The 72,089-nt window shown below is 39.8% G+C and overlaps 1 protein-coding gene across 5 annotated transcripts; it reads right to left on the bottom strand.

Moving 5' to 3' along the window:
• Positions 5,343-50,497, bottom strand: BCHE (butyrylcholinesterase). Of its 5 annotated transcripts, XM_021396296.1 has the most exons (5): positions 36,750-37,035; positions 32,129-33,650; positions 13,224-13,390; positions 11,765-11,843; positions 7,791-7,926 (listed from the first exon to the last, which is right to left on the bottom strand). In XM_021396296.1, exons 2-4 carry the CDS (start codon positions 33,643-33,645, stop codon positions 11,806-11,808), a joined length of 1,722 nt encoding a protein of 573 aa, XP_021251971.1. In that variant the 5' UTR covers positions 33,646-33,650; positions 36,750-37,035; the 3' UTR covers positions 7,791-7,926; positions 11,765-11,805. The 5 variants fall into 5 exon arrangements, with proteins under 5 accessions (XP_021251970.1, XP_021251968.1, XP_021251969.1 ...); XM_021396295.1 differs by lacking the exons at positions 11,765-11,843; positions 36,750-37,035 and adding an exon at positions 50,479-50,497 and having other exon boundaries at positions 5,343-7,926; XM_021396293.1 differs by lacking the exon at positions 11,765-11,843 and having other exon boundaries at positions 5,343-7,926; positions 36,750-37,034.

Here is a 72,089-nt window from a genome sequence, read left to right on the forward strand (position 1 = left end):
AAACTAGATGTGTGTGATTTTCAAGGATTCGGCAGAAGGGTTGTTGTTATATCAACAAAAGTTGCAGAGTTTGCTCTGGAGTTGGTGACAACCTGGACAATATCCTCCCTGAATCCTCTCCATTGCTCTGAATAACAGAGGGAATAAAACTCACTCAAAGGACTTCAAATGTCTGCCAACAGCAATCCCTCTATTTCTATGCTACAGCACACCTGGCTCACCAGTAACAAGGGCAAGATTAAACAAGTGAAAAGCTAATGCAGATCCAGGGGCTTCCAAGTGTTCCGAGGAGTACTGTCTTCCCAAAGGATCATTATGCTCGAGAGGGGAGTTCAGCTGTGTTTCCATCAGTCCAGTGGGCTATGGACCTCAGGTCCTGCTACAGCTGGCACCGTGGGACATGATTAGCCAGAAGTTAACCAGGCAGAAACAGCAAGTAAGACCCTCCTTGTACTTGATACTGACTGACTTCAGCACAAAGCATTTTCAGAATCTCACCCGCTGCTGTCTTGCCACTGTTTCAGGTACCTAAAGTCCAGATAATCCAGTGTTTTTGTGCCCAGGGTTAGGGAACAAAAATACATTGAAGCTCCCTTTATTGCTTTCTTTGCTGTGAAGCGTTGTCAAAACAACATTGGTCAGACCCAATCAAAGAGCTGCTTGGAGAGGAAGTAGAGCTTTGTAGGCTGAGTTTTTGCCAAGATCACTCTGCAGCTGTGGGCCCACAAGGAACTGTGACAGCCTGGGAGCTCCTGAAGCAGCTGTTTGCCAGTGCCCCTCTCTAGAAAGGAGTTCTTGGATATACTGATCTTAATATTTTTAATAATCGCACACCGTGAGTGCAGACTAAGATAGGAACTGCTAAAAAATATCAGATTTATAGTACAATTGACTGCTCTGGGGGCAGCAGAGGATGCTCAGGTGAGCTAAAGAACACATGCACAAAATGTTAAGTGAATTCATTATTGGAGTTTTTAGTTAGTATACAACAAAACTTCCTCTGCAAAGATGAGCACAAGTACAGTTTGTCTACAGCTTCACTCTCCCATTTAACTCATCATTAAGAGAACTCTGAAGAAGTAGTTTTTGAGGTGTGGATTTTTTTTTTCCTCTTAAATAGCAAGCATCTCCCAGATTATTAAGTGATAAAGAAGATTGAAAGTGTCAGTCAAAGGCACTTCTGCTGAAGGCAATGACAAAACTTTAATTGACTGGAAGTCACTCAATAGTCCTCAACTAAGAGCGTTGAGGTCATTCCTGAAGAGAAATGCAACACAGAAGTACCACTGAACTGAGGTAGCGAGCTGTATACAAGCACGTAGTTGCAGTTTTGATTTCTAAGAATCATTCTTGAAACTAAAATGACATCTGCAGTGAGAGCTGCAAGAACAAACTCTTTTAGAGAGCAAACACAAGGAAAGCCAGAAGTATCCAAATCACCGTTGTGTTGAAAATAAACATGAAATGGGATGAATACCCAGATTAAATATATATATATGTATGCTGAAAAATAACACAGCACTATTTTTCTGTAATTCTAACTCTTAATTAAAAAAAAAAAGTTAATTATGCTTCACTTTTCCTGGTGTAAAACAAATATTTTTAAACATGTTATTTAACAGCTGATGGAACTTCAGTTAGCAGTACCCATACAATTTGCAGCTCTGCAATTTGTGAGTGAGAAAAGTTTAATATTTCGGAAGTATCACTTCAGATGCACAATTCTGGCTGGTTTTTGCAATCCTAAATAAAGTCCATACGAATTACATTCTAAACGGTCCTTGATAAATGGTCAGCTGCTGTTTTCTCTGGGTTAATACCCTAATTGCCTCACCTGTGAGATAATAAAATAATAGCAATCCAGAAACTCCATTGGAACTTTTCTATTTTGCAAGAAATGGTGCTGCCTAGCCTGTAACAGAGAGAGGATGATGAGGTACTCTGAAGTGATTAGACACGCTGCAAGAGCGAATTTAATTTGGAAGATTGAGAGGTGTGGAGATAACTACTTTCTGCCTACACGCTTTTACCACTACTCAGTATAACTGAAGACTTATAAATACTTTATAAATTAAAGAAATTAACCACAGCATTCCCAAACTGCAAGAACCACCTACACCATTTGTACATTGTTCTATTAATAGTGGCTAAAACATTAGCTCCTACAGCCATAGCATATATTAAAATGAAGCAGAATTGAGAAGATCAGAAGCTGATATTGTTCTCCAGGTAGGTGTATAACTTTGGAGGGACTACATACCTTTCAAACAACAGTAATTTCCAGATCCCTAGCCAGAATCATAGTATTTTTTAAAAGGAAGTAATGAACATAATGACTCAGGTCAATAAATCCCAGAAGACAAACCCCCAAAGCCAGCATAAGCATCCTCATACTGCTGTGATGCTATCAAGACGGAAACTTCACATCAGAGCCTATTATGCAAAAGTCAGTGTACTCTAATTAAGACTCCTTTTCCCCCCTTCCTGCCCCAACATAACCAAAATCATTATACAACTTACCCACCTTCCCATCCCAGCACTCCTACTTGCAGCGTGCCTGGAAACCTTATTTAATCTCACCTGCAATCCAATTAAAAGCCTCTCAAATTCACACCTGGGCTAATTGTAAATTCACATCACTGCTTTGTAGTCATTAAGTCTATGAGTTAAAGTTTTTATGAGTACAACTAATGTAGTTTATCAACAAAATGCCGGAACGTTTACATGCTAAAACAAGATAATCAGTATTCAAGCTTAAAGATTTCAGCAGGGATCAGGAAGGAATTATCTTGTCTTATGAAGCATTTAAAAATGGCTAATTATGTTTGTTCATAAAATTTTGTCCTAAAACAACTGAAATCAGGGTAAAAGCTTTTAAACTTTTGACGGTGAATACCTAATTTGGCTGAGGTGTTAATTTATAGCAGAAAGTCCTGCGATCGCTTTGTTCTTCAGTAAAGACTAAAAAAGATACATTTTGAAAATACAAATCCCATAATACATAAGCCTTCAATTCCAAGCCCAATTCTCTTGCAAAGGTTGGAAGTATACTGCTAAGAGGCAATTTCTGGTGGATGTATATTAGTATGCCATGCGTATACAAATGAATATTACCTGAAATCTGTAACGTATGGTGTCATAGGAATGGTCTTCTCAGTTCACCAAACAGAGTCAAGGTTGTTAAATATTAACTACGTTCACACACCATTTCCAAACACCTCTTGTAGATCCCCAAAATACAGTCTTGAAATAACCTAAAATTTTACATTTTTCTAGAGATCAAAAAAATAGCAAAGGAAGGTTCTTCACCCTCATACAGCAGTAGGCAGCTAGCAATAGAAAATCCACTCCGAACCTCAGATAGTTGAGGATAAATAAAAACAAAGCTATGAGGAATACTTGTAATTCTGCCAGGAACATTTTCTAATGGACTCTTGCTCCCAGTCCACCCAGAGTAAATCAACTGGCATGTGGTGTGTACTACAGACGCATCGGCCATAGTAAACTTATACAGCTGCACATATCTGTTACACAGGTGCTTGGTTTTAGACTTGTTGGCTGCCCAAGAGCAGTCAGAATTTTTGGCAAATGCCCATGGTTCCACTGACTGGAAAAGATAGTGAGAAAGTAGTCAGCTGGCAGTAGCACTTTCCAGAGCAGCCCCCGGGCCCGAGCCAAAGCTGCAGTCTCATTCCTCACCCCATACTCTGAATCACTGTCAAATTCCTATACCCATTTTGCACTTCAGGGGGAGGCTTTTTTTGCCTGGGGTTATCAGAACAGAGATGGGATACGTAGTACCGCTGTGAAGTACACTGCAAACCCCTTCATTATCGATCATTCTGGGGCAAAAACACTTGTGTTTTTTCCACTGTGTGGGGAAGGAAGGGCAGGAGCCCTGTGTGGACAGGCTGGCACTTTGCAGTGGCTGCTCTTTGCTAGCCGGACACGCCGCAGGTGTAGCTGAAGCATGGTGATGTTTATTACGTCCCTCTAAATAGCTGCCGCTGATGTTGCAGAACTGGTGCTGAGCCAGTAGAAACACATGAACCATAATCGCGTCTGAGAAGAAGACAGCATTATGATGCTGACAGAGACAAATATATTTATCTCCAAGGTTAGTGTTCCTTTCAGACTAATCTATGTGGTATCTGACAATGAGCCGTATTTCTTGCTGACGATCCCTTGTGATAAGAACATTAGAGAGGCCAGAGGTCATCTTAAGCTTGCGTATCATGAAATATGTAGGCATTTTTCTGACAGTTCCATCAGTTTTCCATAATCTAAGATAATTTTCTCTCCAGCCCCTACTTAAAATAAAAGATGGGCTTAAATTCCTCATGTCGCAAAGATATTTCTAACAGAGCTGATTGAGATTTCCCTCCGTTCCTTGCTATTAGCAGACACGTCTGAGTTGTCTATTCACACAAAGCTAAATTATGTGCTTGTATCTATGTATTTACAGAGCAGTAAACTCTACTCTATAAACAGCTTGATCAAAGAGGGCCCAAAATCCAGGCTTCCCGTGTAAATGAAAATTTGGCCTTATCAGTACGATAAACCTAGAGCAACGACCAGGTCTTAGGACAGCGAGACCTGAATGTCCATCCAAAAATCCAATTTACAAGTGTAAAATCTGTGTTAGGAAGCCTGGAAACCTTGTGCTAGAGAAAGCCACGTGTGTCTGAGGGCCACTGTTTTAAGCCAGAAAGCTTTAATCTTGCCTGGTTGTGCTCTGCAGAGCCCTGACCAGGGACCCTGAGCACCCCAGCTCCTTTAGGTTTTGGTATTCCAGGGAGAGCTCTGATGGAATTTCACTCAGATAACACTTAACTTTACTGAAAGCTTATATAACCCAAATTCCTTCAGACAAAACATTTAAAATGCAAAAGATAGTGGTTTTAATTAAATAGATTTTTGCTGGGAAATTTTTCACTTCAGACCTCTTATGACTATCTGCAAAATAGGTGTGAAATGTCTGTAATTTCATCAGCATGCTGTTCGCTTATAAATCTAATGACAACTGATTTAATGCCAACATTTTTGTTGGCACTGCTGTTCATTTTCTTGTAATCTTTCAGCAACTCTGGGACTAAATTCAGAATCGTTGCTTCAGATATCAGGAACAGGAAGAAAGGATCAACACATTTTTTTTTCTGGTTTCACATGGAAACCTTGATTTCTTGTCTCTTTTAAGCCAAGCAAAAACATTAATTAACATTGCATCTTCAGTGAGGTCAGGTTGAGATGTCTAAAGTAATTTTTTAAAGCAGTGGCACAATATCCTCAATTTCCTCAAAATAAAAGTTTGTTTGGGCTTTAGTTTTAAGCCATCCACAATGTCTTTCTGAAGTCTTTATTACCTTAGCCACTTTCATACCAGTACTTAAGGCTTTTCTGTATTTGCTTAAGTGTGGGGTATGAGCATAGGGCTAAATGATACACTGATTTCATATGAACAACAAACAGAGATATTAATTATTTCCCAGCTTATGAAAAATACAAAGCTAGCAATTCGATCACACAAAGAAAATCAGTAAAACAACTCTTCAAAGTGATTTATTTTAATCTGTTTTTTCTTTCTTCCCTCCCTTTATTTAAGAACATGTCACAGACATGGTAGAAATACTCCAGAAAGAGCGTTAGTCTTCAAGGAGACCTCATCCAGACTAGCTAACAGCACATACAGAGGACACGTTCACAGCAAAATATTTTATAGACTGCCCTTCCCAAAGGTTATTTAAGCATTTTAATTAGCTCTTCTTTTTTTTTCCCCACACCGATTAGACTGATTAGGCAGATAGTGAAACACAACCAAAAAGAGGATATCAAGAAAGACAAATGTTGCTTCTAAATATGCTTGGGTGTTACTTCAGGTGTCAAGGCTCTTTGTGACAGATGAGCATCCAGCATATCTATCAAGCACACCGTGTAAGCAGAATGGGGAGATCCAGAGCCAGCTCCACAATGACAGGAAGTTTACCCTTAGTAGTGTTTCAGTGGTATGAAGAATGCCCAGTAAATAGCCAACATGCCACAGAATGATGTAGCTCTCCATGCTACTATGAGTAGCAGTAACTATGCTAATGTATGTAGTGAGCCAATTACTTGTGGCACAAACATAACATGTGGTGTGAAGAGGGTTTTTAATCCTAAGTACAAGAAGGTTTTAATCAGCCTGCCCAAAAATGACCGGTTCTTGAACTGTTTAAGATGAAGACTTTGGAAATACTGTGTTAAAGATGGTTTTCCATAAAATAGTCCAGAAATAACTGTGAAAAGGTAAGCCATCCTCAGTAGCAGAGGATGGATTTTCTGCATTTTTTTTTTTTCATGGGATACGAATCCCATGTGGTCAGACTGACAGCCACAAAGAGACCACCTTCCGTTCCTTATCTAGATCTCTTCAGTATATTAAATTTGAGAGGGAATTTTGCAAGAGCTCATAATCACTAGAACAGAAAATAGATGCACTGAAAGGCTATTACTTTTACAGAAAGCTTCAGAATAATTTATTTATGAGATGGGCTGTTGCTTTTACATACTCTTTATGTTTATCAAATTTTTGACATTTATTCCTCCCAGATGGGCCAGTAAAAGGCAGCTATTTAAGGTGTTATTGAGGCATACAACTTCCAACCTCATCCAGAAGCAGAAAAGTAGGAGGAAGAGCAATCCAAGGGGTATTTTTAGGACCATCTAATAGATTCATCTTGAGTGGGTAGAAAGTAGTTGAGGAGATGCCTACGTGCGTGACAAATGGAGCTCATTTGACCATGCCAAAGATCTGGGTCTTTCCCACCACTTCCTAATGACCTTTGCCGTGAGGTCCTTCTCAGCCTTCCTTAGCAGGGCTTTCGTGGCTGACATCTGATGAGCTTGGCAATACAGAGATCAGTGTTCTACAGGTTTAAAAATGTGTCCTTCATGTTCCAGTACATGTGGGCCTCTCCTTCAACTGCGAGATGACTCAGTGTACAAGATTTTCATAGATGGAGCTCACCTTAATTGCAGAGACAAGTACAGGACAAAGACATTGGGCACCCAAACAGGGAAAGCTATGGGTTTATTACTTCATGAATGTGGAGCCTTCTTACTCCTTGAAAAAATGAGGCTAGCAGAAAAACAAGCCTCAGGTTTTCTGGTTTGTTTCACCTTTGGAGTTGCACAGATGATTTAGGCTAGGTAGACAGTAGATAGTCTGAATACTCTCCTACTATGGCTTTGTCCTACAGATTTTGACATATAAAAGCAATGATTTGGGCTTTAATGTCTGCCTTAAAATTTTTGGTCTAACAAGCAAATATCGTTTGGCGTGTCCAGCAAAGCTGTAATCTCTTTATATTTATGTCAATTAAATTATGTCTGAAGCAAGGCTTAAGTGCTGTGGCATTGCAGTTAAAGATCAAAAACAATTGTGTTTTGCATAGCAATACTGTAAAACACTGCCATTTCTGCTAAAAAAATCCATTTTTTCCTATAACAGATTACATTGTATCTTTGAAGTGAGAATTTAAGCAGCTAGTGTTTATAATATGTACACCATTAATCTTCAGACTTTAATCTCTATAGTCCTATTTAACACAGTGAAGCAGTGAAGCTTCAAAGAGTACGGATATTTTATATTGTTTATTGAGATATGAGGTAAAATATAAATGAAAGATCTGGAGAATCAAAATTATATCCATAATATTTTTTTTAATCTGCTTATCATATTCAATGCTAGCCATGTCCAGTAGCTACCACTATACTTGCCTTGATGATCAGTAATAGGAACATATTGGATAGGGTAAACATATTAATTAGAGCCTGCACATCTCTCCTTCTTGCTGGTGTAATCATTAAATTGATTTTTCCAGTCTGACATGTAATTGTTCCAGCGATGGAATCCTGCTTTCCACTCTCGTTCTGCTTCATCAATATTTCCTGTAAAACATGAAATGGGTTATGTTAATCTAAATTTGAATCTCTTTGTATGCTAATAGAAAAATAATTCTGATTATCAATGTCATTTGCTCTAAATACATTTTAGGATGTTCGTTCGTATCTTTTTCTCAAACTTGGAATGACTGGAAATTCAGTGACAGATCAGGAAGGAAGGACTGCAAAGATATCATTCAGGCACACTTCAGGGGAATAAAGATGTTTATGTATGGGACTGTTGCTTTGCATAATATTCTTTCCATCAAAGACGTCATTTTAAAGCTATCTTTTTGTGAAATCCTTGAAATATTAGTTCAATATATTCTGCAGTGAAGCCTACATACCCCAAAGAATATGATATGCAATCTGAGATAGGTAACTTGTAAAAGTTACAGTGAAATTGCAGCTTTGTTGAAGGCCACAGCAGTCTTGCCTTTAGTTTCAATGGATTACAATGGATGACCAGGATTTCACCCTGCTTTGAAATAAATCTGCATGTTTAATGTGTAAGTGACACCAGTTTGGAGAAGGATACTGTAAAATGTGCATAATGTCAACATGAAATCAATTTCTTTCTTCTCTTTCACTCTTGCCTATAAAGCAATTGCTGACTAATCCTGTATCCCAAGGTAATATTTATTGCCAAATTTGTTATAGGCATCAGAGCAGAGGGTGAGGATGAGAAGAGAAATAAAAATACATCATTTTACAAGGTTCTCAGAGCATCTTATGGAGAGGGATCGCTTCCTCCAGTCCCAAAAGACAATTAACCCTAGAGAGGGATGCAATGACCTTGCAGGAACACCACATACAACTACAAAATGAAAGATAAAGCACAGAGGGTTCATTGCACACCGTGGGTCAGCTGCAGAATTTTTCTTAAAGTTTAGAAACCATTGATGATCTATGAATGCCTTTATTCATTTTGCACCTAATTATCTCAGTGTCCCATATTGACGCAGTTTGTCTCCAAAAAATGCGGTAATTGTGTTCACTAGATAACAGCTCCATGAGTTCTTTATGCTCTTTTGACTTTATGTTCTTCTGCTGCAATAGAGCTCAGGCCCTTTCCCTCCATAAAAACACTCTTTTCCCCCATTTTTTATGATCTGCCAGCACTGCAAGTTTAACTGGTTATGTGAAAATGAAATACTTTTGTGTTTTACACATCAGTAGAGAAAATATTCTGGAAAGAGAGTTAACAGATTCAGAGATTTAGTTTGGAGAAGCATCCAGTAATTTGGTTGCTTATCTGCAGTTCAGCTCAACATTTCCAAACCTTTTTGGTCTGGAAATCCAGATGGCAATTTAATGAGACTTTGAAATGAGATTTACATTACTTTGTTCCAGTGAGACCAGAAATAAAACCAAGATACTTTTTCTTGGGGAGGTTCTGTACTTCTTGTAGTCAAAAGTGAAATTGTGAACAAATATAGGAAGAAATATTAAGAAGTTAACCAAATTGCTCTCAGTTCAAATAAGTAAATAAGCTTGGTTACATCAGACTTCAAATAAAAGTTCAGATATTTTTTTTTTCCTGCTGGCCATAGCTGTGATTAACCCCAGGAACATTTGTAAATGCTGATAACAATTACAGCATGTTTTGATTACTAAGCTGTGCTGATATGATTCACAGAACTAGAGGGAGAAGACATATACATCGTTTGACTTTCCTGACCCTAGGAACTCATCTCTTCACATATCTTAATTTAAAGAATTATCCAGGATTTCAGAGCCGGATTTTCCACATATGTCAGATGGATTGGTCATTTGACATGAGCCATTACTGGCATTATTAGGAGAAAAAAAAACCTCGTTTCTTGTCTTATTCTAGTTCTCAGTTTTGTTTATCCAGGCAAAGATCCTATTTATGAATTCAAAAAACTGGTCTTTAATTATTCAGGTTTAGATGTGTTTGAAGTCTTAATGTGCAGAAAGCGTTTGTGCCCAAAGACATTGGAAAGTGAAACAGCTTTATAATACACACATCTTCAATTAAAAGTCACTGGTTGAGAGTATAAATTATGAGACATTTCAGCTAGAGAAAGCAGACAATGAGAAATTCAGACTTGCCACCATTATGAATCTCAAAGACAAGGGGAGAAAGAGAAAACACTCAAGTAAGAACTTGGATTCCTATTTGTTTGCTTTTTCAGTGATAAGATTCAACTTGAAGTCACAAGTCAATGCATCCCATTATCACCAACATCATCAATCTCTTTGAAACAACCACCTATGACTTAGATGAGCTGACAGCTAGAAAGCAGAAAAAAAAAGATTAAAAAAAAAGGATAAAAAAAAAAGATTAGAGAATTCAACTTGACTGATAATTACAGCTCGGATTACTGGGTGCTGCAATTCTCTGGTAGTCAGCTGATAATACAGTGATGTTGTTTTGCTATATGCCATCTTTTAGATAGCCTCAGAGTCTACAGTGATACCAATTAGCCCAGTGCAGAGCACAGGGAAGTTTATAAGGAGATTTCAGGAGGTGGTGAATCATACCTTAATGCTCAGAAAGGTCCCAGTTTAAAAGAGAAAAAAAAAGGGGGGGGGTTGTTTTGATTCTTCAGCAGTGTCAACACGGACAGCTGGCATTTCTTTTCTTTCCACATAGGCACACAGCCTTCAATTCAATGGCATTATAGCAAAGTTAAATTTATCTCCATATCATCATTTGTTGCTCTGCCACGTGTGCCAATAAAGTGCTAATCTTGAATTTATTTTTGTAGTATTAACATTAAGATTGAGACAAAGGCCATGTAGCTGTTATGACACAGTATAATTAATAAGGGATGACAAGTTGGAATTATTTTTTTCTATCCTCCTCAACAGCTCATAAATGCTGGTACCTGCAAACTTCTTGGTTCATTAGAATCATCAACACTACAACTTTATGCTGTTGTCTCTCTCATGGTGATAGTTTCCGTACAAGATTTCAGAAAGGAGAATATCTACTTCACTATCTCTGTATTCAATGCCCTTTAGTCACATGCTTTGAATATGAATGCTTTCAAAAAACAAACAAACAAACAAAAAAACCCGACCCAGTATATTTGGTTTTGGATATATTTTTCAGGAATTTGGGTTATTATCATTATTATCATCATCTTCCAAATGGAAATAGCCTTATCTGGGGGGTGAATTATTGTAAGGACTGTTCTCCCTCTTATCCTCCAGGATGCAAAAAGCTGGAGCTGGAAAGCATTAAGATTATAAAGGTCCATAGATGGCTGCCATAGACACATTGAGAATTTTCTTTGTCAGCTGCAAGCGAGGTTAGTTTTGGCTAATCCACTTTTCTGCATGCATCAGGAGTGCAGTATATAGCTCTGTGGAAATAGACAAGTAATTCTGATGGAGACTTTTCTAAGTCATCACATTTTTAATAGTCCAAATACTCTAAGTATTGTTTTATGGAGTCCGGATGCTGCTGAGAGGTTCATAGCAAACACAATGATTTCAGTTATTACTAGTCAAGAAGTTGAACTTTCCTCTGTCCCTATATTTAAATATCTTTTCAAAGTTCATGTATTTACTTTTTAATACAATATATTTATATTGGCCACTTGGAGGTTTGATTTCCTTATAGATGATATACGATGCAATAATATCAGGTAAAACAGAAATGTATGTACTATATATATTGGACACTAAAATAGTAATGAAACACAAATGGAAATCTTGGCTACCTGCAGCTTTCTATAATCTAGAGGAAACAGAGATGCAAATAGTTGGAGCTCAGGATGTGTTAAAGATTGCGATAAGGAGGCAGAGTCTTACAGAGATGCTTTTATAATTAACGTATGATTGCTCTAAAAGCTTCTTAAGAGTCACTTACTGTTTATTGTCCCTCCAGTGTGTTTCTTTTAGAAGCCGTCATCAGAAATTGTTCTGGTGGTTGTCCCGGTGCTCATGCCCTCGAATGAAACATTAAATGCTGAATGCTCCTGCTTTGTCTTTGGGTGACTGTGAAGGGAGAGTAATCTGGGTGCGGTTAGCCCTTTGCAATAGGGCTACCTATGTATGTGTGTAGCAGTTGTGTCAAGTTGGAATTGAGAGCCCACGCAACGCAAGTCTAAGTCTGGTGCACCTGACTACCAACCTTGACACAAAACCATACGCTGGAACTCATGTCTTCAGTTATACTCTTACATATCGAAATTGAAGGGGGAGACTGCAAGAAATCTTCCAGAAATCATACAAAACACTCTTGAGAAGGAAAGGCCAGAATTTTCTGTGTGGGTGTTATGATAGTGAGTTTTATTTTTTCCTTCTTAGTTTTCTCAACCCTAAATCATACCATTTATTTATACATATTTTTGGACTTAACAGATTTTTTTTTTGCCTGAGCAAAATATCTAACCACAAAGATGGTGGGAACTAGAACTGCCTGAGGGAGTCTGCCCAGTCTGCCATGGAAACCTGCTTGCTCAGGTGCTGGAACACACCTGGACCCAGCAATAACATATGGAGAAGACGTCAAAGACGTAGCACAACTTGTGCAATGAGTGGATTACCTTGTGATTCGTCAACAAGCACATCCATGTCAAACCATGACCATTTGGCACAATTAGAAATTCCCTTGCAATGTCTGCAAAATAATTCAGCTTGATTGTCTTCCTGTCCTAACTAATGCAACCCTACTTCGTCTATCTGAACTCAGCTGGAACTACAACTTGGAGTAACAATGACATAAAATTTCCTTATGCCTTGTTTTCTCTCATATCATATTAAAATATGCTTGTTTATTTCAGTAGAAGGGATGACAGAAGAGGCAGACCCTCAGATGATGAAGAAATACTTGTATGCATGGAATGTACTGTCCTGTGAATTCTATTGGGCATAAAAGGAAATAGGAAATGCAAAATACTATTTCTGCGGAGAGAATTGTTACAATACAGAGTATTATGGCATGATTGCAAGCAGAAACTTAAATGTTTCTTTGTCAGAACAGTGCAAGACTGTGTAGGGAACATAAATATAAAAACACAGTGTTTCTGTTACAGTATTTCAAGGACTGATAGATGTAGATAAATGACAAAAAGGCTGTTCTTAACAACCTTCTTATCTCATTTCTAGATTAGGATCCAGGCACAATGATTCTTTACTTTTCCTTTCCATAGAGTATGATGCCCCTCACTGCAGCATGGGTAATTTTATCCAACACCTGAACATCTCATGGAAATAGAGTTATAAATGGAAACATAAAGACTTAAATTGAATTATCACATTAATACCAAGCAAACAAGCTTTGCATAAAACAATTTAGATAAAAGTACCTAAAAAAACATTTTTACCTGTCACTTCCAGAACTTTGGGGAAGAAAATATTCCAGAATCGACACTGCTGAGCACGTAATTTTGTATGTACCTCCGAAGCATCAGTATTTAATGTTAAATATTTTTGTTCACGACTGGTGAAGACTGGCCATCTTGTTCCATTAATCAGGGTCCCATTTGGATTTCTAAATGAGAAAGAGAAACATTTCATTTTGAATGAGAATTCACCTCATCACATCACATTTTTTGTTTGCCTGTTTTTACTTAGCAATTATTTCAAATTAACGAGGCTAGTTTGGAATTACTGGAGTACACATTTTTAACCAACAGAAAAAAAGAAAAGCAAAACCTGATTTAAATTCATTTTTTAAAAGTGAAATTATACATAGGTCGCTCTGAAAGTAATGCCTCCTATTTGTTTCTATGGAAACTGCAACAAATACAAAGAGCACAATAACACTATTTGATAGAGCAAATTCTCAGCTACAAAATGCTGTTTTCCAACACAGTCACCACCCTTAGCAATGCATTTTTGCCAGTGATGAACAGGAGCCTGTAGCATGTGCACGTAAAGATGTGCACCAACAGAGGTGACCAGTACTGCTGTCGCCACTGCTGAAATGTACCACACACATCCTCACTGTGCTCACATCCACAACTTGGTCTCCAGAAACATTCAGCAGGCACCAGTGAATGTCAGTGGGTGCCATTTTTTCCCACACCTTTGCTTCATAAGCACTTCTACATCTGATGCCATTTTGTCAGATTGCCCCTCTGCTGCCACCTGTCATAAGGCAACAAAATGTAATGGGTCATCCAGGCCAGGTTGGATGGGGCTTTGAGCAAGCTGATCTAGAGGGAGGCGTCCCTGCCTATAGCTGGGGGGTTAGATGGTCTCAAAGGTCCCTTCCATCCCAAACCATATGATTCTATGATTGGCAGAAAGGTTCAGCCACTACTGCCATGTAACCAACAACCACCTCTGCCTGTCTGGGCCAATATAACAAAATAGAAGGCATTACTTTCGGAGCAGCCCTTGTATATACACTTTATGGTAAAAACATTTGATTAACTGCTATGCACAAGCTACACGTGTTGAATCTGGAGATTCTCACAGAAGCTGTAAATTCTTACCAGTGCCTTAAAAGAACAAATAAACTAGTTTGGGAGGTTCCATGGTCCATGTTTTAGTTTCAACATTGCAGATCATTTCAGATAGATAAACTGACTGGATTAAATGGCTCTGAAAAAATGCAAGTAAAGGTACAAAATTGTCTAAATTTTGCACTGAAGCTATAGTGGGAGAGAAAATAATTATTTCTCATTAAGAAGGAAAAGTTTGTCCTTGGAGTATGCTGAGCTCCAATAAAGGAGTGCCAGATATGAACAATTTCAAATCTTCTGGAAACTGGGAAGAGCTACAGAGCATTTGGATCTTTATGACACAGACTCTGCACATTAAAGGATCACAGCTGCTAGTATTAAAATAGTTGCGATAAATATTTATAATACAATAGAATTCATAGGGCTCTAGTGACAAACAGATTAACATTCAAAGGGACAGACAGATCCAGCTCTCCCCTCCAAAAAGGACAACATGTAGTATCTGTTGGATGGATCTCTACGACTAGAGAAAAAAAGATTGGAGTATGTTTAAAAAGAACAAAATGTGAAACATTGCGTTAGGGGACAAATGAGACAGAATATGATTTCTTAGAAAAAAAGTGGATGATCTGTGACTGTTGAAAATACAAATCTGTATTAGCTCTGAAGAGGTTAGAAGACAAATGAAACATCTGATTTCAGTGCAAGCAGGAGGACTCGTTTTCTTTGCTAGCAGACGACATCAAAGAACGGTTTTTAGGGCAGAACAATGGTAGCTGATGATCCTTGGTGGGATAAATTAAGGAACACTCGAAGCCGAGTTAATTTGCTTCTCTCTACTTTACTTTTCAATAAGACTTCCCAGAAGGCAGCGGGAAGAGTGGAGTCCAGCGTGCGTGGATCTCACTTGAGTGCTGCTTGCCAGAAGTGGGAACGAGGTAGGGGGCATAGGTGGGATCAGTCTGAGCACAAGATTCAGCTGCTGAAATAGTACTGACATCTCTTAGTTCATGCAGAATGAGTCAAACGTTTGCCCCCTGTTTCAGCATTCTGCTTTACTCCAGAGTTCTTAGCACCGAGTGTCGGCCACTTACAGAAACATGATGTTAGAGTGAGAGATTCAGTGTGCCATTTCCTGATTGGCTCACTTCTCTACTGATTTTTCTTGACTAATTTTGCTCTGATTAACTTATGGCACCCTTTTTAACTGCACAATTATTTGCGACGCGCGAGAACGACAACTTAAGCAGAGCTGACTTGCACTTCATTTCAAGATCAGAACACTAATGGTGCTGTCAGTATTCATTTAACAGCTTTTATGCTATGAAATAAATCATGACACTCCACGTTATAATTTGCAGGTGTAGGGGGGATTACACAATGGCTACAGATGTATTTTACTAAAAATTATTGAAAGAACTGTCAGAAGAGCACAGCACTTTGAAATACGTGAGCATGCTGATTGTGACATTCTCCCTAATTTCCAGAATGCTTACTGTTCAAAGACATGTCCAGTAATTTCCGTCTTAGCTTCACGACTGAAAATTTCTCAAGTTAAAAAGCAGTTCCAAGTTCTAGCAAAACAGAGAGATCACAGGAATGTAATGTTTAACTGGTGAGAACGAGTTATGATTATGACCTCGCTGTCCTATTGCAATTACATTTCATTCCTTCTTGCTAATAACTTCATGATAAGAATTGCACTGCACAGAAAAAAAAAAAAAACTATAAAATTGCATGGTGTCTGACCCAACTCCAAGTTTAATAATATTCATATAAAAAAATCAAAAGTTTTCTGAGAATAACCATACCAAACAAAACGGAATCCAATACACTGCACAGCCCTACCTCTGTCCGTCTGTGTTTGGATGAGTGATCTCTGCTGGTAGATTAGAACTTGCGGCTACTGAAACAACGCTCAGAACTTGTATGGAAACCTCTGTCCTGTCAACTTCATCAGCTTCTCAGACCTCTTGTCATTTTGATGCTCTTTCATCTTCTGGTACCATTCAATCATCTCTTCTTCAGCACATTTCACTTTTAGCTACCTCAGTGCTGTCACTGGGGCCTGAAAGCATGTCCAGTAGGGCTTGGACTCTTCTATCATGCATCAACATCATTAAACACTAAAAGATCTCTGTCCTTATCTTTAAGCTCTAGTCAGGAAAGATCTTCCTTTTGTTCACAGAAAATGCAAGGTTCTTCGCTGAATATTTTTAGTGTATTTTCTAGACGCTTATTTTCTGTGCACTTTTTAACGTGCGCAGGAGTCTTAGGGCAATTAAGAAGCGCAATTATTTGAATTGCTCCCAGAGAAGAAATGCAAGAGAAGAAGAAAAGAACCCAAATCTGTGTTTAAACTTTGACGTAAACAGAATTTATTTCTATATTTCTTCTATTTTTTTTCTTTTCATATGCCGTGAGGTTATGGGCTGATCTCTCTTATAGTGGCAGCAGCTCACTTACAGTGTCTCATTTATTTTATAAAGATAAGTGTTTAAGGCAACCAAACATTTTCTCAGTAACCTCAACAACAGTTTTCAGGAGTACATCTCTACTAAAGCTGCTCTCATGTACCACCCTTACATATATATGCTCCCACTAAAGTTCATCAGCTGTACCGTAATCCTCTATTCTGGGGAATTTGTTTTTTTTTTTTTTAATCTACTGTTCTAAAGATCATACTCTCCCTCTTTGGGTATTGCATAGCCATAACTGTGAGTAGAATTTTATCTTCAGGACTCATTCACAGGAAACATTTCAGATTAGGCAGCAGGAGGGAAGGGGGTTTCAGAGGAGATCATTCACTGGAGGTGCCAGGTTGGATGGGCCCTGGGCAGCCAGACCAAGGCAGGGGTTGGGCCTGGGTGTGCTTTAAGGTCCCTTCCAACCAAAGCCATTCTGTGATTCTACACTCATTTCCGTGTATTTAATGCTCTTCTTCCAAAACTTCAGAAAAAAAAAAGAAGGCTAATTTGTTTCAGATGGAAAATGCAACAACCTGAACACTGTTCTGTTAATCATAATCTGTTAATTCTGTTAATCATAATCAAAATGCCAATGTTACCATTCTCATTAATATGATCAATATAGCCTGGAAAACAATACTAGCTCACTGCATATTTATTAATATTTATAGCGTTAATTTGATGGTTTATCAAACAGATTCACAAAAATTTAATTAATCATCGATTTTTTTTTTAGTTTTGTACTTCACTTTATTTTTGTGAGTGAACTTTTAACAGTTTTCACTCTGCTGTGTTGTCTCCATTTAACAGAGAGCTTCTTTTGTACTGCTACATTATCCTTTGTCATCCACAAAGAAAAATCTTCTGTGATAGTTCTCTTGGAAAATGGCTTAGGCATAATTTACCTTTGTAAAGAGCGTTGTAAACACTGTACCACACGCTGGTTTAGATCGTCCCATGCCTTCATTCTATTCCTATTTAGCTGCTCTGTTTATAACAGGATCTAGTTAGCACCTTGTGCGTATCCCTAGAGAAAACAGCAACAACGTTCATCTATTATTTCAGCCATCTAACACAGATTAATTATACAAACCCAAACTCACTAAGAGATTCAGAGGCTGAACAAACTCTGCCTCCAGTGCCTGGCAGCCTCTTGCTCCAGCCAGACCTGCCTGGAAGGACACAAACACACGCTGCTTCTGCCTGGCTGCAGCTGCTCATAGAGATACTGCTCCCTGAGAAGAAGCACATACTAATTTCCCCTGAGCAGCATGTTATTGCTCTTAATTGTCTCTGCAGTAGCTGCTGGCTTTCCTCTGACCCTCTCTGAGAGCAGCTCAGCAAGCTCTCTACCTGCAGCTCACCCTGTGGAGGATATCCCATTCCTCTCTGATCTGCAGAGCAGTGGGAAGTTGGCCCCTGCGTGCACAGCTTACCTCTCTGCTGCTCTCATCAGAGCAGCACCAGTCAACAACACAATGCACAGTGAGGCAATTTCTTTCTAGCTGCCTTCTTCAGGTTATCAGCACACTGGCATTCTGCTGGCATGTGTCTCGTTAGCTGAACGAGGTGCCTGCTGAGATTAATGAAAGGTTATGATAATGCTGCTGCACCCTCTGCTTCCCCCGTGCAGCAAGAATTGAAATTAAATGGGGACCTGTTCCTGCTAGGTGCAACTTTATTGACTTCACCAGGGCTGTGTCTGCTGATGCTCACTCTCAATTTTGCCCCCTTTTCTTTTCAACAGTTGGTTTAAAGGGAGGAGAGAATGAATGTGAATCATTTTTATTAGCTTTCATGGCTCCTTGCAGCTATCAGGCAGTGCTGGCAATCAGCTGTTTTTCATGGGATGCCATTTTACTCCGTGTTACCATGGGCACAAGATAACAGGGAGGGGGAATTGCCTCCCAGCTACCTGGGAATGCAACAGCAACAGTAACACTGTCTCTTGCACATTTTCTGCAGCTGCATACCAAAGTCTTTAAGAATGATGGAAATAGTCATTTCAGCATCAAATAAGAACCACACTGTCATTGCAGGAGCTGCTGAGGCCTGCACAGATGTACCTGAGGTACATCCCAGCAGCATGAGTTTCCCCCCCTACAGGTTCTCATGCAGCAGCTCAGTGCAGATGTGAAACCTAACAATAATGAATGCAATTAATAACGTCCTTTGAGTTTGCACTTGTAGAAATGCTTAAGAAAAAGATTTTTTCTGTAGCCTTATAAACTTTGGTTGTGCTTTCTTCTAATGCATTTTCAGGCAGGTAAAAGAGACAAAGAGCACAGGGCAGAGAAATCTGAGGGACAAAATGAATATAAGAGGACGAGAGAACATCACCTGGGCTATAGTGTCAACTGTTGATCTCCATGAGTAAGGGGTGGGAACCAGAGTCATGCTGGCAGAAACAGAGATGCAGAACTCACAAGTGATGCCACAGACTAAATTGTAATGATGTCATGAGTAAACGTAGCCACTTACTTTAATAAAGCTGTATGTAGACTAATGAAAAATTTAGGGTGATAAGGGCTAATGAATACCAGAGTCATGTGACAGGTCCCCACCAAAGCTCTGGCCTCCAACTCATTGCTCCTCGGAGGGATAGGATATGGCAGTGCTTTACTCTTTCTGCAGTACGAAGCCTGACTCCCCCCTGCCCATGCCTCAATCAGTACGCAGTCTCACTGAGGGTATCATACATTTTGAGGAAAGGCCATGAGATCTGTAGCCTAAAAACAGATCTCAGTTTTCTAACTGGTTTATTAATGGCTATGTTGTGTAGGACATCTCCATTAATCATGACGGCACTAAATAAAACACCCAAACAAATATCTTCAAGTACTTCACGTAGCATTTGAGCCAAATGGATGAATCTATTTTTTTTCAGCCTGGAAGAGAGCAAGTTGCTGTTTTCCCTTTTCCATCTGGACATGGAGCAGTGATTTGCTGGTGAGCAGCAGAGGAGCACCCCGCATAGCAGGCTGCCTGTGCAGCCAAGGAGCCAGAAGCTTAGTCAGGCAAACATCTCCAGACATCTCACATGATTTCCAAAGGCCACGATGCACAGTAACTACACCTGTATTCATCTTCCTGTCACAAAGCAACCCCTACCAGGTTAACAGCAGCGGTGGGTGGTGGTGCGGTCCCCACAGGGACAATGTAAGCCTGTGTAAGGCTTTGCTCCCAAGATACGACTGAGAGTTTAGCAGATACTTTCCAGACAAATCCTATTAAAAAGAAGATCAGATACTTGTTGAGTCTTCTTGAACCCCCAAACAATTTGGATTTGTGCCGGTGTCCTCCTACCGTGCTGTTAGTTTCAGATGACTCACTGTCAACTAGACACTAGAGAAGACCACGGTGTGCAATACTCATAGATTCATAGAACGGAATTAGCAAGGTTGGAAAAGACCTACAAGATCATCCAAAAAAAATATCCTCAAAATCCTTTACCTGAGGAGCAGACCTCACACTCTTGTAACAAAGACACTCAACCTGTTCTGAAGAATATCCTTAGAGAAGTCAGTAAGGGAAAAGTTCAACAAGCATCTGTAACACCTATAAGAAAAATTGATAACTTTCAGAGCATTTTCCCAAGTCAGCTGATCATTTACTATATGCTGAAAGGATCTGAAGGACTCTCTGGACAAAATCTCTCTGTTATGCCAAAATATTTCACACTAAAATATACTCTTTGAGGCTTTCTGTTGTTAGAAACCGCAAAAGCAAAGACAAGATGACATTTTCCTGTGCATTACCTAAGGTTTATGGATTGGCTCATTTAGAATAACAAGACAAGGGGAAGTGCCACTCCTAACTAAGTGAGCTGGAAGGCTGACATTCACAAATACATAGATTAGCTTTGATGTCACTTGGTACTCTTGGTACATAATGCCACATAACAAGTTACCTTGCTGGTTTTTATTTAATTGAGACAGCTCTCCAGGGTATTCCTTGATGAGAGCTAATCACTAACCATCCTATCAATACTGACGAATCCTCTGTGCAAATGTCCTCACTTGCTTAATATTTTATTTTTAAATATCCTCTTAAGATCTTTATCCTCTTAGACTAGTGGAAAAGACAACAACTATCCAATCTATCAACTGAAAAGCCTGAGTGGTGCCATTTATAATAACCAAGCTCTAAAAACTTCCATACTGAAAGGTGACAACTCAGACAAGGACACTGTCAGCCTGCAGCTTACTGGGTGATTTGAAAGCATTCACAATTATCTGTTTTATACACTAAGCTTCTCTGAAGCCTCGTGGCACTGACATTCTCAAGACATCAGGCCTGTGCTCCTCTGGTGCTGAGAAGAGAAGTGGAGTTTAGAAAATAAATACTGACCATGTTTAAAAGCATTGATTTTTTTAATCAGAATGTGATTCTTGCAAGAAAATTGTAACCAGCTTCTGAAAACCTGTAGTAATTAAAACTTTCTTGTCTGCTTGTTCCTTAATGGGATGCAAAAATCATTGGTTCTGATCCTGTGATCGTTGAGCCTTGCTCAGATTTCCATGGTGCTGAATGAAAGGACTCACATGATTAAGTACTACAAGTATGAGAGAGATTACAGAGTTGAATCCTCCAAATTACTTTTCTTAAGCCGTTGTTGATGGAAAGTTCATTATTTTTTGTTGTTCTCACTCACAGATTACAAACATGAGTTCATTATCTAATGACCGTAAAGCGCCTCTGAGTCCCTGCTAAAGGAAACTGCTTTGCAAGTAATATTGAAGATAAACATTATTCCTTCTGCTGATCCTTGAAGAAACGTGTAGGATCCAGCTGGCATACTTTTTAACTGACAGAAACCAGAGAAGGACCTTGCAGCTAGGCTTTCTTACGTCTTCACAGGCTAAATAAAGCTCAGGATATTCCTTCCAGATTCCAGCTTGGTGACAGCCGTGGTGTGTTTAAATGTCTTAGACTATAATTTAACACGGTATGTGTTCTTACAAATGATATCAGTTTCAGGAAATGAAGTTACAAGCTGTTGCTTTTTTTTTTTTTTTTTGTCTTATTGTTTTCTGCCTAAAACTGATTCATGATGAGTTCACCAATTTGAAATGATTCTTGCTTGTGCATGTCTTGGTACTTATTTGTGAATTCCTGCTATATATAAAGGATTAACAAGGAAGGTCTAAAGGTATTGGCCATAAATAATACAGTATTTGAGAAATTTAGATCCAGGATGTTCTGTCTTAGCAATTTGGGCATGTTTGCAATGCATTTAAGAGCTCAGTGCCTCAGATCCCTGGCTCCAGGGTCAGATTCTGCTCTGGTATCAGGAGTAATAATGAGCCAGGTCAGCCAAACCAGAGTTAATTAGCCCTTCAGACCCAGCAGCGTATTTCCAACCTGCTGGGTCTATGCTGGAATCCTTGCACTTAGGTTTCCTGCATTGTGAAAATGTTCCAGCAAAGCTTAGTGTTATTTCCACAGGTATTTTACTCTTTCTGTTTAACATACCTTGCATCTGACTTGTTATTTTGGTTGGTGTTTGAAGAGCAGTCCAACACTTTCTGAAGTGAATCAGTAAGTTAGAGGCTAATCCAAATCAAAACAAATAGGGCAGACTATTTGACTTCAGAAAGCTTTGGATCAGGTCCCAGCTGGAGAAATACCTGCAGCCCTTTACAAAAGAGGCTTCTCTCCTTCTGGACAGAAGTCACTCGGATGATTTCACACCTTCTCTGGGACTTGAGGTTCTAGTGCGAACATTCACAGTTCTTATTTATGTCATTTTTGAATAGACAAAAGAGAGTCCAACTATGGCTTAAGGCTTCTTCATTCCAAAGGAATTCTTTAAACATTTTTTTGTCAAATGCTCCTGCAAAGTGTTTTGTAAGACCCTTATGACCTTACGTATGATACCAATTTTAGCTTTCAACGACCACTTTTCAAAGATGTCATTTTTTGATACTCAGCAGAAAATCGAACGGAATGATAGTTTTCAGTCTTACACGTAGAAGCTGAAGAAGAGGGCTATTTGGAAATGAAATAAGGTGCTGAATCCTATCGGGACTTTGAAGGAGGAAGTCATTTCCACAGAAGGTAAGTAAAAGAATAAGCAGAAAGGAACTGACATGGCCTTTACCCTTCCAGTCATCCACTGAAACTCGCTTATCTCCTTTACAACCTCACTTTTTCTCATGGCCTGGGAAAATCTGAAATTACATAGTATTTTAACCAGAATTGCTCCCTGGAAACATCTAAAGAGAGTGTGTAAAAAGAGAGAAAAGTGCTTTATTTCCATGGAACTATTAATACTGTGTTTTAAATTCCCAGAGGCTTTAGTAAAAGTTACCAACCCTGTTGGTTGTAAGAGTAAATACTATAGTCATATGTATATGATTGCTGTTTACATCTCTCACTTTCTCTGCCATTAATAAAGTTCATTCACAGATGCTCGGAAATTGTTAGATAAAGGTATGCAGTTCTTTCCTTATCTCTGAAGACCAAATTTTCAAAACTGGCTGAGGAATGGATGCTATACTATGATGTAATATTTGAGATTTGTTTTCAATTGTAATTGCCCTAATCGTGATTTCAAGATGAATACTCTGAACCAAATAAAATCATCTAGATGCATTGTGTCATGATGGACTTGATCACAGGAGCATTTTGATTGATGTTTTCCTTTACTACCACTGTTTTATTTCTATTGGTAGGAAGACCAAAAGTTACAAACTTCAACTGCTATGATTGTAATTATTTCCTTATCTATGTTATAAATTCTCTGTTCATTTGATATCTACAAGTTGAGATCATATAACTTTTCACATTAAACACTTTAAAATTACATCTCTGCATTACAACATACTCGGAATCTCATTTAAATTCCATCCTGGAACCAAGATAGAGATTTCCAAATAGAAAGTTTTGAACTGAGAATCATGAAAATCATGATCTCAAGAAGAATTAGTATGTGAAGAGCGGAGGATATCTGAGCCTGTTTGAAGTCCTGCTTTTTCACAATTAAGAGGCCTTTTGTGAAAATTAGAGCATACACACTACTTCATATCTAGGAAAAAAACAACTGTTTAAACCTTTGAGTATTTCCAATTCAATTCAGTTTCCAATTCACTTGGAGGCTACTGCTTGAGAACACCATGATGAATAAATACCATTCATGAGAGACAGGTACTCAAACCTTCATTAGTTAAAATAAAAATCACAGTATTTGAACAGCAGCTCCAATAGAAAATAAGATCTCCCTGGTGTAAGTTTGAGGCAACACTCCTTACAGTCTGTACTGTGTGAAATTAGGAAGCTGTCTTATTTTCCTCAAGGAAAGGTAGAGAACATAGATCGAGGCCAGGGATGTCTGGGAAAGAAGATCATAGCAGCAGCTTTTAATTTTACATCTGCAGTAGAGTATAATTTTTTAACATCGCTAACTGTAAGCATGAAATGTCTGATTTCTACTTACGCAGCTCCTAGACTTGTGGGGACAGAATCTCACAAATCCAGTGACTAAATTGCTAACTACATTTACTCACAACTGACTTCTCTTGCAGCTGATTGAAAAAAAATTAAACATCGTATTGAGCTACCTTTGAAAATACAGTGTTAGGTAACCTCTGCTGCTCCTCATTTCCTCTTTTCTCCCCTTTGCCACTTCCCCGAAACAAGCCAATCTCCAGTCTTGGGTACTAAATTAAAATTTGTACCAAACTCTTTCCATTCCTTGTGTGAAAGTCCTCAGTAGAACTTCAGATTAATGTTCCAGAAACAAGTGGAAAAATGGGGTTTGCAGACCTTTTAAACTTCAATTTCTGTCTTTCGATGATGAAGCAAGGACTAAGCTGCAGAAATGCCACATGGAGGACGAGTATCCCTAAAAAGAGGATTAACTGTGTGTGAACACTAATTAGAACTTCGAAGTGACTTTTGCAACCATGTCTTTACATGTCTGTAGTTACGATTTAGGGAAAGCAATCCCTAATCCTAGATAATATATTGTAGATAGTATATTGTTCTTACATGTGAACCCTCTTTCCACATAATTCATAACAGGTTCATGCATGCATTTCACAGTTCACGGATCCTTTCACCTAAAAATATCTCTTAGCAAGTATCTGAGGCATTTTCTTCTTCATCTTTCCACCTGTTTTTTGTTCTTTCTCTCTTCTTTATGTTTTCTTGTTCACCTAGCCTCTTGCATCCGTTAGCATCTCCCTCTCTTGTTTTCCCACCTTCTATACATTACATCAAGTGCTGAATGATTTCCATCCAGGCTTTTTATTCCCATCTGCAAATTTAGGGTAGATTATACCATGATTTTATCCCAAGCCTTGGAACAGTTGTATCTCTTCACCTCTCTCTCTTTCCCAAAACATATCTAGATAGGCTTCCTGCAGGGCTTTGGGCACAACAGGAAGCACATCTGGTATGTTTTTTTTTTACCTACCTCTTTGGCACAAGAGTAGGAAAGAACCATATCCAACACATTTCCCTCTCCTCTTGCTCATGGTCAGCCAAAGGCGGCATAGCTCTACAAAGACCCACCTCAAAGAGATTGACTGTATTATTTCTTCTCTTCTGCCAGTGTATGTGTGTTTTCTCGTCTCTGCCTACGTCTCCAGACAGTGGGAGTTCACCTTCTTCAGTTCCAGCACTGTGGATTATCGCTGGTGGTTTTGATCCTGCAGACTTTGACAGTATTTCAAAGGCATTCGCTGTCTTTTCAAGCTGTGATTGTCACTGTGGCAACTGAGCACATGCCAGAACTGATTTATTGTCCCCACAATTTAACTTGGAGTTAGAGAGCTACGTTCGAAATCATTTTAGGATCAAAGAACAGAGTCTCAGATGGACAAAAGTACTGAGGTGCTTAATTCCAAAAGAAGTCATCTTAGAAAACCCAGACTAATACAGCTCTCTATCTTTCCGTACAAAGCAAAAAAGGTTTCAGCAGGTCTTTTTTTTTTTTTCTTTTTAATTGAAATTCACTGATTTAATCATGAAGCTTTTTAGTTCTTCCGTCATCAGGAAGAGATTCTTTACCCAATGCTCCTTTCCTGACAATTGCATTAGAGCTCACTCTTTTCTGTAAAGCAGTGCCAGCACTATACTCAAGGCAAAGCTTTGCATTATAGTTTTAGGTTTTAGTTTTATGTCTCGTTCAATTACTTCTATAATATTTGGACATTTCCTTAATAGATGTTCTCATCTCATGTTTGGAAATAATGATTTGACTCATCTTTCGTAGAGAACAAAATCGGTACGGATAGAATTGCATTTGCTGCACATACGAAAAGCAACAAGACATCTTCTTGTAATTTTGCAGTATTCGCAATATTAAGCCAATCTAAACAATTTGTATCCCAGGCCTCTTTTCAGAGGATGACTGAATCAAATATTCCCCTTTTCAGTTTTGAAATTCAATGACAGCTTGTCAGCTTGCAAGCCAGAAACAGAGATGACTGCCAAGAGTGTCCAGTTACTGAATTTTTTTCCACGATGCACTATTTTCAAATGTATTATTTCGCTTGTTTCCATTACAGCTTCTGAATACAAGAAGACATATGGGCTCTGGAAAGATGATGAGCCACTTTTAAGAACCCCAAAAATAAAAGGTGGAGAAATAGGTATAAACGACAATAAATTTCCTAAAATTAGGCCATTTTTTTCCGCATGTACATGTTTTCCACAGTCTTTTTCCTTGTCTCACACACAGTTCCCATGAAATAGAATGTGAGAATGCATGTGCTCTTTTGGGTCAAAATTAAAGTTTTGCTTTTCACCAACACAGGGAATGGAAGATTTTCCTATCACAAAATGGCTCAGTGGTATATAAACCCTCTTAGTTACTGAAATATTTTTAAAAATTAAAATGGTTGGAAGATTTATCTCTTTTTCTTCTTCCACTACATTCTTCCCTTTCCATACATCGACGATATAGGTCCCCAGTTCGGTCTCTTGTCTGGACTCTATATGAGGCTGTTGTTTTGGTTCTCACTGTTCTGAAACTACTATCTATAAACACACTGTGATAAGTTGGTAACAAAAGCACTGAAATTTATTATATGTCTACCAGTGGAACATCAGGGAAAGGCAATAATAACCGGGCAAAGTGCTTCAGAGCTTTAGTGGGACAATCAAAGCCTCACAAATTCCCCTAAAACATAGGAGGAAATATTTCAAAGGCTTCACTTTATAGAAAAAGCTGCAAAGATTTGTTTCAGCAGTAGTAAAACTGGCAGCGGGACAAGTTTTGCCAGTTTCCTTTTATCCAAAACATTTTTCACAGAGCCTTAAAAATATTATCTCTGTACATTCCACTACAAGTCTTGAGTTCTCATCTCATCTGATTTGTCTATCTCCTTGACAGTTTACGTTACTTATATCTAAAAAATACAGTTACCAAATCTAATGAATAAAGTAATGCAAAAGGAAAAACCTAGCAACCACTGATTTGGGATGCCATATATTTTTTCATGATAAATAAAACTTCCTCTTACTGGAGCTAGCAGAGCGTTCTGCTGGTCATGACTGATAGTACCTGTTAGTGTCACTTGCTTGCTTTCAAAAGCTTTCTCCAGAACATCAAAAGTGCAGCAGAGAAAAGAACTTTAGGAGGTGTCTCAGAATAAAAATTTAAATTTATTTCTATCACCGTGAAATTCACTTAAAATAAAGTATGCTGGAAAACATTCAGGAGGCCATGGAAAACTAAACAACTGTTGTTACAATGAACTTCACCTACATATACCTAGCCTGACCCCACCCCCTTCCATATAATATCAATATCACACTTCGGTTTTCGTTTGAATACAATTTGGCCACGTTTCTTTGCCCATCTAAATTTGATGATGTTTGGATTTCTATAAAACGTTATTAAGGCTAATAAGTGATGTTCATCTGCCAGTAGTCTTAAACAAAAATCAGTTGAGGAGACCCAAGGTGAGGGGAAATGGCGTAATTTTAAACCAAAATTTAAATCAGGGCAATCGATTTTGGAATCCGTTATCATAATATAAATATTTTATTATACTTCATTTTTCTTAGAAAGCAACAGTAATAACCCTCTTCCCTCTGTGTCTGAGATTTCTGAGGGAGCAATGACACCGTTGTTCTCTGAAGGCTCTAGCATATTCCAAGAAAAAGTGTTTGATGATATCATGGTAACAACACTAAGGAAAGGCTGGGATAAGCAGCTGAACTTGCTTGATACTGAACGTAAAGCCATTAAAAATTGCATTGATAATGAAACAGCAGGAGCATCCCTGCCTGAAAGCTTTTGACTTCCAATCCCGAGAATTTGTTGGCAGTTTGGTAATCTTTGCCTTTCTCTGCATTCTAAGGGACCTCAGCATCCACCCCACGCCTGGTGGCACACTGGTCAGTTCTCATGGAATAAGAGATCATTTACTGGAGCCATGCTCTTCTAAACACCGCGAATCAGAGCACCGTATTTTTCTCTGCACATAGCACACACTTGCAGAACCTAACAGCTAACCTGTTCCACTGATTACTTAGATCTGCTCTTGGAATAAATCATAAGCATATTTCTGAGAAGAAATTCTGTGAACGTACAGCTGAAGGGGAAGATACCCACAGAGCAGACCACCTCACCACAACTCCATGGTGGGTGCCCACCTGCGTCTACCTGCCAGCATCAGGGGTAGCATTAGCTAGAAATAACCCCAAGGACTGAGCCTAAATGTCACTACCAGGAATCTTATGGGCCTCCCTGTCTGTCTTTTCTTCTGCTATTTCTGAGAAACAGAAACTGCTCCTGGACAGAGTTCTGATCTTTTCATACGACCATTTTTAACCCAGTTGCTCAAATAAGAGTGAAAAACATATATAATTAGGATCAAAATGTGGGCTTGTAGACCTCTCATAAGAAACACAGAGCCAGGGGCAACCCAGAGTGAGATGCTAAGCAAGAGGTGAGCTTAGCTGGGCCCTCCCAGCCAGAAAGCACCAGGACAAAACTGACTTTTAGCAGTTCACATTAACTCTATCTTATCTCCTTTACTCTACAGGCTGTTTCCCTCCTTTATACGTTTGAACTCCTGCACATTAGCATATTAGGTCAACCACCCTCATTAAGACTTCTGCTGTACGCTATTTCTGAATTTCATCTTTTTGCCTGATTTCTCCTCATCTACTGGAGACACGAATAGTAAATTTTTTTTTCCCCAGATGTTTGTCCTTTGATCGTGTCAGAGTTAACTATAAACATTACGTCAAATGGGGCATTCCCAGTTCTTTATAAATGTTTACTGTGTATTCAGAGGTGCTGGGAAAACAACAATCAGCTATTACTTTCGGAGTCACTCACAGATTTTATTCCCTCACTCCTTTTACACTATGAATATTAAACTTAATGCAACCGCAGTCTTGATGATGAGGAAAGCAGCACATAAAAGGTTAATAGTGATCAGATCATCTACTGGTACATAAATTGCACGAGTGTATTGCTGAACCTAATGATGATTTTTTTTTTTTTATACTTGTGTTGGAAGCAGAGGGAGGGATTACTTGCTATTTGCTGTGGAAACCATTTGAAATTTGATCTGTAGGCTAATCTAATTATAGTGCAAATGATAATCAGACTAGATGTCCGGATTGATGGCTAAAGTCTGTTGTGAACTTAAAGCTCAGTGAACTTAATTTTAGCCAGTTACAGCAACAAGGATTGTATACTCTATTTTGCACAGCAGGCAACTGAATTTTATATACATATGAACTTATATCATAGAATCACAGAATCATTTGAGATGGAAGGGACCCTTAAAGGTCATCCAATCCAGTTCCCTTGCAATGAACAGAGACATGCTCAGCTCAGTCAAGTACTCAGAGCCCTAACCAGCCTGATCTTGACAGAGATGTAAACATTGTTCTGCAATATCTTGTGTAGACCTAAATTTCTCTCCTGCTAAGCGGAAAAATCTATGGGCTTTGGATGGCTGATAACAGATCCTGGTTGCAGCATGTAATAAGGAGTCTTTGCCCTTCAAGGAGGGTCTAAGTGACACCAGCATCAAAGCAGTATTGCCATAGCATGTCTCCACGATGAGGGAGTTGTTACCAAGTTTTGCCTGACCTCATCGTGCAGACTTCATCTTGGGAATCTATCACATGCATTTTGCTATTGATAAATCACTCATACAGCTCATTTCCAAAAGGTGTGCCCCTGCTGGATGCTTTTCTCTGCACTAGTCTTTCACTCTGAATTCATTTGGAGTGGTGCCATCAAGCTCCAAAAGGAGAGGGAAGCAGGAAGAGCTCTAAGATTAAATTTTTGATTTAATTTCAGTGGAATAAAATCAGTATCAGAATATTATGTTTTCAATGAATATAGTCAACTGCATGGTCATTTATCTGAGTTAAAATGCTGATCACTTATGGTAAAAAAAATATATATATACATATATAAAGATCCAATACATAAATGAGATAGAACTTGTTAATATAATTAATACTTCTGCATAAAAATATTTCCTCTGGAAAACAAACAAATAAACCACCATGTCATAAGCGAATAGGTTTAAAAAAAAAGTTGGCATGTAAAAATAAACTGTTAGTTCATCTAGGAGTGTAACCTAAAGGGGCTATCAGGGGCTGCAGCAGCTGGGCTGCCCTCAGGCTGGTGCCAGCCAGGAAATGAAGTGGTTTTGGAGCTGAATCAGAGCCAGTGCAGAAAGGAGGACTGTGGGATTGGGGCAGATCAATTAACCATCACGCATGGGCACGCAGCAGCTCCTAGCATAACAGCGTGGTCAATGCAAATAACACTTTCCTTGGATGAGTAAACAGGGGAATATCAGGTTGAAATAGAAGACAGATGACACCTGTAATCAGGATTCACTGGGGATGACAGTGTTTAATTCAAACAAGGAAAGTTCCAACAAGGTGTTGATGAATCACAGTTCCGGAGGAGAGGCACAGTTATTATTAAGGACTTGGAAAAAATGTTAAACAGTGAAAAACTCGAGTATAACCTGTTTTGTTCAACGAGAAAAAGGATTAAGGGTTATTTGAATAGAGCCTAGAATTGTCTCTGCTTGGAACGCAAGTTATAATACAAATCTCAGAAACTGCCAAACAAAATTTAGCATCTGGGAAGTGGAGAACTGGAATAGACACACTCCGATCAGACACAGACATTCTCTTTATAGCTGTAACTGTATTAAGTTAGAAGAACCTGCTAATGTTTGTTCTGGATTTTCCATCACTGGAAATGCCTAAATCCTACCCATGTTTTGTTTTATGTACAAGGTTGCACAGACTGAACAAGCACTGTAGTCTCTTCTGATGTCAAATCTCATAAGAAAAATAATTAGATACTGTTCCAAAATTCATTCAGTCTTTACAAATCTACATATCCCTCACGAATAAAAAGAAAGGTCCACCATGGCACGTAATACAGGATTTTGAAAATTAAACATTTTAAAAGTGCAAATTAAGCATTTGATTCTACATTTTCACCAGTACAGGTTTCTACATGTATAATTAGGGGACTGCAAACAGAGCTTCTGAGAAGACAAGATAGCTCCCCCATTGAAGTAGGGCTTGCAGCCTTGAGACCAATTGTACACAGCCCTGGTAGCGGCTGTTTTTCTTACTGCACTGAAATGTTTTCATTCCAATCTTAATAGTACATTGAGAGAGTCCCAGGATGCCACCGTGCAGAGCAAGGGCTGTCTCACTCTTCTCTTGGACACCAGATAAATAGAGTGAATGAAGGGCTATATTTAATCCATTTCAAACATCCAAATGAAATATGTTTATTTGCTTCTTATGCAGGCTAGTACGTATTTCATTTAAGGATGAGCCTAATGGAAATAGCAAGTGATTTGTTACCGTCTTCAGTGAAAGTCAAGATTATACTTACAGTACAGATGGGAACATAAAGCTTTCTGAAAAGCACATCCAGCAAACTGAATCATTTTATCTTGTGAACATAATAGACCTCCATGTTTACATGTGTGTATTCTGAACAAATTACATCTTACAGCAACTTGGGCTTTGCTCTTATTTCTATTCTTAAAGGCCTTCAAAATTTAAAATATTTTATTTTTAAGACTTGAGACCACTAACTTCCTTTGTACCAGCTGCTACCATGGTAAAAAAATGTTTTGTGTTTGCTTTCATAGGTGAACGTGCATTATTTCCTTAAGCTCACTCATCACCATGAGCTACACGTCAACAGTTTATTCTACTCAGATGGTGCTTTTATCTGAACTAAGGCAGGAATTCTGGCTAGCTGAACAGTTAATCCTGCCTCATCATTCCCATCAGGCATCAAACCACCACCACCACAGTTAAAGCTCTTCTGCCTGTGCAATAACAGCTATCTGACCAAACAGACTTCCACAGCAAACTTACCCAGTTTTCGCGAAACTTGCCCAATATCTTAACATGGACCGGCTTAAGATTTCTTCAGCTTTGGTGTAATTAACTCTTCTTTCTAGAGGCAATCCGAACACAAATTCAATCTCATAACCGTGCATTACTCCCATCCACTCTGGCCAAGGGAGCTTTGAGGATCGATGTTCAAAGAAGTAAAAGAACGTGTTGTTCCCTACTTCTGCAATTTTTTTTGCAAACTCCATCACAGGACATATTATATGGTAGTCCCCAATAACGTCATCCATGGCATCGCGGTAATGTTCTGGCTTTTGCTCGTTTTCCCAATCCGTGTACTGAAAAATGATAGATTCTATAGCAAGTTGGCTTGCTTGTGGAAAGGACAGGGTTAAAGCTGCTTCAAACTGTGTTTTATTGATCAAACTGTCACTGTCCTTGCTGAAGCCAGGGACTCCATATACTAGAAAACTCGTTCCTTCATCTTTGTTAACACCGACCAAGATCTGCGTTTGCTTGAAAACGCCATTCTCAATCAACGTTTCTGGCATGTCCAAGAGAAAATCACCATCCACAGTTGGACAAAAAAATATTTGTAAAAGAGAGAAATATTTTACTGCATAAACTTCATTCTCCAATATGTCCTTGGGGTCCTTGTCTCGGAGGCAAAGAATTAGCTCTGCCTCGTTGCTGGTGGGACACTCGAGTTGTTTAGCTAAAGCCACTGTTCTCTTTCTGGCTTCTGAGGCTGTAATTGCAGCCCAAGGGGCATTTGCAGATCCACTTTGCATGATGGCTCTTGTGAATAAAGGATGGCTTTTAGGAGAAAGGATATGGTAGCTGACAGAAGCTGAGCCAGCGCTCTCTCCGAATATAGTCACACTTTTCGGGTTGCCTCCAAAAGATGCTATGTTCTCCTGGACCCACTGAAGCGCCAACCTTTGATCAAATAAACCTGCATTTCCAGGAACTTCTTTGTTTCCTGGCAAAGCCAAAAATCCTAACGCACCAGTTCTGTAGTTCATAGAAACTACAATGACTCTTTCTACTCTGGCTAGAAACTTGCCATCATAGACAGGTAGGGAAGTCGACCCAGTCTCAAAGCCACCCCCGTAAATCCAAACCATGACAGTTGCATTCTTGGGCTTGGGAGAAGGAACCCATACATTAAGGTACAAGCAGTCTTCACTTAGGTTAGTTTTTGGATTCCACATCTCTGTTCCAGGAAACCCAGGATAAGTCGTATCTATAAGCTGGTAACAGGAGTTTGCATGTTGAGTGGCATTCCAGATACCCGACCACTTCTCAAAAGGCTCTGGTTTTTGAAATCTCAGTCTACCAACGGGTGGTTTTCCATAAGGTATTCCAAGGAAGGCTGTCACAGTCCCTCCCAGTACCTGCAGGGTCGTCCCTCTTACTCTGCCTTTCTTGGTTGTAATAATATTATCTTCAGGCACCACCTTCCTGATGAACATATACAGGAGAAGAAGCCACATAAGAAATCTGGCGCAGATACTCATACCATTTGCCCAAATCATGATGCCTGAAACACAGGAAAAAAAAGAAATTCAGGATTATTTCCACGTATATTAACACCAGAGCCAAACCTTTTTATTCAAAAAGGACATAGGTCATCCCAAGGGTGCTGAAAATAAGATGGTGCTTCTGCACAAAGCTCAAGCAGTCTTTAACCATAACTTGTTGTCAGTCTCATTGTAAAAGCTATGTTTAGGATTTAATGCTTTGTACAGTGTTACAGAACAACTTCATTGCTAAAAATACATAGAAGTGAGGAAGTTAGACCAGAGAACCACGTAAGTGGTCAGAGGTCACATGTTTACAAATCACCAGCAACCTCACACCACCAGCAACAGGTGACTTCACTACTTGCATTTCCACCAGCATGATTAGTGGAACATCTTACGGTCTGTGACACTAAAAGCCATGCCCAATGAGCCATTCCTCTGCTAGGAGTTTCTTTAGCAACTTGAATGCTCAAATCAATAAGGGCAGATAATAGACATCACTAGCCACAGGTTTTTCCACACATAAACATGCATTCTGTGAACATTGGAAAAAAAAAAAAAAAGCTGTTAGCAAGTTTTAACAGCAAGTTTTAATCCAAGGATTTCCAAGTCTACCTAAGCTTTGAGCTGTGTTCATGTCACAGCGCGTGCCTGGGCTGAAGCAAACCAGCAGGATGGCATTGCTCTGAACTCAAAGCAGCCCAGGGTGGTCTCACTGCCCTACCCATACATCTTCAGAGCTGAAGGTGTTTGAGCAAGAGAAGTGTGCAAAGTGCCTCTAAACCGAGTGGCAGCTCATTAGCTCGTCTGGGAGACTGCACAGAGTGGGACATGTAGACCTAGATGAAACATCTCTTGCAAGATCTTGTTTCCTTAAGGCAACTTAACCAGGTTCATAAGCATAATAATCTTGATGAGTAGTATATTTCTAAGAGTTAAAAATTAACATAAAAAATAAGGATTTTTAATTTACACAGTTGATGATTCATAATTTAAGTACGGCCTGGTCTTTTCTCCCTAAGAACTAGGTATTAGCTAACACTATCTTAATACTAAGGATATAGATATTGATTATGATCCCATTTAAGCATACTAGTAGTCCTATTCATCACACCCAGCATCATCCTCTTGAAGTCAGAAAAACTGCATTTACACAAACCAGTTTCTACATCCTACATATTTGAAAATGCTCAACAAAGCTTTCTTCTATTTTTTGCTTATTGCCCTGTCACACATAGCATACCCCGTCCAGCCTCTTTAAACAGGCCATTCTTTGTTAATGAGAAGCACTTGTGCCCTTAAAAGGAATGAGGCTAATTTCTGTGGAAAGTACAGCTGTGTGCTTAAGCAGAGCTCTTCTCCCTTGCTTGCACATTGCTGGATGTAAACTAAGAAAATACAGAAATTAAAAAAGGAACAATTTGTGCGACGAGGCTCCTGACTTTGAGATAGCCTCAAATGTATGGACAAGAATCTTCAGGGTCAATAGTTTTAATTCTAATCAAAATAGATAAGCAATAGGTAAATTTCAGAAAAATAAAAAGACAAGAGCATACATGTTTATGTGGAAAAAAAAAAAAAAGATGGTGAGAAGGAACGATAAACTTTAGGCTTCGGTCTAGCACTCCACTGAATCTTAAGCTTGGTATGTAGGAACCTGCCCCCGTTTATGCTGAACCTCACAGAGTTTTCATCTGGACCCACGTGGTCCAGCAGCTCCTACAACACTGGTGTAAGCAGAGGCTCACTCCGACAGCCTGCAGTCCCCACTGAGCTCCCCTCACTGATGCTAGTCCTTTTTTGTCCATTCATTCCCATAACAAAATCTTTTAAGAGCTGGATTATGAAAGGGATGTAAGGATTAGGGTAGGGCTAAGCTCTTTGCCCCCCATCTCACAGTCAACCCAGTAATGGTAATAGTAGGCAGTGCACGTCAACTACTGTGAGGCACTGTGAGGTGGAGAAAGTAATTTCTCCATCATTTCACTGACACTTCCTTTTCTTCACATATTCATTTCTAATGCACGACCCCAGGCCCAAGAGACAGCAACAAACTGGAAACAGTAAAAGGTCTCAAACAGTGTCATTACCAAGAAAACAAATGGCACTAAGAAAAAATAGAGATGTTAAAGGTCCTGAGGGTTTTGATATCTAAATTGTCATTCAAGTTGACTCCACTCTGCCCTCCCCAGTAAATTAAAATAGGACGAGACAGGAGTAAAACACACAGGTGTAACTTTTGATCCTAAAGGCAAGAATTACAGAAGAAAAAAGAACTAGCTAAAGCTTCAGTTCTGCACCACCTTCCCAATGATCTCTGCAACAGCACAGGTGGCATTTTAAAGGAAAAGCATAAAACAGATCAAGCTTAAGAAATGCAGAAGTTTCGTACTACTGAATGGAAGAACTTGTCTACTTTCATGTTACTCTGCTAATATTGACAAAAGTAACAAGGGCAGCTTATCATGACACCTCCAATGTATGACTAACGTTACATTTAATAAGGTTTCGCGTGCTGCATTAAAACAAACCCAATACAAGGTTGAGTTTACACTGAGAAATGTTACACGAGAAAAACAAATATTCATTGATTATTACTATGAAAGTAAAACAGCAGAAGAGCACTTTAGCTCATCAACCCCAACCGAGCAGAGACGTATCATGTAATGCATTTGCATACATTAAAAAGCCACTTCCGTGGTAGTTTTCTCCAGCAGAAGTTAAACAGAACGCACTTTTATATTCTTATTCCACAGGGGAATACAATTTGTTTCAATAATTGTTTCCTCTCCCTGCAAATCTTTACCCAGCCGGAAAAAAAAAAAAAAAAATCTACATAAAATAATAAAGTCACTATTTAAATAGAAAAGACAGCTGAATTCATAAGTGATTTCTGGCTCAGTTTAATTTGCTTAGCCCAGGATCCCTTAAATAACAGCGAGGTCTGATCCGCACGCCTGCTTACTCGTTCCGTTTGCAGAGCAGAGTGAGTTTTCCCAAGAGAGCAACAAATGGGCAGAGCGGAGCGTTTTAAAAGATCACAATCCCCGTGCAAATCAAGCGGAACCGTAAATCACCCTTGGCAGACAGAGACGTGGAAAGAGAGAATCACTTACCCCACTTCTATTACAAGGACTACAAAGTTTTAAAGGTTCGGGATCTTTGAATACTTCAGGGAAAACGCTGTATGCGGCTGCTGCTTTAAGCCCGTAAATTGGACAGTACTGACATTATAATCAACTGTTTCTGACACAAAGCTCGCGAGAGTTGGCAGCAGCAACTTGATCTGCAGGCAGCATTCCCCGCTATCCGACATCTGCTCCGAGGCACATGGTACCGCTGGAGAAACGCTACAAAGGGAAACTCGTCCTGGGGAAAATCAGGCATCCGCTTCTATAGGAAAGGGAAGAGGCAATGATTTTGCTTTTAGCACAGGGCAATGCTTTTATAACCTGAGATCAGCCAATTTATAAAAACATTCAAATCCCGCCTTTCTTTCCTTCATCGTGCATAGAACGCTGACCACAAATCTTGATTATTTTTTTTTTGCTGTTGGACCGCTAAATATTAGCATAACGTGAAAGTACTTTAAGTTTTTGTTTTTGCTGCAGCGTAAGTCACTATTTTTGGTTATAAGCAACAGTTGGCAGATAAAAGAGGAGTGTCTGCTGCGCAGACATGTCAACAGCTGGCAAGCATCACTGGCATTACTTGACTCACGGCCATCTGAGGGCTACTGTTGAAATTTGCTCTGCCCGGTCCCGGCTTCACGGTGAAGAGCTGCACCCACATGGCATCACACGCTGCCTTCTCTCTCCTCTTAGGGTTAAAATTAGAAGTCGTCCTACTGCTTACTTTATGTGACACCCTCCTTTTACCTGAGCCTGTTAAGTATTGTTTCCGTCAGAATGCGTGGCTGGCTGTGCCAAGCCAGTGTAAGTGCCAGAGCTGTCAGGGCTGCTACACAGCCAAGGCCAGGTCACAGGGACCCGTGCTGCTTGTGACCCGTGCCTGCTCCATCCCCAGCCGGGAGCAGGACCCGTGGTGCTGCCCACGATGAAGTTGATTCCTGAGAGGTTATGTCAATTGCCTATGTTCTGAAGTACAGAAGGCATTTGATAAATGATATACACCCTGGTCACAAAATGCCTTGCCAAACTCACACCCCTGAGCTACCATGTGAAACCATCCCCGGTGTTGGGGGTCCTGGCCCTGAGCAGACACATTCTCTAATGCTGCTCAAAAAAACAAACAGAAAAAGAAGAAAGAAAAAAACAAGAAAAAAACAAAACACTTCTCCACTCTTCAAGTTTTGCTTCTACCGAGAGCCTTCGCTTCCCCCCTTAGAGCTCAAAACAATTACTTTCCCTCTGCTTAATAATCAAACTACAGCACTGTTTCAATTACACAAAAGCAATATTTGGCAATGCATAGAACAGAAATAAAGCAGAAGTAAAAAGTATGAAGTTTATAGACCCTAACATGGAGACTGTAAATGATTTTTTTTTAGAAGCTAGCACATGAAATAGTGTTTTAATAGAGAGAAGCCCAAGAAAGCACAGTCGTGTTTTTTTCTGGTAGTTTTACAGTCTACTTTCAGGATCAGATATCTGATGGGTAAATTGCAGGGACATGTCCGTGGGAGAGAATGTGTCCCAGTCTAAACCTAATTCAAAATTATAAATCCCCAAATTTTTAGCATGGAAGCATCTGATACGGTAGCTAGTTTGAAATTCGAATTCTTAGCCAGGATGCTGCTCTCGGTTATGTAAATAACAAACTAGGATTAATTTGGAACCAATTCCAGAGGCAACCCCAGCTGATTAAAATGTTTCAAGTGCCATTTCCTGCAGGAACCACTACATTTCGATGTCCAAATTACGGCAGCTCTGCATTTTCTCTGACACGCGCATGCACTGACTTTCTCTAAGGCCCCTTTCAGGAACGCTGCCAGGTGACACACATTTGCTTCATTACCATAACATCAGAAGAATGAACCAAAAGCCCCAAATCTTGTTAGAGGCCACTTAAATGAGTTATTTCTAATGCTTATGACAAACAGCTGTATTCTCAATGGTAGAATAGCAGCAGGAGACTGAAACACACCCCTGGAAAAGTAACCCCATGACAAGAGAGTACTCAGGCTGGTTTTGGGGCTGTAGGAAATGCTGTCAGTTCCATCTTGGTGTTACCTGGCTGCCATCAGCCAAGACAGACTGTGTACATCGTTATAATTCTTGTCTACTATACTTTAGTTCAATGTTAGACTATACTTTTTAAGAAAAGGATGCCCTCTTTTATGATTTCTCCTCTAATTAGAAAAATTAACATATAAATTAAAGTTTCACCATGGTGAGAGTGAGAGGAAACACTTATTTTAGTTATTACTTAGCTTACTAAAAATACCTGAGTGAGAATTAGAGTTTAAATACACTTAATGCCTTTGGTAATTTTTTGGCCATTTTCTCAGCTTTCCTTTGGGAGCATGAAATGAAAGGAGGCACACAACAGCAGATATATAGAACACTATCAAAAGATATATATACACACACACATATAATATATGTATATATATGTACTTACACACCAATACTTTTAAAATACCTACATCTATCAATCTATCTATCTACCCATCAGACAATGGCTTGAGGCCATGCAAACCTTTATTTAAGGCAGAGTTCTCAAAGTCTCCACCAAGGATAAGAATTCAAGATGTACCTATGAAATAGACCTCACACTGAGGCAGGAATTTTGGCAGGAGAGGTGCCCAAGTCATGAAGTGAAATGAAAACAAAGGCCGCCTCTGGGAAAGGTTGACATTTAACAGTCTAAGAAGCTTAGAACATTTTTCCTCATTATTAAACTGTCCTTCAGGCTATTACCTAAGCACATGCAGATGTTTACATTTACAAGTACCCTGTTGCACACATTCTAGATTATCTTCAGTAGTCATCTAACAGAACTGACAAACTTATGTGCTACAAACCCATTGGGGAAGAGATGTATTTCAGATATTCCCAGTGGAAAGCACACTGCTCTCTCCCAGGATGACCTCTAAGCTTTCAAGGTCTGTTCAGACGTGAAGGGTCCCCTTCTCTGGATTTGACCCCCACCCTTCCGAGCCACCCGCAGCCTCAGAAAGAACACCTGGGCTCCCATGGGAATAGCTGGTCTGAAAAGCTTTGCAAACATCAATTTAAAGCAAAGGATCTCACACGTGAAGTGCGTATGGAAACATTTACGTGCTGTTAGTACATGAGGTAGTGAGTATTCTTATTTTCTTAATTGCTAAGAAGAAAAATCCGAAGGAAAATTATGGCTATCCTAGATGAAATATCACATTTATTTAAATAAAAAAGAGGGGTTTCTATTTAAATTCAGGCCATGGTAAGCTCCCTTGAGGGCTTGGCTATCTCCAGTCCCAAGCCAGGTTTCCCCACAGAGTAGCTGAATGACCTTGGCTTGCACTTCTGAGAAAACTGCTACGGCCTGAGAAAAAAAAAAAGCTGTGAAGAAAACAAATAAACTCAAACTGTACCAGATAAGAAAGGTGAAATTGCAGACAGGAACAGTTAGCAGCTCAAAGACTCAAGGGGAAAAAGACAGAAGCCGAAAGCTGTGAAATCTTCAGGTGAAAAAACAGAAGATAGGTGATCAGTGGCAGCAAGGATCCACTACTGCTCAGCTTTAGAACTTTTATTCATGTTATTTGACTGCACATATGAAGAAATAAACCTTTTTTTTTTTTTAAATCGAGCGCTTGCAGACCATCTCCGCACAGTAGTTGCCCATACACAGTGACCGTGAGAAGGACCATTACCCCTTTCAGTACCGCACATCTCTACGCATGTTAATGTAAAACACTGGCACACTACAGAAGCCTGTTGAGATTGAGCGTTACTAGGGGAATTGCAGCTGGTTATTTGAAGAAATCTCATTCCAGAGGAGCTTACAGGGTGAAGATGGCTAAGCCAACAACATGGCAACACGCACCGTAGCTAGTGGAGCAGGTGTTTGCCAGAACCAAAAGAGTAATGAAGCAGAGTTTGGGACATCCTTGATGAGTTACTGCCATCCAGGTGCTACAGCAGGGCTCCTGTGAGGGGCAGAGGATTGTCTCAGCTTAAGGCTTTTGCTGGGGAGAGTAGGATCCTCCATATGTTGATGTCCTACACAATTCAATTTTGCAGAGACAACCGCTATTCTACTCTTTTCTGAACGTTCTGAAATACCATCACCCTAAACCAGGGTGAGCCTTTCCAGACTGTGACAACAAACACAGAGTAGGTCCGTTCCGCCCAGGCAACCTCAGATGTTGTTTGTGACTGGCAGGAATTCCCAACAATATTTCTATTAACGAGGAGTTAGAAAAGTCATAAGAGCCAACTGATCTGAAAGGAAGTTTGATAATATTAGGAAAGATGTCTTGGGTACGTATCATGAAAATGGATACCAATTTATTAAATATACAGAAGACAATAACATCCATATAAGCCATTAAACATGATTATATTTTCCTCTTATTGGTTCAATTATAATCTACTTTAGCTTTCTTCTTATTACTCTAATTATAGGTTGGTATAATTTCCTCTTTATTAGCACAATAATGGCCTGCATTTTTATGAAACTCTTGGAGAAATCTGAACCAATAGGAAAATAATTCCAGATGAAAAATAGAGGCATTACTGTTATTATTCCTTTTGAATGTTCATTTATTCTTAATATCCTATGGTATATAATATACATAACCCATTATTTTGTCTCATATAATGATAAGATTCGATAAAGAAGAATTAATGTACACACAACATGTCTTGCGTGACAGTATTACAGCCTCAATGTTTAGCGTGTAAGAAAACAGGCCAAGCTGGAATGTCAGCAAGGAACTGAAATCTTGCATGAACATAGCAAGATAATTTGACACACTCAACAAATTCTTATTTGTTGTCTTCTGATAATACATTCATCAGCTGAAGTCATTAGCTATCCAAGGCACCAACAGAAGAAACATCCAAGCAATACCTGGGCAGTTCTGACGAACCAAGGTTGCCTACCACGCATGGCATGAGGTTCAGTCAGTTACAACCCATCCTCTCTCTGTGAATAGCTAAAAAGTTTGAATCTAATCTTGAATGGGGAAAGTGGAAACTTCCCAATTCCCAATCCTCACTCTTTATTTTAGACCTCATCCCCAATATGATTTTCCATCTTTCAGTTTTGGTGACAGAGATGTGTTTCTCTAATGAAAAAGCCATAGAGGTGTTCAAAGGCTTAGCTTAAGTCACTGCTGATTTCAGATTCAATTTCATCTAACACACTGAAAGCACGAATGAAAGAATTGAGGCTCGCACCAGGACCCTTTGGGACATGTTGGTGGGAAATTAAAACGGAAACAAGTTCAGCGTGCCCCTGTCCACTCTTCAGTAAATGGCTCATGGCACCTGGATGTGTCACAGCTACAGATTTTAGTAGAAATAGTTTAGATGAGGTAAAACTTCAGATCCACCAGTGCCCTGCTACTGCTCTCCATGGGTCCCAAGTGCACTGGAGAGATTTCTGCAGCCCATTAGTGGCATTCGGAATGCACCTATCCAACAGTTCTGCTCAGGAGGAGGAAGGTGTTGCCGATGTTCGTTAGCATCAGCCCACATGTTTTATTTTTCCTTGCTACAGTCAGGAGCAAAACTCAAAAATATTCCAGTTATTTTCCCCTTACTTTCTATAATTCACAGCAGATTTGATGTCTTTGCTTATGTGATTCGTGAAAGAAATACAACTCCAAGAGAAACAGATGACCCTGGAAGAGGTTGCACTTATTTTCTTACCCCATGGCCCAAAGCACAAAGGCACACGCTGACCTCTGCCATAGGGCCATGCCCAGAGATTATTACACTTATGGGAGCTCAGGCACTGCTGAGTGCTGCTATAGTCCTATCAGAAAAGCAAACTTCTCAGGCTGAGTGACTTTTTAACAGAAGGCCCCTTTGCTCTGTGGATGTGCAAGCGCTGTGTAATCATGAAACTCATTATAAACATCTGTGCAAATTTTTCAGGAAGATGCTATGGTTCGTGAATATTGGGTAATTCATCACAGTACCATCTGCTTGAAAAACAGTCATCAGAGCAGGTGGCATCATGGCAGAGTACAGTACACTCCCACGGGTTTTGCTATACGTCTATATGTTAAGTAGACATTAACTTAAATGCAACACTGTGTGATGCTACATACATGTTTGCAGGGATACAAATCAAAATTTTGAGTCCAACAGCGTTCTTGAAACAGTAATCACATTCAGCTATTATAAAACATTATCTTGCATGAGATACTCATTCATTAGCCATCTTCGTTAGTTCCTTACCAGTATATTCTGCCCCACAGTTTCCTGATGGATGAACCGATAAACTTCTCTTTACCTCCTCTCACATTTACTTGCACCAGCAAACTCATACGAGCCCAGAACAACACTGATTTTCCCCACTCCCTTCCTATGGATCATGCAGTAGCATTTTAACATCAGAACCAATCTGCACATGTAATTTCCCTCACCTCGGGTTGCAGCAGGTTGAACAGGAAAGGAAGAGCTCAGTGCACGCAGGCAGAACACGGCACTGTGGGCAGACCCTGCTCACCTCAGCTCAGAGACATTGAGCAGCAACAGGAACACCACGATGCTCTGCTCATTCTCTCATTTCTGCCTGAAGGCAGATTCAGTACAAGCTGCACAGAGACAGCCTGCAACCTGAAGGACTTTCTGCTTACATTACTAGACCACAGATACTAGGAAATTAAAAGATGTGCCCAAATTGTAAGGAAAGCTGAATTGCATCAAGACACACAGAGCATTAAAACATCATCATTCTTGGTTTCTTTTCAAACCCTCTGTTTTAGAGGGATAGTCGGTATATTACGGAAGATATTTTTGATGGCAATCATGAATGAAAGCAACATTTCCATTCATTTTTCACAGTAAATAGAAATCTTCCCACGGGATTCAATGGCTGCATTTTCTAAAAGTCACGGAAAGCAACGATCAAAAGAAGTCCCTGCCAAGTCCTCGAGGGTTCCTCAGCTGGTGGATGTCCCACGAGGAAGGACAGCCCTTAGAGCAGTCTGCCCAGGAGCTGCCAGGACCTGTTGTTGCAGCCGCAACCACAGCTGGGAATCTCTGTGCACAGTAATTAATCATAATAAAGGTTGTAGTGAGGATTTGGTCTGGAATAGGATTCAAAAGGCACAGATGGAGTATTATGGCACCAAACCACACGCCTGCATTTTTGCCAAGGCAGCAACCCACTTGTTGAAGGAAAACAAAAAACAAACCACAACCTACAGGTAGGCAGGCATCGTGCTGCTTGGGTTTTACATGATTTGCCTTTCAGTGCCTCCAGCATTACCTATCCTGCAGGGACACACTTTAATAGAACATCAGTGCATTTCCCAGAGCCACTGGAGGAACAAAGCACAGCGGCTAAGAGTTGCTCAGTGGAAGCACTTGAGTGATTTTAACTTTCATGTTCATGCAAAATATCCTGTCACCAGCTGATGAAAACAACCTAACATTCAGATTGCCGCACAAAGAAATGCAGAAGCCTGTGGTGTTTCCTGATTAAGCACTCTTGTCCTTAAATCAAACATGAGCTCTCCTCTCCAACGAAAGGGCATTTGCTGGTGTTTAGGATTTAACCACAGAAAAAGTGAAGGCCAATTTGCTAACCCTGCTACGCTGTCTTGTCTCTTATCTTCCTTTTATTTTTACCCCCACTTTTAAGTCAGCTGTTCTCAATGTTGCCAAAAAATTGTACAGGATGAAGACCTTTACCCTGGTCTCTTTCAATTAACTACGGGGAATTTTATTGTTAATGTATACAGAACAAGTTTTCCTCTCAGAAAACTGTGCTGGGCTTTCACATCACGGTTGTAATTTCGATCGTGATTGTAGTGGGATGAGTAAACATCAGGTGAAAGTGGTCCAAGTGGAAAAAAAAAAAAGCTTTAAATCTAATAAAAGTGGCATCTGGTGGAAGCAGAAAGATGGGGCATGCGCAGCGTAACATTTGTCAGTATACACAGCCTAAATCTACGTGAACGTATGGCAACAAAGTCTCGTGAAATATTTATGGGAGGCTCTTTCCCATCCATTGAAAAACAGAGACATGTTTGCCTGAGGTAGGGTCAGTGAGAAATGAAATCAGGAGTTTTTGGCAGGAGGTGGCATCTCGATAGCAGCACAAACAAGAGATAGGCCGAGGGCAGGCGGAGAGGACAAGTCACTCATACTCGGAGCTCAAGCGTCTGACTGCCAGCTCCTGTTGTCCCCACAATGCCTCAAAGTTGCATGAAACAAGCCTGATCTGGGTTCACCTTCACTCATTTGATATAAGTCTCTGGCAGGACATACAGGAGAACGTCAGTAAAAATGGAGCCATTAACCAAGGATTGTGAGCGCTCCACGCATTACCGCTGCTGTCCCTAGGCAACGTGCCAGCACCTACCACAGCTATCAGCATGCCTGACTTCGACAGGATGCCTCAAGAGCTTCTCAGCACGCCAGCTGTTACCTTACATCATGTCATCGCACCGGGCGTAGCTATTAATGAATTTGAACGTGATGCACTGCATCCTGACAACGCGTGCTGTTCGGTGCTCCTGAATCACTGGATTGCAGGTATCGATGCACCACTCTCACAGCTCCATAGAGGTACGGTGCCAGCAGGTGCTACCCACATCTGCAGCAGCGCCCTGTACAATTAGCAGGCCATGCAACATGCTATTTACCTCAAAAGAAAAAAGCTGAAATCCCAAACCGGAGGCTTTGCAGAACCTCTGCATGTGAAATGTAATGCGAATTTAGGTGCCCACCTACCCTCAGGATAGCGACTAAGTGTTACAACCAGCTTTTCAAAAACATAGCAGAAAATATTATAGCTCATTTTCTTGGCAGACTGCTTGCATCACTTCAATTTAGGAAGCAAACCCTTTTACAATCATCACAGACGTGTAAAACAGCCAGAATTCGGGCCTTATGTTGTTGCTCTCCAAATTTAAGCTGACATAAGTGATTTGATAACAATTTTGTAGCAGTAGGAACAGAATTTGGGTGGACACATGGCAGCACACTGGATTTGTGCTACAACATTGCTACACCAATGAGTAAAAGACGATTCATCCCCCAAATGCATTCTAAGTGCTGATACAGCATTCAGTTTGGTGGCACAGGTGGCACTGTGAAAATAATACAGACCCTCTCTTATGTTTCCTTCATTTAACATTTACATCTACAATAAACTAATGGTAATTATTTCCCTGAATTCCAGCGCACTTTACATTTCACGTACTTCTAATTGCACTAAAATAAATAAGACTTAAATATGAGCTCAAACGCAAGTTTAAATGCATTAACCATATTACTATGTGGACTAGAGGTCTTTCTCAGACCAAGGCTGTAGTTCAGCCACATTCAGGACTACAGTACAAAGACCAAGTAATGAGAAACATGAGCATTTATTTGTGGTGACCATCCTGAAGGCATCTTCACTGCACAAGAATAACATTACTTCTTGGCCAAAAGCATTTCAATGCCTTGGTAAGACTCTCTTAAGAAAAAAAACAAAAGATTTTTCTATCAAGTTAAGAAAAGCTGAGGTGCCTGAAGAGGAATCTGCTCTCAGGATCAGCCCCAGCATTGGACTGGCACAGCCCTTCTGGGTGCAGGAATTTTGTTCAGTAACTACACCATTGCCAGCTGCACGCCTGGTAACAGTTCTTCAAAATCAAGCAAATTAGCTAATGGAACAAGCTTCACTTGAAAATTCCGTCTGAGCACCTTTGCTCCCCTTTCCATTTCGCTGTCACATCAGGAGGAACACTCTGACCAACATCACACACCCTGGAGATATAGAAGAAAGGTGATAAGTGTTATTATTTGTATTTGAATATTGTTTATGTTAACGTATTATTTAATTTCATTGTAGTAGAGAAAGCCAATAAGCCAAACTTATTTTTCCTGCACATGCATTATTTTTGCTATATATATAAGATTTTGCACAGTGCATATTGCAAGCTTTTCTTTCTAGCAATAGGCTATTATCTTGGAACAAAAAATTCATCTGCATCCAGCACAAAACCACACAAAGTAGCTGGCCAGGCCTGTGCCTCACAGTTTCAGAATCATAGATGTTGGAAAGGAAGAGACTTACTCATTTATCTTTTTGCATGTCCCCTTACAGTCCCGTCTTGTCTATTTATTGTGAAAACCTCAGCTAAAACAGCATCTTACAAATGAATTAATGAGAAACAGCTTCAATCCTGTACAGACACCGAGGTAGCATCTGGGGAAGGGAAGAGTCCTGGATTTTCTTGTGCAGATGCCTGATCTGATGCATTAGGATAACCATAAACCACCAGGTTGTGCTGTTGCCCTTAAGCAGTGTGCCTCACCACAGAGCTCTGCTGCTGTGCTCGCCCAACAGCTGTTGTTCGCCTGGAAAGACCCTCAAATCCTCAAAAACCAGAAATAAACTCATCCCTCAGACTCATTTTCCTCTTGATTTTACAGCTCAGTTTTTTTTTTTTCCACAGGACTTCGGTTCGCTTTGTAAACCACTGGCAGTGTTTGCTTGCCGTGAAATTCAGGTATGAAAATAAATAACCCATCTGCACAGGCTAAGGATGCAAACACTGCAAAGCTGAGCTGTGAATTGATGTTATGCTCAGTGCAGCTTCCAACAAACCATCCCTTCACGTTCATCACTGCGGCTTACTTCCACTACTGCACTCCCCTCTCTACATACACAGAACATTTCTGCGTTTTGAAGTTGTATACTATTTCAAAAACCAGCAGTGGCCTGGCACAATAGAAGAGAACATCCCACATATATGTCTGTTTTTGACTTTTCCCCTATGGAAAGACCATTAATTTTATGCTTCTACAACCAATCTAAGCTGCTGCATAACCCTTGATGATCACAATGAGATTCTATCAGTGTTTCCTACACAACACCACCACCTCTACTTCCATACTCAGTGGTGAGAATACACTGGTGCAGGCATTGTTCTATCACAAGACACAACAAATAAGTCCATTACTCAGTACCCCACCAGGAATTGGTATTGTCTTGGCTTTCGGATCACAAGTTAGCTGCAGATGACAAGGTTGCTTTCTCTTCTAGAACTCTCCCAAAGAACCCAACACAAATTTTTGCTGTAATCACAGCAACACTGCTCTAGCCTGCATCTATCCATCCATTTAGCATTTATGTGGATCTGCTCAGAAAGGGCAGATGTTGTACAGCTGGACAACTGTACAGAGGTTGTCAGATTTCCTAAGTTATCTGAGGAGCAACTACTGCTACACTGAGCTCAGTATTTTAGATGGAGTGATTCACATCAATAAAAAAAAACTACAGAATACCCAGAAAATAAAGTAGTAGGTAAAAGTCACCGATGATTTGAAAGGTTAACTATCTTGCCATATAAAGCCATTAAAATGAAAAAGTTAATAGAGAATAAAAAGAAGACCTAAGGAGATCATTCAGTGGTACTTGTAGGCGGCTTATGACACAACCCATGGCCAAAGCAGACTATGGAAGTTCGATAACTACAGGGTAAAAGGTAAATTTCTGCCGTGGATTAAAAACTGCTCACGAGATAGAGAAGACAAAGGAGAAGAAAAAATGGCTAATTCTTGACATACAGAGAGGTTAATATCAAGTGACCCAAAGCTTGCTGCTGGGACTGATTTTTGCCACTTTGAATCCCAGGCATAATGTAAAAAGCGGTACCAGCTTACTCAGCAAATTTTCTGTGCTTCTCTATTGCAATAAATACTTGTACTTGCTTGTTTTACACCATGAGCTTGTACGCCCTAACTGGTGGTAATAGCACCTGCAAGACTATCACAGCACGCAGAAACAAAGCCTAATATCAGTATGGCTGCACTTGAGTAGATACGTCCCAATGGAAGATTCCATGTTATTTTTGATTGCTCGTAAGTTAGAACAAAGACAATTTTCTAATTTTCTTTCAAACCATTCAGCAAGTCTGAAGCTCTGTAAAGCAGATACGACTTGAATTTTTTCCTTTTATATTGACAAAAAATTCTGGGTCCATGCTGCTGCTGAGGATAAGGCATTGCTACTGCATCTGAATGAATGGTACTTAGAATGAAAAAAGAAAAGCCTAACAACCTCCTTTAAATTGCAAGTTAACTCTGTTTGAAAAACTGAAGTGATACTATGGATTTACACAGACCTTCGATCTGGAAATAAGTGGGATACAATTCATTTTCCAGTAAATATAGCCAATTAGGAAAAATGGTAGATGGAGATTTACGCAGGTGAAGACTCATGAACCTATCACCACAGACATTAACTCAGCGATAGCTGCTTCACTTTTAAAACAAAAGTCTAAATAAGAACTCAAAGATGTCTGCTTATTCCTCCAAAGCAGCCAAAAATAGCTAGTGTGTTGCAGGTGACTGTTATTAAGAGGATAAATCCAATAAAAAACCTGGCTGTTATTTCACCTTCCCTCAGTTTTGAATTCAGTTTCATCCACATCACAGAAAACAAGGGAAACATTCAGAAGTAACAGAACAGGAATGTCTTCTAGGCAACAACAGCTTTAAAATGTGTAAAAGCAGCGTTACACCCAATTCTGCCCCATTCCTGACCCGCAACACTAGCATGGACTTTTCAACTCCACAGCATCTCAAAAGCTGGAAAACTGCTATGGTCACACTGATTATAGGAATCTGACTCAATTATCCAATGCACATCTATCAAGATAATATCAATTGATTAACATTCAGTTCTGCAAAAATAGTTAGCTTTATGGTGTATTTCATATTTCAGCATCATGGCAGGAGGAATTGGCAGAAAACAAAGTTGAACATTTTAGTTCCATTGTCAGCTGATGAAGCAATGATCTCAGAAAAATCCATTCTCTTATGCCAGTGTGTATTGATTAATATGAATACGTAATATTTTCATGTGCCTTACAAATAACGCTGCCTACTGTAGGCCACCTAAAAATATCTTCTTGCTCCACAAATGCAATTGGAAGGTTTCCCAGCTCACACAGGACATTTGCTCTTTTGAGAATACAGTAAGCTATTGCATTTTACTTCAAATTGTGCGTAGCATGTGCAAAGCACGTAGCATTTGCCTTGAATTTACAAATGCAAGATTAGCAGTTTTGAAGTCTTGACGTATCCCATAGAGAAACCGGTGGAAATCAACATTTGATTTCCACCTAGGAAGAAATTCAGATGATATCCATGATCTTAATTGGTATTGATGTGGATGTCTATAAAGTTTTCACAATATCTATGTTGACAAAAAAAAAAAAAAACCTGTATTTTTCAGTATCTCCTTTTACTTTTCTATTGTTCTCAAGTACACTGATGCAGGTGACACTGAGGACACAGGTTTATTTTGTTAGATATTTGGCGACACCACTGCCTTAGATTCTTCAATGTTACTCAGCTGCTAAGAATGCTATTTAGTTAAACTACAAGGCCTACTAGCCATGATAATCCCAAAAGCACACACTCACTGGAGCAGGCTGATATCTTGTGCCCATTTTATTTCCTTCTGAACATGTTTTTTTGGAAATCCCTAGAATCCTTAAGACTTCCTGCTCATCATGCCTAGGCATCTAAATTCAACCTATCAGTTTTTGGGGAGATAGTAAGCATTTACTTTCTCCTCATCAACCAAGTAAATATTATCGTAACACGATGGAAAGGGCAGCAATGACAGCAGAGCAGCAAGGTCCTAAGCTATAGCAACTGAGGATTTGCAAAATGCAACAGCCATGGGAAATAAAGGAAAGAAACTGCTTACCTTCAGAAGGCCTCAGGTATGCAGGGATCTCCAGTGAGATACCCTTACCTCTACTACCAACCCTTAAATGAGGTCTGGGAAAGGGTGGAGCCGGGATCCACCCTTTCAGGTCACTCAGGTACATTACACTGCTTGCACCTGAGCTCCCCTGGGTTGGCCCTGTCTTCCTTCTAAGTGCTCAGTCACTGGTGCAAGCCATGACTTAGCATTTCCACAGCAATTATCTACTCTGACCCTACTGGATAGCATCTTTCTTGACATAGACAATTCAGAAATATATGCAATATTATTGGAAAGTACATCAGTATCTCATATTACATTTCCTATCTCTGTACAGTTATTTCATTGAACCTATCCTAAACTAACTAGAGCTATTGAATGTTACTGTTTGTCCTTGAGTGCATGACTTTGTTTGATTTGACATTACAAAACAAAATAAGCTTGCATGATAGTTTGAGATGAACACAGATACAGAAATACCAGCAAGTCCTCTGAGATATAAATTTTGCTGTCTAACTGCTCTACCACGTTTCCTTGGCTGCTCAGTATCTCAGCCCTCAAAACCATCAACAACAGTCAGTTGCGTGCTGCAGTGCTATTATATTTAAAAAGAAAGTGAATCCACAGTGTTTTTGGCATTGCAGAATAACGTACGTAGAAGAAACTGCATTAATTTTATTTTCAGCTATGGTCTATCACCATTCTAAAACTCCACCTAGTTTCTATGAAGCCAGGATAATAGAGAGCAGCCTATCAAGAGCAATGGAGCCAAGATGTTATCAATGGAAAAAGACCCTACAGTTAGAAACTACAAAGAAACCACATACATAAAACCTCCAAAACACACGCACAAAACATGAAATGCACCCCTAAACTTTTTGAAGTCATTATTCTACATGGAGATGTAGGGCCACTGCACTGCTAAAAGTAATTCCTCCTTCCTTCCTTTTCTTTTTCACAGGGCCACTGATGGCTGGTCTTCCCTGTGGGCTGAGCAGCCTCATCTATTTTCATCACAGAATGCCTTGGGTTGGAAGGATCATCCCTTCCCTTAAGGTTAAGGGCCCTTTATACCCATCCACTTCCACCCACCAACTGTAGGCAGGACTGCCACCCAACCCAGGGTTGCCCAAGGCCCCCATCCAACCTGGCCTTGAGCACCTCCAGGAATGGAGCACCCACACATCTCTGGACAGCCTGTGACAGTGCCTCACCCCTCTCTGAATAAAGAATTTCCTCCTAACACCTAAATTTGCAGCTCTTTTATGACTCTTTGCAGTTTTATGACTCTAATGAGAGAAATTAGAGAAGGTTATTTCTTGCTTGGGAGGAACCCTAAGAATAGGGAGCAAAGGAAACAAAAGCAGGTAAGGTGTTGCCAAGTAGGGCTGGAATTAACTGGATGGGATCAAACCCTAATTCGTGCAGCATTTGTATTACAGTATTATCACCAGACAGTCTGCTAATGACCCATCTTTATATGGAAATGAGGCAGAAGAAACTGCTATCCAAACTCTTACATCACACACCTGATCTCTATCCTCCTACAGTGTTGTACCAAATACCCCCCTCTGCTTGGTAGGGAGCAAACTTCTTTGGTTTGGAGTTGTTTTTTTCTGCTTTTTTTTTTTTTTTTTTCTGTCCAGAAATCTGCCTTGTGTAATTCCACAATGACTAAAAGGATTTTCAGGGGAAAATACTTCACAATTAAAAGTCAGTCTCTTTAAAAACACAGAAAGAAAACTGCAGTCCAACTTCTGCCAGAGAAAAAAAGAAGCACAGAGAGGGAAAATAAAGCTTTCCTAAGAGTTTAACATCTGGGAAACCCTAGAAATATTGCTTCTTAGAATTCATAAAAATGTAATGATTTGCTGCTTTTTCTCACCACAAGAAGTATGCTAGTTTAAAAGTACCTGTTACCGTACAACTGCAGAGGTGTTTATGCAAAGATTTAAAAGATGGAGAGCCCAGGGAGCCTGGAGCTGTCTGACAGTCCAACCTGATGTACCTGAGATCCAAACATTGGCCGACCAAATGTATAAAACATGATTAATCCCAGAAGGAACAAAGCAGCGATGAAGCTAAGCACTACTGCAGGATCCTGAGTGTTAAACAGCCTCATTACCTACAGCACCGACCTCAGCACTACATTAATTGGTGATTAACCTCACCTTGCCACAGCTAAACCTGAGCCCATCTTGTAGAGCTTTTTTCGGAGGGGTGCAGCTGAAATCAGGGTCATCTGGGAGAAAAGGGAGGGGAGAAGGGAAAAGGTGAGAGCAGAACTCATGGGTGGTGAAGGAGGAGGAACAGACACTCCTTAGCAGTCAGCTTCAAGCTGTGAAGTATCAGGCACATTTCATTAATCGCTGTAATTTGTAACTGTGAGAGCTTTGGGGTATAGGAAGTATCTGGATGAGCTCCGAGAAGCCTGCTCTCACAGGAGGGCCTTCCCCAGCCCAACAGAGATGAGCAGCACCCTGCAAAGGCCCTATCATGGTAGACTTCAGGTTATGATGGTTTTTATCTCATGGCGCGACTGTAGCACAAAGAAAAATACATCTGAAGGCTCAGCCTTATTGCCAACAGTTATATGACATAAGAGTAGCAAGAAATCAGCCGAGAAGTGTTTGCTCTACCTCTTATGTTGCACAAAGGTTGCCTGACAGTGTTATCAGATAGAGAGAAATAGCTGCAAACTGCAGTGATGGGGCATTTATTATGGCTGGATTTTCGATGATTGGAAAATTCCCAGTGGGAACTAAGAGATGTAAGCATCTGACATCTAAAACACTTTAATTCTACCTTGATGTCCTGCTAACACTTTAAAGAGAAAGGAGTACGTACAGTTTGATTCCATACTAGTGAATAATTTTTCTCTCATCCAGTTCACTCAGTCAAATGCTAATTCTCACTCCAATACTCCAATGCAGTTTTAAGGCTGATCTTTATTTCTTTGGCCATACTAGATTTTGGAGATGTCCCTCTTCCTCCTACACCAGACCCGTTTCCAGGGGGGTGACCCCACGTAAGCTGGGCTCAAGCTACTTCAGAAAGGCATCTTTCTTTCCATGTACCTGTATGCATTGCACAGTCACACAGTGTATCCTCAGTGTGATGTGGAAGTATCTGTATGTCCTTTCTTTGGTTGTCCAAAATCAGCTGTATTCAGAAATACTGCAGTTATTCTAGCGAGGTAATGCCATGCAGTTAACAGCCTCTTTTTCTCCTAGAGAACATTTTGGATTTCCAGTACTGAAGAATACATGGAAAGGACCAACAGTGTACCATTTTTAGCCATTAGCTATTACTTAACTGTTCCTGCAGCAGATTCCCAGTTTCCAACTTAATACCTTCCACCCATTGTCTTTGAACAACTCAAAGCATAGACCAAGGTATGTCCAGCTCTTCCAGGCTTTGGGTGTAAGGCAGTTCATTCTCACAGAGTGACGTTGTGTATTTGCAGGATTGGTGCCATTTCTTGTACCCTTCAGCTGGTCCAGATCCATGTGCAAGGTCACCGTGGGAGGGGCTGCAGTGAGTTCCCAGGCTTTGAGGTGGGAGCCAAGCCTCCACTGGTGCAGATCCCCAGTCTGCCTACTACAACATCAACTACATGATGTTTCTGACCAATTGGTAAGCAAATAGGAGTGGGAGGAAAGGCATGTATTTCTTCCTTTGCTCTAAGTACCCTATCTGTTCAAATCAGAAGCTTCACCTCTCCCGCTTTATCATTCCTTAACCTTAAAGAGAAGCAGAAAAGACCAACCTCAAGAGCTGATTTCTTCTCTTGCTGTTTTCTTTTTCCACAGAAGAGCTTTCTCAGGCCGATCAAGGGCTGCTAAGTAGCCAAGCTCCTTATATTCACACGTGCTGTTTCACCAGGCCTGCTGTCAGATAAGCAGGAACTTTAGATAACTCACAAGATACGCTACTTTTTAAATGTAAATAATGTACTTAATTAATAACACTTTGGCAGACGCCTTAAGGAAACACCTTGCTGCTTGACTTTGATCACTCATCTGTGCATTTCCCACTTTGCCAAAATCTTTACCTCTCGCAGTGTGATTTTAGCTGCTGGCAAGAAGGAAGGCTTGCAAACCCATATCGGTGTAGGAGCAGGTTGCTATGAATCCACTGAGCAAAACATAATCATCATTCCTTGTAAACTACAAAGGTATGTTTGCAGTAGAAGGAGGCACAGCCACACCAGCACTGTGTTAGCTAATTTGGTTAACAATTAACAAATGGCAGGAGGAATGGTGATTGCAAGTCTTCTCAAAGGTAGAGATGCAAAGACCCATGTGGGTCTTCCAGCTCCTCCTAACTTGTTTTCCAATTGTAAAGCTGTACTGCTTGGTCTTCGTTGCCACCCTTTATTCTGGTGCGGGGAAATGGTTCTTAGAATGACAAACTCATGAGGAAAGCAGGCTGGGATTCTGGAGATGGTATTTCTGTTTAGTTCTGCAGAATGTAAGAACACACAGCTTGGTTTATATAACTTGTGAATAAACATCGTTGCACCTAAGGAGCACTTCACTAATGCCAACAATGTATTACTTCATTGGAACAGACTACTTGTGTTGCTCATTCTGATTACTACCCCATGAAAAAAATTCACTGAGAGCATGGCACTTCGCCTGTGGATATTGGATTCGTTATTCCACACGCATTAAGATAGCTCTGTCTTTCAACACTGTAACTTGTAAATATAATTTACCCACATGTCATAAGACTTCACTGGCAGTTTTGATCTTTGACCTATTTGTATAGTAATCATTAACTAACGTAATTTCCAAGTACTGCCTACCACGTTCACGTTACATTTTTACAAAGGATATTTCTGGTATGATAAAACGATGTGTATTGCCATCAAGGCTGTTTTTGTCCAACCCAACCAGCCACGTTAATTCTAAATTCACTGCGTTACAAGAACCAGAATAAATGTTTTCCAAGCAGAACAACAAATCCGGCAAGGAATAAAACATGATCATCCTTTTAAATGCATAAAACAAGTGTGCAGAAATGCAGAATTTCAGTTTTGAAGAATGTCAGAACTTTTTACTGTTTGGTGTTGATGCATATTATTTTTTCCTCCTATTTTGAGTTTATTTTTAATCATTACCAGTCCTAGTCCTTGACCTGTTTAATTTCAGGCAGTGTATGAATTTACCTGATAAACTACAAGCACAGAGACTGCAGTGGATCATAAATTGATTTTCCAGGCTTAGGTACATAACTCTGCCAATACACAAACCAAGTTTGTCTATATTACAATTTTATTTACATTTACTCCTGACAAGCCTTCACTAGTATTTTTTTTTTTAATCCACCATTTTTTTTATTCTTAATTTTTGGTAATGATTTCATCAGATTATGACAGGCACCTGGCAGAATTGACTAGAAACCAGTTTTCATTGCATTTTATGGCAAACTGTAGTGGCGTCTATAGTCCACAAATTGTGCATTAATGTTTCCTAAATCTACCGCTCATCATGAGAAGGAATATCAGTGGAGTGAAGTTCTATACGTTAACAAATACAGAAATATGACATGGTATAGATCGCCACTGATGTAGAATGTCATACTGAGTTTGAAATTATTGAACTTGTGATCATTTACACCAAGAAAGCATTTGCATTTCTTAAGGTTGCAGACATTTATCTGTGTTTTAATTTGCCTCTTTCAAAATGAAAGGGAAAGAACAAAAACTTCCTTAGAACTGGGACCAAAATACAGAGAGTGGAAAATGGTAGAAACTGCTGAATACAAATATCTACCTGTTCTATCATGAACTGTGGTGTGGAATAAAACCAACTCTTCACATTTTCTTTGCTTAATGTTTTTGAGTTGCCCTTTCTGCTAAGTGAATGATTGGGCGTATGCAAAAAAACCCTTCATCTTCTAATGATGTTTAGTGTTATCAGTAACTTCAGAAACTAAAGAACTGAGAAAAGAATGTGATCAGAGAAGACGCAGCACCTGTGGACATTATTTTTATAAGAAGACAGAGTAACCTAAGACAAACCGTGGTAAAAAATTACTCTGCTACCAAATCTTTGGGCAACTTCTAGAAATGTTCCCATTTCCTACCATTGTATAGCTTTGTTAACCTCTAAACAGGTCAACAAATTAAGATATTGACATCAGTAGTAGATTTGATAAAAGACTATAATCTTAATCAGAGAGTGGTGAAGGTAAAAAGATTACGTGTTCAAAAGACACGAAGAGTATTCATTTTTTAAGAGCAATTTAACCAATGCTATTTCTGCATCTCCTGATACAGGCTTTAAAACATATGAAACTTGCGCAGGAAACTTCTGGAAGAAGATACTTGTCTTTTTAGGTCAGATATTTCATAGCAATGTAAGATATAAAGAAGAATAATTACACCGTGCACTTCAGAAGCTGGCATTCAATCTGATTTTTAAGAGTCCTAAACTGTACCACTTCCATCTCTTCTATTATTCAACAGTTTAATATGCTGCATTTCCTGATATATACATCAAGTGTCTCTCATCCTGTGCAACGTATTCCCTTTACTTGTATTTTCTTTTTCTTTTCAGCAGAACCTTTTAAATTCCTTTGCTGAATCTTTTTTCGGCCAAATTTCATCCATGTTCCTAATCAGTTTCTTTTAATTTTAATGGTTGACTCTAGAATGAGCATAACGATGCATTTTATTAAGATCCTATTTACACCTTTTTCTAGATTGCTAATGAAGACATAAACTAAGCCCAGACTACCAGTGGGTGCATTATCCCACTGGATATTTCCAACCATCTTGTTACACAGCTTTTTTATCATAACTTTTTTCATTTGCCATTCAGATAATATTCAGTCCACATACAATTGTCTCCAGTGAAGCTGACCAAAATTAATTTTTCAATTAGGATTTCATGAGACACTGTCAAATACTTTACTAAAATCCATCTGTCTCTCAGGTGCTACCCTGTTCCTCTCTCTCTAAAGCTCATTCCTTCAACTTCTTCGAGCAAGGGTATCAAAAGCTGTTCTTTATGCAAAACGTTTTAATTCTGGGATTTTTTAGTTTGTTTCACATTTAAATCTAGATAAGGAAAATAAAACATTTTCGTATCATTTGAAATCTGGTTACTTCTCTTAATTCACTGACAACAGTCATGAAATGGTTGTTCTTGGTTGTATTAACTCAGTGTGTTCTGGATCTGTGCTCCTTACAAATTGGTTTTTTTTTGTGATTAAAGAGATGTTAGCTTTCTATGATCCAGAATGTATCAGTCATCTCTAAGCCAATAGTAAATTCCCAGTCACCAGAATGAGCTTCAAAAGAATCAGCTGAACGTATAAGGTGTTTCTTCCTACATTCTATATGAATATTACCAGGAATATGCTTTATATTCAAACTTCTATCAGTTCAAGGGAGCCAATATGCAAGTTTTTGAAGAAATTAAATGCCTTCTTCCATGAGCAGGAAATTTTGATTATTTGGTGATTATGCGCTGCTGTACAAAAAAAAAAAAAACCACATCTGAATCTATGAAAGATTTAAAGAGGCCTTTGAATAATGAAGAAAACCATTGAAATTAAAGAAACCCAATGGCTTTTATTTTATTGCAAGCATATTTTAAGACTTGACAGCAGTTGCAGTGTTCCCCTAATTTTTGCTATAAAAGGGAAGTAAAACAAGAGTTTATTGGAGCAATACTTCATAGTGCCCTACTTCTGTAAATTGTCTTTAAGCTCTAGGGTAAGGATGGAACATTCATGTTTTTAAATTGGATACAAAAGCAGTTTCTATGCTGTGGCTGCTGTAGCATAAATTGCTACACAGAGACTAGCAGATATGTCTAAACATACTGATGCTCAGCAAGTTGCAACATTTTTTTGCCTCACTTTACCTGCAGTGCTTATAGCTTGTGCTCCTTTTAAATGCTCTCTAATGTTTGGAAGATATAGTGCAGACCTTGAAAATGTTTTATGCTTGTAGAGGGTTGCATAACTCTCCTTGAAACAGACCCAGAACTCTCTGAGCTGTCCTAAAGTTTTAAAGTGTTTTAGCATAACTAATTTATAATATAAATTGGCTGACCAGTGCGAACCTGGATCTTACACTGCAATTTTTCACGAGGACGTAATGTTCTGCCCACAATCATGGAGAGAAAATAGTACTTATTAAACTTTCATTCAAGAGCAGCAGTGGGTCATGCGCCGTGTCGTGGAGGTGATGGACTTTCAGGCCGCGCCGGAGATGGACTAAATGGCGGCTCTGGCTCAGAAGGGCTTGGGCAGGTAATCAGGAGCTGATGCATTTGGCGTGCTGGCCTCGCTGCCTCCCCGCCGGAGCAGTGTCAGCAGCTGAAAGAAGGTCCTGGGACTGCTCAGGAGCAGCTGAACGTTTTGCAGGTGGTGGAAGGCTGCTCCTCTTTGTTCAATATTCCAGATGGCATCAGTAATAATTACACTTAGTGAGAAGGCGAGGAAGGGAGCTGTGCCATTAAGAAGCCCTTGTGAAAGCCATTTGAACTGACTGCTGTATCTCGCAGACAAGTGCATAATGTGATGCTGAGCAATTAGATGCTGAATTAGCAATTAGATATTGAATCGAGTAGATCTCTAAAGTAGATACCAACTGTCTCTGAAAACTCCATCCTTTTTTGTCCCTTCATTACACTTCCTTTGTTGTTCATTACAGAACAGACTTTTACATTCTCTGTGGGAAGGAAAATACATTTTAAAGCTATTAAGTGTTAATGATCAGATTGTAAGGTCCTAAGGTCCTATTACATTTCTTTTTTTTTTTTTAGACACTCTGTATATGAGAGCACAATGAGCAGCATGACTTGTACAGAAGTATCTTTGAGAAGTTTGGGTGAGATTAACTGTTGTTTGCAAGAACAGAAATGAAGTTTTGCAGTCTCAGAGGGTGGAAAGGCCAGTTGCTATCTGCAAGATGAGCACTGTGATCATCTGATATTTTAAACAGTGTGAGAGATTTGAAACATGAAAGCAAATTAAGCCTTGCAATGGATGAGAAAAAATTACCTGCATTGCTTCAGCAACAGATGCCATGTCTCAAAAAAGGTATTTACAAAGATGTACAGAGCTGCCTCTCAATCTTACCTCCAAATTGCGATAAAACTTGGAATAATTAAAACCCAACTTTTAAGAGAAGAAATGCATACGTGCACAAATAAGAAATTTGAAGCAGTTTTCTCTTGTTTCTGAAATTAACAAGTATATCGAGGTTTAATTGGCAATAGTTTATAGGGAGAACAATTCTGAAAGCAATATAACATGTTCTTATTTGCTTTTACGCTTGGGTACTAGATCTATTTTTTATTTTGAACTGATGTTATGAAACCTTGAATTTGTTGTAATAGGAAAAATGACAGTTTTCATTATTGCTATTTTCTTGCCTTAGAAAATACTGACAAACATGTCTATCATCCTGTTCAGTTCAGAAGAGACAGTGAAATCTGGGTACAGTGGAAACTCATTATATCTTGAGGTAGGCAACACAGTTTTCACAACTCCAGATCAGTACCCAGTGTAGAAGTAAATGTTACACTTACAGAAAAATGTTCAGATTACTGCCTGGATTTTAAGCAACAGTAATTGTTGAACGTCTTACAGTCAACTGCAATTTCAGCCCAGTGGGTGGATTTAGGTATGTGCATTACCCATAGCATAATGAATCATTTTTCTTGCTTTCCAAGCCACCTCCAGCCATTCCATTTGTTTCAAATGCTGTCAAAAAATACATGAATTCTGGGCAGCACCATCAGTACATTAATCTTTTCCCACAAGAATCAGAATGAAGCTGCAGACACAGGTATCTGATGCTTTCATTGTGTTAAGAAAGTTTGGTCCAAAATAGCATATAGATAATGTCCTGCATTCTTTCTTTCCTTCCTTCCATCCTTCTTTCTTTCCTCCTTTCTTTCTCTCCTCCTTTTTTCCTTTCCTGCTTTCTTTCTTTCTTTCTCTCTCTCCCTTCCTTCCATTCAACTTTTGTTAGAAAGATTTCTCCCTAATGGATGCATTGCACAAAAAATTGTTTGCGCAGAACAGAGAGATTACCCCACTGATCTAGATAGAAGGGGAGAACAACAGGATAGAAGATTGTGTTATTTTGATCCCTTATCTTTGTTGGAAATTTCGTGAGATTGGGTGTCCTCATATCTCTGTAATGATCAGGTATCAAATATGTGCTCTTATCTAATCTTGGCTGCGTTTGGGTGGATAAAATGGACAGCATGCACAGAAGAAGCTTCATTTGGAGGAAAAAAAATGGCAAAACAATGCTCCGTCTCAAGATGGGCATTTTTGAGGAAGTTTGTTGCAATGAAAACTAGGTTTTATGTTTACAGACTTTATTCAGATGCAAATTCCACAAGAGAGAAAGTGAACTGTCAAAGCCAGAACCGTCCCTCTCCCTGGACTTCAGTGGAGGCAAAGGCTTTCTTGAGTTCTCTGCAGAACAGGAGCCAAACACCGAAGTAGACTTGGCCTCCAGATGAATCCTATGTTTGCATGATAACAGAATGCACTCAGGTCAGCCTATAGGCTACCTCCAGGTGTTAATCAGTCGGCACTGCAGAGAGGTGGAGAATCCCTGTGAAGTTCTCCCTGCTTTGCACCTCATAGGCAGTTTTACTGATACTTTTCTAGGCAGCATCTAAGAAGCAGTGATCCCATAGAGAAATAAATAATTTTAAGTGTGCATCATTTTATCTTTCTGTTGTGATATTGATTTATACGTTATGCCAAAAGTAGAAATCTCACATGAAAAGAACAGGAACGCTGAATTCAAAAGCCTTCTGTTCCAGCATTTCTTGACTTGTGAGGTTACCCATAGGGCTTTAAATTTCCTCATGTGGGTTGGTTTTTTTTAAATGTATTTTCTGCTTTGTTTGTTTGATTGTTTTGCTCTTCAGTATTATCTTCCATTACAACATTACATTCTGCTTTTTTCCACCACATCCTGACCCCTTCAATGCATACATTTCCCAGCACTCCGTATTGCAGAGCTATTAGATAGTGAAGGTAAAGTCTTTTAGTGTACGAATTGTCATTATTTATTGCATATTTTTTTTTAAAAAAGGTGCTATTCCTAAGTAATGGGAAAAAAACTCTTTTTATATGAGCTACATCCAGGTGCTGCCCTGTTCCTTTGACTGGAGGAGAGTTCCGTTGACTTCTAGCATGCGTGCTTGAGTGTCTGCAGCACAAATTTAGGTTTGTCCCCCAGCAAAAAAAGGAACACCTTTGAGAGATTTTTTTTTCCCAACATAAAATATATATTCTTTCACACATACAAACACACAGAGAAAAAGTTATTCACCGGGGGGCTTGCTTGAATGTCCCCTTGTTAGTAGGTACAAAGCTGCCTAAATACAGCTGGCTTGGGGTGGCTGGATGTGGGGAGCTACAAACGGGCTGATTCTGTTTCTGTGCCTGCAAGCAATGTCCTTGCTGGATAAGGCTCAGTGCACCGTGCAGCGTGGAAAGAGGGAGCCCAATCTCTCCCTTAGCACAAGACAAATAAGCACCCAGGATATAGGAAAAAAGTTTGGTCCTTCCCTGCATCTTGTGTAAAACCAGACCCCGGCTTCTCCATTTAATACTCAAACTACCAGTGTATAACTTGTAAGAGGGGAAAAAAGAACAAAGTAATGCATGACTTGACAGGAGGCTGGAAAGAGGGGAGGATGTGTGCTTTGCTGACAGTTTAACATTAGAGAAAGTAAGTGGAAAGTTGTTATCTTGTCTGTGAACCTGCCGTGAAGGGTGATGTGAATTGGCAGGCAGATTGCAGCTGTTTGCTAAACAAATAACGCTAAACCTCAGGAACAGGTTGCTGGGATCTGGTTTTTGTAGAGTTTCATGCTGCAGTGGCCGAGTATCCTTTATTTCTGTACCCCAGCTGCCCTTACTTAGTCTTTTCTATAACTCTGCAAGGACTAGCTTTACCTTATATCTCTACAGCTGTTTCCTTTTTGCAAAATGTCTCTGAAGCTTTGGTAGACATCTCTCTGTAGAGGTGTGACTTCCTGACTTTCCCTTCACCAATCCTCACTCCTTTCATCACCTACAAATGTCCACTTTGCTTCACTCTGCTACGTCTGCCCTTCCAAGCTTTTGTGGCATTTTGTTTCTATGTACCATCCTAGTTCTTGATCCTTCCAATGTCACTATTCCCAAATCTCCCTTTGAAGCCCTTCAGCTCCTATCAGGAGTTTCCCACAGTGTTCAGATGAGGGGGAGGACCGGGGAGAGCTCCTGTTTCTCACGATGCCTCTTTCCCTAATGGACCTGCCAGCAAGAAATTACCACTGAAGGAAAAACCCTGATAAAGTGCTGCGATATGGTGCTCATTTTGAACATGAACAGTGTAATTAGTTAACATGAGGTGAGAGAGGGGACAGAATGGAGAGTGGAAATGAACTGTCAGGTGCTTTAACATCTCGTCTCAATTTCTAACAGGTGTCTTCGTGCATGCTAGGACTTTAGAAGCTTGTTACAGAGCCGTATTTGGACTTGGGATCCATTTTTTCCCTACATTACATAGATCTGTATCACAACAAAATAAAAAAAAAAATCCTATGCTAGCTTGCCACACCTAGAAATACTACCTTAAAAGGTCCTGGAATGATCAATTAGTGTAATTCCTGACTAATGCTGTCCTAATGAAATGTGACTGACTTCATTCCCTGCATTGTAATGCTACATGAGTTCTGGTGGGAACATAGTCCGGCTGGAAAGTGCTCTAAGTAGTGCTGAATCAGGTGGTGTAAGCATTTATTTATCTATATATTTATATCCATGCCTATATTTACAGCTAACTCCAAGCTGACCTCTGAATTCCAACGCACAGAAGAGGTGTTTCATCAGAAAACAGCTCCGGAAAGATTTCCACTTTAACTCATCAATGTCTGAGATATTTTGTAAGCCAGATTTCAACCGGACAAGGAGGGCATAGAAAACACCCTCTTCACTATTTGCTTTCGTCATGACAACCAGTTGAAAGTGAGCAGTTCGAGTAAGAGACCCCAAGCCATCGCAATGGCAAGTGGGCCACAAGGGAGCATAGCGAGCTGCACATGAACCCAGTCCTATAGCCCGGTGGCTTGTTCCTACTTGTCTGCTTGGATATGTTTTCTGCACTGAGTGTTGCAATGAGTAAAAATCTTTATATAAATGTAACTGGGTGTCAGCCTCATTTCCAGTTAAGATTCTCTGTTAATTAAAAACTACTTTACATTGAGCTGCAAAGAACAAGTCAAAAAAACATAAGCCCAAGACATGCACTGTCAGTCCCCACAGATTTAAATTTAATTAAATGAGAAAACTGCACAACTTCTTTGGTTCACACCAAGGATTACCAGAGCTATCCTGTGAATGTATTTGTTGTAAGTCATGAGCTCGGCTTGGAAAATTGTTTTATCATTAATGCTGCCAGTCATTCTCCCGTAGGTCTAGCATCTAAAATGCTACGTTGCTGTGATGAAAACACAAGGCCTTGGCCACACGCTAAATGCATCCTGAGGATGCAGCCGATGTAATCACACCATTTATCCATTTATTAGCGCAGCAAACCAGCCAGCTGGGATGTGAAATTTGACGCTGAGATGATGCTATTTTGGGAGGTGCTGAGCACCTGCTGCTGGCTGCAATCACGCTCTTTATTCTGTAACACCTAACCGGGATGTTTCCTCCCTTTAAAACCAGACCCATGGCTACACGATGCGGGGCCAATGGGCCACTTGCTCTACCCTCTCTGCTCGCATCTGCATTCCTCACAACATGGAAAAACTCTACACCTGCTCCCAGCAAACCTGATGCTTTTCCCATGAGAAAGAACTGGGTGTTTCTTCCTAACCCCTGCAAATAATTTTCTGTCCTTCGAAGCGTGGAATTATTCAGCTGACATTTTATCTCGTCTGTCTCCCAGCACCAACTCAAACATAACGTCTATGAGACTCTTTTTTTTTTTTCAGCTTTAATATTTGTAGGTTTTCTGCTCTCCAAGATAAATTAGGAAATAAATGAGCCTGCAGACAAAGCTGAGAATACACTGTATGACAGCAGTAATGCACAAAGATGACCATGAAAATGCCATCAGCATCTTTGTCAGATATGTTCTTGTTAATGTTATGTTTCTGAAAAGTAGTTTGTAGTGCAGGGGAGAGGGAAAAAGCAGCCAAGGAAACAAGGAGACAGAAGAGGGACTCAGACCTGCACACATCTCTCTGTTGCCTCCAAAAAGGGCATTGCTGCCTTTGAAATTGCTGAATTCCTTCAGTGTGAGGAGCCATTCTTCCATGCAAATTTGACTTTCTGGGACTAAGGGTCAAACCACGCGTTCATGAATTTTAACATAAACAAAATCAGATCTTTCCCGCTTTTAAGATCTCTCTTCACTGTGTTTTTTGGGGTGAGGAGAGACTGAGAGAAGGGTAAGCTGCAGCACGCTGCTACCTGAGTTTTCATCTGATGCTGAATCTTATCCTCCCTGCTCTGAAGAGACCACATTTATAATGGAGACCTGAGAGACTGAGACCAAACAAGTACCTGGAGCACAGCCATTCCAGCTCACCTCTAATAGAAAAATAATAGGAAACATCAAGATTAACCCTTCCGCCTCCTCACAACCTTCTCTGAATGTGCTGATGTTTGTGTTTCTACTGCAAAAATAATCATTAATAATAGTATTCATTCTTGAGGCATTGCTCGCATATCCTTCTGAAGCAGCCAAAGCAGTTGTCCCTGCTTTGTAGCTTAGGCAGGAGCACAGAGGGTGCGGAGCTCCCTCTTCGCTCTGCAGCATGGCACTGACAGACCTTCGGCTGGAGCACGGTGGCTCTCGCTCCATACCAATTAGGCTCAGCAGATATTCAGGCCAAGGTGACCTGTCAGAGGAGTTCAAAAAGGATTCCTACAAAGCAGCATCTGCAGGAGGTAACAAGCCTATCTTCTTGCATCAGTTCTGTCCCGTGTGTTCTTTGGTCGCAGAAACGAGAGCTTTTAGCACAGGTATTTTGAAGGAAAGCTGATTTTGCAGGGTGCCTCCCAGCCCCAAACTGTTACTTGGGAAGATCTGCTAACTAATGATGCTGATGCGCCGCAAATGCCATCTGCCATTTCCGAGCTGACACCTGCCCTACATGTAATTCCGAGCGTCTCATATGGTAATGCCAGAACGACATTCAGGCTTTTAGTCTCCTCCATCCATCTCTTTCTGTCCCAATCCGACTCAAACACGGCATCTCTTCTAGTTAGATATTCTTGTACATACATCTCTACATAGCCATGGTAACATCCAGGGATATGCTCTGGGAATTACAAATGCAGAATCTATGAATATTTTGGGGAAGGAGCATAACTTCACGGCTTCACTTTGAATTCTGCTAGACAGGAAGTACCTTCAATTTATCTTCTCACTGCAGTTTAAGAGAACGTAAATCTCTCCTACTTAAAACCAAAACTCCAGATGAATAACTACACTTCTAGCTGTATGCGCTCTAAAATAAAAGGAATCATGAGTGCTACTCAGTATAATGGTACTGAAATTCCTAAATTGTAATAAATATGTCATACTTGCTTGTAACAGAATGAAGAAAAAAAAGGTAGCACCAGGATAAATTGTTCTCATGTCACCAAAAATGATTGAATTAATGCTCGACCCTTTTGAGCTGAAAGTACTCATTCCAAGCTGCAGTTCCCCAACAAACGACAGCACCGTGACACCTCAACAAAAGTCCTTTTCACCCTTTTCCATCTACATATCTTCACAAATTATTACACGGGGCCAAATTCCACATGACACAACCCACAAAATGAAATACGCCCAGCTCTGGAGGAACGCTGCCTTGGCTCGGTTTCCGCCTGGAATGAATTTGTTGTTTACAACCACACTACCTTGTAGAGCACTTGTTCGCTGCTGCACCTCGCGCGTCTTTGCTGGAAAAGCCACTCAAGTGCTTTGGAATGAGTTCAGCTGAACGCATCCCTGCCACATCGCACTGCGGGACAGAGGGAGGCTCTCAGCTGAGCACCGTGCAGCAGTGGTTTGATTGCTCTTCTGCAAAAGGACCACTTGAGAGCACAAAGCTCTCTGCTGCCGTGACTCAGTGCGAGCACAGCAGCCCAATTTTTTTCACAGCTGCTTTTTCAGTCCCTGCTTGAAATTTCTATGCTGTAACTACATAGCAAGAAGTTAAGATTATCCACCCCCCCCCCCCACAAACACATTCTCTCTCCATCAACTTCCTTTCCACACATGGGGATTATTCCAGGGCTGTAAAGCCAATACATTTAAAGTTGAGGTGGTGGTTATCTGCTTTGTTGTAATCTTACATTTTGCTCGTCAGAAATGTGATGCAGAATATCAATAAATCTAAAGATAAAAAGTCACTGTAAAGCAAACACACTGCCCCTGCTTCTAAATTACTTTTGCTCCTTGTTCCTGACTGAAACAATGGCCAAAATGTACTGCTCCTGCATAAATAATTTCTATTCCAATGGGTCAGCCTTTGCCAACAGGAAAATATTTACAACTTTGCTTGTTCTATCAGCTTCTGGATTGCACATAACATCTCAAAACAACAACTAAGCAAAAATCTTCTGGGAAGCTACAAAATGAGAGATTTTGGGGAGGCCAAGGGAAAAAGACTGGAAAGATGGGATACATCTCTCAGTCAGTATGGAAATATGGCATAAGGTAATGCTGAATTGGTAAGAATGATTTCCATTCAGTACAGCAACCCAAACTGTGCTAGTTCCAATTAGGCAAAATAGAAAACGCAGAAAACTGGTGAGAAAAACATTGATGGAAAAGACTGATTAGATCCACTAAAAAGGGCAGGATGAAAGGGCTCAACTAGAGACAGCCAGACGAGAAGGCTGAACCTGTATTTGGGAATGACAAGAACTGTGGAATAAAATAAGAGGTGGTTTTCTTTATTTTGTTCCTCACTTTTCTATCTTAACTGAAAATGTTTGGAATGCAAAGGCTAGGAAAGACCACCAGCTAGAGGTTCCATTTTACTTGACAATTACTTAGCTCCCTTTTAGGAAAACCACTAAAAACCAATCAAGCAACTCAATCACAAACAAACAAAAATCCCTGGCCTTTGATCCCTCATTTCATCTCTTCAGAAATTAATCATTTTATAAAATGGAACAACTGTTCTTTCGTCCTGTCATTATATCAGCTGATCCACTGTGCCAAGAGAGCAATGGAACTACAAGTTGCAATGCGGTGCAAATGAGGAAATCGGTCTGTATTTCAAATCCCTTTGAAGATATTACTGTAGCAGCCTAGCAATAACCACTCGAGATATTCTGCCATTTTAGGGCTGATTAATCTGTTCCACTATTGAATTTCTTTTCTATTTGCTTTTCTGGTCATTTATACAGTTTTTGCCCAATGGAACATAGCATCAGGAAGGAGCTGATTTGACTCAAGTTGTGCCCCTTTGGTCTCAGTTGCCCTTTTGAAAGCACAAGGGATAGATAAATGAAGAAATATCTAGCTGGATCTGTCTATCAGTATCTCCATAGCACATCTAAAATGAATCCGCATTCTGTTGATAATTTGCTAATGGTATTTCAAGATGATCCTCATCCAGCTTCCATTAATATTACACTCTTCTTCCCTATAAATTGGATTTAACGCAAATACACTGCTTGAGAATAAGCGTAAGGAACAGAACGAAGACTGCCATTGAAAGCACTGATCTCTCTTTCCACCTGCTGTTAGTCCTGAACTTTTTGTATTTAACTTTTTTTTGGATTGACATTTTGGGAATACGAGTTAATGCTCAGCCTTAGAATCGTGTGCCGCAGTGGGTAAAATGAGTAAAATCCAGGCATGATAATAAGAATGACGAGCAGGTGCACGTAATGTTGTAACAACATCTAGCTCCCTTCTAGCAGCATTCTTCCCTGAGAAACCAATAATTATTTTTGATTTTATTTTAAGGCCTTGACCAAATTTTGATTTTAACCTTCTCCTTTGTGGATTAGAGCTTGATGAGTATCAAACTCTGAGCAGCTTTACTGAAAAGCGACTACAGCATAAATCAATTTAAGTGCACTTAAGGGCTTTTTATTATTGTTGTTGACTTTACCAGAGTCCAATGAGAAAAGCTTTTAATTGCACTGGTTATGAAAAATTTCGTTCAGTTTTCAGTTAACATCTCTCAGTTGTAGCCTTGCATTAACACTCCAGTAAAAAATTGCTGGGCTTTACACTAAACCATTCCAAAGGATCATCTTAACCACCTGTGCTGGTTGCTTATTTTGTGTTCCCCTTGCAAATATATTAGTACCACGGAAGTCTGAAACAAAATGCTTACTCTGTCTTCAAAGCTAAAGAAACAGACAGAAGTGAAATCCTACCCTTGCTTTATTTTTAAGCATCTCTGTTTCTATTTTCATTGAAATCCAATTTTCCAAACTTTTTTATTCTAAGTTATTTTGTTTCACAGCATAACCTTTAATTTCTTCAGCTTTTCTGGCTGATGTAATGCAAGATGTTTAATGCAACTAGCTTGCAAGTGTTTACTGGCACTTGCACTGGGAATGAAAGTCCTGAGTGGTTTCTGTGTCAGTAGTAGCATTTTTATTAGTTTATTTAATCTGCTAAAGAAGGAAGTGCACTGTGTTTGCTGCCACTCTGCCACCCTTATTCCCTGAGTACATTTCAGCGAGGCCCAGGGAATCGATAACCACACGCCCACAGCCTTTCATCTCTCGGCTGTTGTTTGAAGGCTGGCTTTTGACCAAAGTCATGACAGATTGACAGCTCTTTGGTCATTTATACAGACTGAATTGGTGGCCTCCAGCCAGGTGCTAGTGCAAATTGGCTTCTGCATTCAAATATTCAGATTGAATTAGTATTTGTATCTGGAAATCTCAGCAGCGCGGTCAGGACTCAATGTCACAGAACCATAGAATCATTAAGGTGGGAAAAGACTTCTAAGATCCCCAGGTCTAACCTCAACTCATCCCACCATGTCTCTCAGTGCCACATCTCCACGGTTCTGGAACACCTCCAGGGACCACGGTGACTCCACCACTCCCTGGGCAGCCCTCGCCAACACACTGCCGCTCTTTACTAGAAGAAACATTTCCTAATATCCAACCTGAACCTTGCCTAGTGCAATTTAATGCCATTCCCTCTTGGAGATGTCTCGGCAATTTGTCTCAGATACCCCACCTGTGCCTTGCTAGCATGTACCTGCGCCTTGCTGGCCATCACAGGTAACCTTCCATACATTTCCAGATCTTTGAGGGCTGCACATATCCCAAAATTTGTTTCTTCTGTGTTGTTGTTTGCTTGTTTTTCCAGAGAAAAGTGTGATAGTGACCACAGCCCTCACTCTTGATCAAAGACCAAAATACCAGCATCTTGCCTACAACTCATTTGCTTTTTTGTGCCTCAATCCCCTAGCTCTAAAATTCCATGAGATGCTAGCACTGGGGATATGGTCCCATACACTGACACTTTACAAAGCCTTCCTCATTCCAGTACCAGGAAAATCCCCATTGGCTTCACAGACTGGTGCGCTGAATAGAGACCATTTCACTCTAGCTATCTCACAGAGTATTCCTCAAAAGCAGTGACCCCAGAAATGTTGTCACTTTCTCTTAATTCTCAAACTATGACATTATTTTCCATAACATGTGCAAGTATGCACACCAAATGTTATTTAATTAAACATTTATAGCGTACTAATTTAACGGTACCGTTGCAGCAGTGCTGTTGGCGATGATCCAGCTCCTTCACTGGAATAAACCAGGCAGCCTTCGGCTTCGTAGTTTATTCACTTGGGGACTGTGTTACTGCCTCATAAAACAGTGCGATAGTACTATTATCACTTAATTATGCTGCAAGCTTTTCACACTTCCGTGTCTGCCTTTCTGCATCAGCCACGGCACATTTCTCTGAACCCCAGAATGCTCAGAAAACATAAATTGGTCTGTTTCAGCAGTCAGAAATACACCTCAGAAAGCTGGTCTGTCAGTACTTGGAGATTTATCAATATATTGTACTCAAATGTGATAAATGACTGCTTTAGAACAAACCAATAAATACATTCCTGGTATAATTAATTCCAACACTTAATTTTGAGTTACCACCTGTAATTCCTTATGTAAAAAATTGCCAGAAACTAAAATGGGCGACTTATCTGCGTGAAGGGTATTCACCGAGAAAGAAAAGAGCGAGAGAGAAATAAATGACAACATTTAAACTGCGTTATAATTACTACTAATTGTTGGTAAGTGCAATAGGTACTTTTGGAGGTAATTTCAACAATAAGAATATCTAAATGCCATACGTAGCCTCATTTTATTCTTCCAGGAAATCAAATTTCATAGAATCATAGAGTGGCTTGGGTTGGAAAGGACCTCAAGGATCATCATGTTCCAACCCCCATGCTACAGGCAGGGCTGCCAACCACTAGATCAAGTACTAGATCAGATTGCCCAGGGCCCCATCCAACCTGGCCCCATTTGATGATTAGCAGTCTTTTTTTGGCATACGCTGATATGCTTTTTCAAGTATTGCTAAACAAAAGCACATGAAAGAGCTAAATTAAAATAATAACTTTTCCTAACCCTTGGGTATTTTAGCTAACTTTAAGTCGCAATGTTTGCATAAATTCAACAAATGTAGGACTATTTATTGTACATCTTATCACTATATTTTTTATTTATTAAATAAACTCATGCTTCTTTTTAAATCTTCATGCCCACTAATTTCATAGAGTCATTAAGGCTGGAAAAGGCCTCCAAGATCATCCAGTCCAATCATCTTCCAGGGTAGCGTGGCCTGGCAACAGGGTGGTGTATGCATCAGGGCTACCCCTCAGAATCTGTGCCATGAAAATCCCAGAAACCACTCTTCTTGAGAGCATTAGAGAAGAACGATGCTTGCAATATTAAATTAACACTCAGAACACAATTTAAGTTTATATTGAAATGAAAGGCTAACTTCAAACTCTATTCAAATATAAGTATATTAAGTAATCCAAATCTCTCTACAGATTGACCAACTTGTTAGAAATGCTGAATACTTAATTTCCCTTGGAAGAGGTTCAGAAATGAGACCATTTGACTTACGCAACGGAACACACACATTTAAAAGTTTTAGATAAAGTGGCTTGTCCAACCGGTTCAGTCTAATAACCTCATTGTAATATTAATAACCTAACTCTTTCAGGTCAATCCTTTTTTGGCTATTCACTGTTCACCATTTATATCAGCTCCAGTGGTGGTACACCACCAGCTGCCTGTGCCAGCTCTCCACCATAAGAAAGATTTCATTAGAAGCAGTATTTACAGTCTGAAATGAGAACAACTTTTCAATACATTCTTTTTGAAGCTTTGCTAAACATCAGCATCCCAAATATGTTCTGGGACTATGTGAGAAATGGAAAAAATGTTTTGATTCTTTAAGGCTTTGTTGATATTAATGTGTTTATATTAAAATAAATATCTAATTATAAAGCTGAATGTGGTAGGCTTTATCATTTTTCCTTGTGAAAAAGAGCAAGGCTGAGAACTTCATTTTCTTTCCTAAAATTATTAATTTATGTGGCTATATTATGTAGGCTTTT

This window comes from Numida meleagris, chromosome 4, assembly GCF_002078875.1.
Source record: "Numida meleagris isolate 19003 breed g44 Domestic line chromosome 4, NumMel1.0, whole genome shotgun sequence".
NCBI classification, from domain to species: Eukaryota; Metazoa; Chordata; class Aves; order Galliformes; family Numididae; genus Numida; species Numida meleagris.

Coding starts and splice junctions, on each gene's coding strand:
- BCHE (XM_021396295.1), bottom strand. CDS start 33,645: ATGATTTGGGCAAATGGTATGAGTATCTGCGCCAGATTTCTTATGTGG. Junction 13,391..32,128: donor GCAAGTTTCGCGAAAACTGG/GTAAGTTTGCTG, acceptor TTTCTCATTTAG/AAATCCAAATGGGACCCTGA. Junction 7,927..13,223: donor CAAAGTTCTGGAAGTGACAG/GTAAAAATGTTT, acceptor CATGTTTTACAG/GAAATATTGATGAAGCAGAA.